Source organism: Hyla sarda, chromosome 4, assembly GCF_029499605.1.
Source record: "Hyla sarda isolate aHylSar1 chromosome 4, aHylSar1.hap1, whole genome shotgun sequence".
In the NCBI taxonomy this organism is placed as follows: domain Eukaryota; kingdom Metazoa; phylum Chordata; class Amphibia; order Anura; family Hylidae; genus Hyla; species Hyla sarda.
The window spans coordinates 78350188-78416169 of record NC_079192.1 but is presented as its reverse complement, the minus strand read 5'-3'; the positions used below and the strand labels follow the sequence as shown (position 1 = coordinate 78416169).

At 44.1% G+C, this 65982-nt stretch overlaps 2 protein-coding genes across 2 annotated transcripts; one reads left to right on the top strand and one right to left on the bottom strand.

Annotated features, from left to right (window-relative positions):
* Positions 1–10084: 10084 nt before the first annotated feature.
* On the bottom strand, positions 10085–14081 carry SNRPG (small nuclear ribonucleoprotein polypeptide G). Its single transcript, XM_056571454.1, has 4 exons — positions 13947–14081; positions 12235–12257; positions 11897–12021; positions 10085–10294 (listed from the first exon to the last, which is right to left on the bottom strand). The coding sequence occupies exons 1-4, from the start codon at positions 13976–13978 to the stop codon at positions 10244–10246; spliced, it is 231 nt and encodes a 76-aa protein (XP_056427429.1). The 5' UTR covers positions 13979–14081; the 3' UTR covers positions 10085–10243.
* A 135-nt stretch (positions 14082–14216) lies between these two features.
* FAM136A (family with sequence similarity 136 member A) lies at positions 14217–37726 on the top strand. Its single transcript, XM_056571453.1, has 3 exons — positions 14217–14449; positions 30183–30323; positions 37166–37726. The coding sequence occupies exons 1-3, from the start codon at positions 14363–14365 to the stop codon at positions 37361–37363; spliced, it is 426 nt and encodes a 141-aa protein (XP_056427428.1). The 5' UTR covers positions 14217–14362; the 3' UTR covers positions 37364–37726.
* Positions 37727–65982: the final 28256 nt, after the last annotated feature.

The following is a 65982-nucleotide window of genomic DNA, read 5'->3' as shown; positions in this document are numbered from 1 at the left end:
GATCAGCCATCATCAGTGGGAAAAACTAGACAGACAGGCTGGGCCATAGTGGCCATTGAATTCAAGAAGGCAGGGAGCCATGCAAAAAAGATTAGACATGTCTTTTCTTTTCTTGGTCAGCCAGTGCTGAAGTCCCCCATTAAAGTCAATGGGAGCTTCAGGGCCAAAGGGCGCCTCACAGTTTGAGAAGCATTGCTCTATAGTTACCTAGTATACATATCCAGGAGTCTGGGGTTACCCCTGAAAGGCAGGTGGTGGGATTCATGCTACCCTAGAGTAGACTACCATGAAGCTACACTGTAGTCATAGATCATAGCTGTGCCCACATGGAGCAGAGCTACAGTCATGGCCGTAAATGTTGGCACCCCTGAAATTTTTCTAGAAAATTACGTATTTCTCACAGAATAGGATTGCAGTAACACATGTTTTGCTATACACATGTTTATTCCCTTTGTGTGCATTGGAACTAAACCAAAAAATGGAGGAAAAAAGCAAATTGGACATAATGTCACACCAAACTCCAAAAATGGGCAGGACAAAATTATTGGCTCACTTAACTTAATATTTGGTTGCACACCCTTTGGGGAAAATAACTGAAATCAGTAGCTTCCTATAACCATCAATAAGCTTCTTACACCTCTCAGCCGGAATGTTGGACCACTCTTCCTTTGCAAACTGCTCCCGGTCTCTCTTATTGGAATGCGCCTTTTCGCGACAGCAATTTTAAAATCTCTCCATAGGTATTCAATGGGATTTAGATCTGGACTCATTGCTGCCACTTCAGAACTCTCCAGCGCTTTGTTGCCATCCATTTCTGGGTGCTTTATGATGTATGTTTGGGGTCATTGTCCTGCTGGAAGACCCAAGATCTCGGATGCAAACCCAGCTTTCTGACACTGGGCTGTACAGTGCGACCCAAAATCAGTTGGTAATCCTCAGATTTCATGATGTCTTGCACACATTCAAGGCACCCAGTGCCAGAGGCAGCAAAACAACCCCAAAACATCATTGAACCTCCACCATATTTCACTGTAGGTACTGTGTTCTTTTCTTTGTTGGCCTCATTCTGTTTTCGGTAAACAGTAGAATGATGTGCTTTACCAAAAAGCTCTATCTTGGTCTCATCTGTCCACAAGACGTTTTCCCAGAAGGATTTTGGCTTACTCAAGTTCATTTTGGCAAAATGTAGTCTTTTTTATGTCTCTGTGTCAGCAATGGGGTCCTCCTGGGTCTCCTGCCATAGCGTTTCATTTAACTGTCGACGGATAGTTCGTGCTGACACTGCTCCCTGAGCCTGCAGGACAGCTTGAATATCTTTGGAACTTGTTTGGGGCTGCTTATCCACCATCCGGACTATCCTGCATTGACACCTTTTATCAATTTTTCTCTTCCCTCCACACCCAGGGAGATCAGCTACAGTGCCATGGGTTGCAAACTTCTTGATAATGTTGTGCACTGTGGACAAAGGCAAATCTAGATCTCTGGAGATGGACTTGTAACCTTGAGATTGTTGATATTTTCCCCCAATTTTGGTTCTCAAGTCCTCAGACAGTTCTCTTCTCCTCTTTCTGTTGTCCATGCTTAGTGTGGCACATACAGACAAACAATGCAAAGACTAAGTGAACTTCTCTCCTTTTTATCTGCTTTCAGGTGTGATTTTTATATTGCCCACACCTGTTACTTGCCCCAGATGAGTTTAAAGGAGGCATCACATGCTTGAAACAATCTTATTTTTTCACAGTTTTGAAAGGGTGCCAATAATTTTGTCCAGCCCATTTTTGGAGTTTTGTGTGACATTATGTCCAATTTGTTTTTTTTCCTCCCTTTTTGGTTTTGTTCCAATACACACACAAAAGGAATAAACGTGTATAGCAAAACATGTGTTACTGCAGTCCCTTTCTGTGAGAAATACTTCATTTTCTATAAAAATTTCAGGGGTGCCAACATTTACGGCCATGACTGTATGTATATATAGAGTAGCTGAGTACTCGGCGTTGCCCGGTTTTTCCTTCCTAATCCTTTTTGTGGAGGAAAATCAACAGAGGAGGAAGCTTTTGACTTCATATCCCGTCCTCATATATTGTCCTCCTATCTCTACCTCCTATCCCGTCCTCCTATCTTGACCTCCTATCCCGACCCGTAATCTGTGTACCAGGTATTGAAATATCTCCAGCCGTTTGGATGTTACCGTATATACTCGAGTATAAGCCGACCCAAATATAAGCAGCGGCCCCTAATTTTACCCCAAAAACCCAGGAAAAGGTAATGACTCGACTACAAGCCTAGGGTGGGAAATACATCATCCCCCCCCCCCCCCCCCGGGCATGCTGGGCGTTGTAGTTTTGAAACCACTGCGGCCTTTGTCATCATCCAGCCCCCCCTTTTGGTTTTGTACTCGCCTCCCCTCGGCAGGAAGTTGGGATGAGCTGGTCCGGGCCGGGTTGCGCATGAACGTCCCTGTGCGTCGTCGTCAAGGCAACGTTACTACTCCGGGGCCGGGACCGAAGCGTGGAGAAGAGGGCCCCCCCCCGGTGAAAATGGACAGCCCGCAACGACTAACCATCCCCACCGGACGGTCCCTGCAGCATAGATGGCCCAGACCAGCTCTTCCCAACTTCCCGCCGAGGGGAGGTGAGTACAAAACAAAAGGAGGGGGGGGGCTGGATGATGACGAAGGCCGCAGTGGTCTTCAACCTGCGGACCTCCAGAGGTTTCAAAACTGCAACTCCCAGCATGCCATACTTGCTGGGAGTTGTAGTTTTGCAACATCTGGAGGTCCGCAGGTTGAAGACCACTGATTAAGGGATTGACAGGCGGAGAGTTCACTTGAGTATAAGCCGAGGGGGCGTTTTCAGCACGAAAAATCGTGCTGAAAAACTCTGCTTATACTCGAGTATATACGGTATGCAGTAACATATATTTCCCATAGATTTGTATGGGACTTTAAACAAAAACCCTGTCCCTGGCAAATGGGGGTCAGTAAGGGTTAAATTATCCTATGTTTGTTGTTGACATATAAGTAACGTGTGCCAAGTTTCATACATACATACACACATTGAATTTTATATATATATATATATATAAATATATATAGATAGATAGATATAGAGTTATATATTATGGCCCACCGCAGGAAAAAACTAATTTAAATACTAAAAGTCACTGTTTTCCAACCAGGGTGCCTCCAGTTGTTGCAAAACTACAACTCCCAGCATGCCCAGACCGGCAAAGGCTGTCCGGGCATGCTGGTAGTTTTAGTTTCACAACAGCTGAAGGCTCCCTGGTAGAAAAACACTGAGCTAAGTAAAATGGCGCAGGGAAAGAAATAAAAAAAACCTTCTGCTCACCTACTCCCGGTCCCTGAAGATGCAGTTTCCCTCCGTGCGGTCCGGTGTTTCCTCTCTTCACCATTCAACTAGTAGGACCTTTCCCTTTTCAGCCAATCACTGGCCGCAGTGGTGTCACGTGTCAAGCCAGTGATTGGCTGATTGGGAAAGGTCTTTTTTGGCAGCAAACACACTAGGTTTCCCGAATCCAGTAGGAGATTTGAAAACCGCCCGGGTTACCCATTGTATTGCTGCAGTACAAAATGTGACGGGGGGGGGGGGGGGGGGGGGCTAGAATGTGACCGGGGGGTGGGAGAATGTGACTGGGGGAATGTGACAAGGGGGGAATGTGACAAGGGGGGGAATGTGACAAGGGGGGAATGTGACAAGGGGGGGAAGAATGTGACGGGGGAATGGGATATGGAGGGGGAATGTGACATAGGGGAGAATGTGATTGGGGGGGGGGGGGGGGGTGACATAGGGGGAGAATGTGGCAGGGGGGGAATGTGATGGGAGAAGATGTGACCATGAGGAGAGAATGGGACAGGGGGAGATGTGAAATGGGCGGTGGGCATAAAATGGGTGGATAGTTGTAAAATGGAGATTAGACATGAAATGGTGGGATTTCACCATTTATTATATCTCATCGCAATATTTAGGCCCATAATCGCAATCGCACATTTTCCCCATATCGTGCAGCCCTAATATATATATCTATAAAATTCCAGAATGAGGGAGATTTGGAGATTTTATCAAAACTGGTTCAAAAGCAAAGTGAAGTAGATGCAGTTTCTCTTTGACATTTGTTTTTTAATTCTCTTGTGCTGCCCCCTCTGTGTGCCGCAGTGCACGTCCATGCATTACATGGAGGCCCATTCATGCGAATCGCTGGCATCTAGGGCTTTAGGAGAAATGTGTGGCTGGATAGAGCTCTGCCCCTCTCAGTAATGAACGCCTGGGGGGAGCAGACACTTCTACAAAGAGACAGTCTTCATGAGACAACTCCCTTCATGATCAGTGTGAACACAGCCCGAGTGTTAAACACACTGTCTGCACATGACCTGAATACAGAGATTTGTAGCAATTCTCATAATGGACTGTACAGAGACCGACAAATGGCTTCTGCTTTGATGTATGGGAGAGGTTATCGTGTATTGGGTTGTTTACAGTGGACAGAATATTGCTGGAGTCCATGAAGCAGGTAGAGTCCATGAGGTAATGCAGCGCAGAGAGGAGGGCTGTCTGCACCGGTTCACCTAAGGACAGCCAAACGAAGATGTCATTCACAGCACTGTACTCTGCTGCCACCCAGTGGTCATTTTATGCACACCTCAGCCGCAGCTGTTTCTGTACTGCAGTGTAGTACTCCCCTGGAAAACATTATTATAATTTTTTTTTATCAACTGGTGCCAGAAAGTTAAACAGATTTGTAAATTACTTCTATTTAAAAATCTTAATCCTTCTAGTACTTATCAGCTTCTATTTTCTCCACAGGAAGTTATTTTCTTTTTGAATTTCCTTTCTGTCTGACCACTGTGCTCTCTGCTGACCTCTCTGTTCATTTTAGGAACTCTCCAGAGTAGGAGCACTAGTACGAGAAGTATTAATAACTTTAAATAGAAGTAATTTACAAACCTGTTTAACTTTCTGACAAAAAAATAAATAAAAAAAAATTAGTTTTCCAGGGGAGTACCCCTTTAAGCTCTCCAGAATGCTAAGGCTAGGTTCACACTGCGGAATCTCCGGGCACAAAATTTGTGCCCGGAGATTCAGACTGCGGCCAGCATCGACTGAATCAGTCGGCGCTAGGACCACGCGGACACTGCACTCTCCAATAGACTGCAATATGTTCCGTGAGTATGAGCAACGCAATTCTTCAGGCAGAAATTTTAAAGCAAATTTTGCGTTCCCAATTTCCGAAGTGTGAATTTGTGAATGGAAACTATACAGTACATTTTAGTAAGCGGAATTTCTACCTGCAATTTCAATGCAGAATTGCAGGCGGAAATTCCGTAGTGTGAACCTAGCCAAAGAGTTGTATTTTTGCTGGTGAATTCTTTTGAAATATTCAATATTGAATTCAAAATACAAAGAACACTACTAAGATTAAAGCAGATTGTTAAAATACTCTGCCTGGTTTTCTTTGCAGAATAGAAGGTATGGAGAACACAGGTAAAGACGGACATGGCAATTGTTTTTATTGGAGAATAGCCATAACTATTTCCTTCATATTTAAATAATAAAATACTGGATAATTAACTGCAAGGTTGAGCATGCTGGGAGGTGTAGTTCTGCAAGAGACAGAAAGCCACAGGTTAGGGAACCCTACTATAGTGTGATAACCTGCAAACCTATATAGTCAAGATGTCCTTGAGACAATGAATTGACCAAAGAACATTAAGATTCAAGTACATGAGACAAGGATGAGAAGCAAACATGGAAGAGATTGCCACACTCACACGAGTGCTTAGACTAGTGTTTCCAAACCAGGGTGCCTCCAGCTGTTGCAAAACTACAACTCCCAGCATGCCCGGACAGCCTTTGGCTGTCCGGGCATGCTGGGAGTTGTAGTTTTGCAACAGCTGGAGGCACCCTGGTTGGGAAACAACTAATCTAGGCCTGTACAAACGGTGCAAGGAGTCAAACCACTGCCAATATCCATGGCCTATTTGAAAAATAGGACAATTTTAAAAACGCCCGATAAGATTTCGGAGAACCTTGGATCCCTGGACGGAAAACTATTGTACCCCCAAATCAGACACTCACTTTTTCCCTACAGAGAAGCAGCATTTCATGCCTTGCAGTGGATGCCGGTGGTTCTCTGAAGCACAAAGCGGCACTTTGACCTTACACCAACCGTACCTACTCCAAAGTACACCTACTGCTACAATTCTTTTTCCATTGGTAACCAAAAGAAAGCAAGAGTTGTTCTACACACATAGGTTATCCAGCATTAGAAAAACAGAGCTAATGTCTTCAAAAATCACACCTATCCTTAAAGGGGTACTCTCCGGTGCTTACACATCTTATCCCCTATCCAAAGGATAGGGGATAAGATGCCTGATCGCGGGAGTCCCGCAGCTGGGGACCCCCGGGATCATGCATGCGGCACCCAGTTTGTAATCAGTGCCCGGAGCGTGTTCGCTCTGGGTCTGATTACGGGCGACTACAGGGCCGGCGGCGTGTGACGTCACACCTCCACCCACGTGTGACATCACGCTCCGCCCCTCAATGCATGTCTATGGGAGGGGGCATGATAGCTGTCACGCCCCCTCCCATAGACTTGCATTGAGGGGCGAAGCGTGAGGTCACACGTGGGTGGAGGTGTGACGTCACACGCCGCCGGCCCTGTAGTCGCCCGTAATCAAACATGCTCCGGGGACTGATTACAAACGGGGTCCCCAGCTGCGGGACTCCCGCGATCAGGCATCTTATTCCCTATCCTTTGATTAGGGGATAAGATGTCTAAGCACCGGAGAGTACCCCTTAAAGTTTTCTGAAGTATTCCAGGGAACAGCTTAAAGGGGTACTCCGCCCCAGACATCTTATCCCCTATCCAAAGGAACCCCCACAATCTCTGGGCTGGCCTCCTTGTTTGTGATTTCACACCATGCCCTGGGAGGGGGCGTGATGACTGTGTACTAGCCGTAGACATGGAGGGGGCGTGGTGTCACAAACACGAAAGCCGGCCCGGTGGTTACAGGGGTCCTTTGGATAGGGAACATGAATTGAGGGGGCATGATAGCTGAGGTCGACAGTCATCCACAGTGGAGTTTTCTCTGTCTCGTGGATGGGGGGAGGGCATGGGTTTCTGTGTGTTACACCCCCTTATGTGATCAGACATCTAATCCTTAGCTTTTAGAGAGGGGATAAGATGTCTAAGGGTGGAGTACCCCTTTAATTCAAGTGAAGTGAATGGGGCAGTGTTGCATTTCTCTGCACAGCATGGATAGTAGCATTACTGTGCAGGGAAAGTCAGTCTATGTGAAGCAGTAATGTGAACCCTTCAGGGAATCCAGCTATATTAAAGGGGTTATCCAGGAATCGAAAATAGAGCGGTCTTTGAAAGAAATTAGGCCCATGTTTTATTCCTGGATAACCCCTTTAATCCTGCTGCGAGTTACGCTACCATTGATTTAAATGGGTCCACAGACAGTCCACAATAGTGTCAGATTTGCGGACTGTCCGCGGACTTATTCAAGTGAATGGTAGCGTAACTCGCAGCGGGTTTCCCACAGCTTGTGAACGCACCCTTAAACAGTTTTTATCACCATGCACACTTATCTACAGAATAGATAAGTGTCTGATGGGCGGGGTGTCGGAGCCCATACTAGAAAGCCACTTGATTCATTGGTTAGGGGAGTGCTGTGGATGCCAGAAGATAGAAGTAAAGCGCTTGGCTATCTTCGTCACTTCCATAATGAATCCAGCAATCGCTGAGTGCTAGAGATGAGCGAAGTTACAGTAAATTTGATTCATCACAAAATTCTCGGCTCAGCAGTTGCTGACTTTTCCTGCATAAATGAGTTCAGCTTTCAGGTGCTCCGGTGGGCTGGAAAAGGTGGATACAGTCCTAGGAGAGAGTCTCCAGCCCACCGGAGCACCTGAAAGCTGAACTCATTTATGCAGGATAAGTCATCAACTGCTGAGCCGAGAAGTTTGTGACTAATCGAATCACTGTAACTTCGCTCATCTCTGAGTGCGCATGCACTGCTGTCCCCTTCAGGTATGAGCTTCAGGAGTCCCATTCTTGAGATGGCTGGACCCCCACCCAATACCTATTATGTGGATCGAAGGATTTGTCTATGGTGGCAAGACCTTTTATAGGACAAACCACAGGCTTTTATGGGATTTTGCTGCACTGTGCACACTAAAAATCTGCCACACAATTCTAATTCCAGACCAAGATGAAAAAAATGAACATACTCATTCTTTCACCTGAACTTGCTCAGACACACATTACCGTCGATGAAGACTGGGCATGTCCAAGCGGTTCTAGCACCGACTAAATCAGTTGGCCTCTGCCGCGCATGGAATACCCAATATTCTGCCATCTGAATGAGCCCTAAGACAACTGAAAGTCATAGAAAACTATTGGCCTCTCAAATGTTAAGCCCAGCCTTAGGGAATGCAGGACATGATGTATGCCGATCCAATGGATACATTTGCATAGAAAGGAAATAGAGCTAATTTCTTAAAAAGAATAAAAAAAAAAAAAAAAGCACAATTGTTCACCAGTTGTGTGGTATTATTGCTTGGCTCCATTCCCTTCAATGGAACCAAACTGCAATACCACACCCAACCTGAGCACATGTGTAGTGCAATTTTTGGAAGAAATTTTATTTTTTTTTGGGACTTCCAGTACTCTGCATAGCATTGTGGTGTGTTTGCGTTACATTTCTTTGCACTACTGTGATTCAGATTTATCATATTGGGCATTTAAACTTGCACTTTTTTTTTTTTTATCTGCCTGGCACATTCCCTTACTTGGTCTGTGAATTATTTAAGTAAACCCCAGTAGTTGCATTGCACATTAATACTTTTTACTATGGTGTCATATTTATCATGTCCCAGGATTGTAGACCTTTCTGTGCTGATTTTCTCTTTTTTAATCATGTGTTTTTACATTTTTTGTCATTTATGCATAATAAAGTTTGGATATACTTTCTCTACCCATTTATGAGTAGCTCCGTTTTTTGCAATTAGCATTGTACACCAAAATGAACACCAAACAAGTATAACCACTGTATATAAAAATTCCATTTTATTGAATTACCATTTAACATCAAAGAGAAAACACAAAAAAAATCATCATGTGCCGACATTCAGATGATAGTCACAAAAAATGCTGTTCAGTGATGTAGTCAGTAGAGATGAGCGAACTTACAGTAAATTTGATTCGCCATGAACTTCTCGGCTCGGCAGTTGATGACTTTTCCTGCATAAATTAGTTCAGCTTTCAGGTGCTCCCGTGGGCTGGAAAAGATGGATACAGTCCTAGGAGACTCTTTCCTAGGACTGTATCCATCTTTTCCAGCCCACCGGAGCACCGGAAAGCTGAACTAATTTATGCAGGAAAAGTCAGCAACCGCCGAGCCGAGAAGTTCGTGATGAATCGAATTTACTGTAAGTTCGCTCATCTCTAATTTTAATATTTGGTGTTTTTTTTATTTCCCCTAGTACCCATATACTTTTGGTTACTTCCCAGTTAGTATATGACACTGTTCACTTTATTAGAGACATCACTGAACAGCATTTTTTGTGACTATCATCTGAATATCGGCACATGATTATTTATTGTGATTTTAATTGGCAAGTCAATAAAATGTAATTTTTATATGCAGTGGTTATACTTGTTTGGTGTATAATATTTAGTAAGCTACACTGCTTAGTATAGTTTGGAGACCAGAGGCCCCATATTTGATAATGGTGTTATATAACAAATTATTGTGTAGGGCTCTATGGGAACTTTTGTTAATTAGTAATAGTCGTAGTAGAGTATGGAAAAGGAATAACAAGGCAGCAGATGTGCACTTGTGTAGGGCTTGTAGTAACAGATGACATTTTGAGAAATTAGTAAGAAACAAATGTCAATTTTGGGATTTACAGAATCATCAAGTTGTGTGTAAAATTTGGAGTAAACCTGGATTTAGCCAAGTTAGCTCTTCCCTCGTTGTGAACGTGAGTTGTGAACAGACACATTTGCTTTTTAAAAGTCAAAACTAGATGGTTCAGAATAAAAACACAGAACTCAAACATCTAATTGAAACATTTTAATACAAAACAAAAACCATAAGTCACACAAAGAGGTAAAGAGTCTTGCGCACACATCATTCATTCAGAACTGGGGTCATTAATTGGTCAATGTTACTCCAGCACGGGGTCTTCCAGGACGTCATCCGTCTCTATTCGTGGTGCTATACTCGCTCCAAAGCTTCCAACATAATGATGCTGTTCCCTCTTATAACCTGAAAAAGTAATTTAATGTATCACAACATGCATTACACTTCAAAGACTGTTTGTTTCTATGGATGTATTTTCCCACCTATATCTTTCTGGTATAATAAAAAAAAAAAAAAAAAATTGCTATTAACCCAATCAGCTCTGAATCTCGATGACTGAAATTGTGTATTACCTGTATACCTGTATTAGAGTATTGTTGCATATTGCTAGCAGATATGTTCTCTAGAGATGAGCGAACTTACAGTAAATTCGATTCGTCACGAACGTCTCGGCAGTTGATGACTTTTCCTGCATAAATTAGTTCAGCTTTCAGGTGCTCCAGTGGGCTGGAAAAGGTGGATACAGTCCTAGGAAAGAGTCTCCTAGGACTGTATCCCCCATTTCCAGCCCACTGGAGCACCTGAAGGCTGAACTTATTTACGCAGGATAAGTTATTAACTGCCGAGCCGAGAAGTTCGTGACGAATCGAATTTACTGTAAGTTCGCTCATCTCTAATGTTCTCATTAGATACTTATCCCCTATCCTGTTCATGGTGGTGAAACCCTTTTAAAGGACAACCCATAGGCTATTAGGGGGATCATCTCTTTCAAATTAGATCGGATTACTACATTGGTCTTTACCCATTCTCTGTTGGACAGATATGTCGACCAAGGAAGGGTGTAGGTCTTACGGCACCCGTGTGTCCTTATTATAGAGGGTAATATGGCTTTTGCACAGACAAAAAAGTGCACCCTATTTTACTGAACTGTTTTAGGCTGGGTTCACACCACGTTTTTGCAATACAGTTCCGTATCAGGTTTTTGATAAAAACGGATTACCCAAAACTGTATCAAAACGTGTGTACAAATTTTAATCCATATACGGTTTGAAAAATGATGTCTGGTTGCATGGTTTTTTTTTCTTAAAAAGGAGTATACATTTTAAAATTTTCACTCCATTATGATTAAAGTATCACTTGTTTGATTGAAATTCCAAGAAAAAAAAAAACTGTGCAAAGTCAAAAACCGTACGCACATTGACTCCCACGATAAAAAATAAATAAATAAAAATTATACGTTTCAATACGGTTTTTCAACTGGACCAAAAACAGTGGTAGGCTACGGTTTTGGGTACGGGGGGAAAAAAAAAAACAAAAAAAAAAAACTGACAACCGTACAGGATGCAAAACGGACACAACTGGATTCATCGTTTGGAATACGGTTATCAATGGAGAGTCAATGCATACGGTTTTCAATACGGTTCCGTACGGTTTTCAAATTGAAAATGTATACGGGAACTGTATTGCAAAAACGTGGTGTGACCCCAGCTAATACCTCTGAAATACAGTGCTGTACGGACCACAATATGGCAGCACCATGAATATGTATGCTGCCACACACTGTGCATGAAACCTTATGGTGAGCAATGAACTAAATTCTACAGCAGCGTTTCCCAACCAGGGTGGCTCCAGCTGTTGCAAAACTACAACTCCCAGCATGCCCGGACAGCCAAAGGCTGTCCGGGCATGCTGGGAGTTGTAGTTTTGCAACAGCTGGAGCCACCCTGGTTGGGAAACGCTGATCTACTGCATTGATCCACCTATATTATCCATAGAGATGACACTTACCACCATGCCAATTGTGTTTTGATTCCCAGTTCCAGACACCTCTGTGCACTCGTCTAATACCAGGTTCATGAATGGGTCAAACCCTCTCAGAATTCCTTGTACGTGTCTGCCGCCATTGAGTTTCACTGTAAGATAAGTCACAGAAAAATACATAAGTAGGCACATTTACAAAAATGGCGCCCCCCCCCCCTAGTGCTATATAATAGAGACGATACAATGTGGAAGTGAAGCTGGAGGAGAATGAAGGACAAGGGAAATTGATGACTGGGATTCTAGTGCTGTTTCCATCTCCTGTTTATCCACGTCCTATATACAATGAATAGACAAGTGATACTTACACGACAGCTTCTTGTCCATGAACCTAAAAGACAAAATTAATTCACATTTAGCATAAAGAACACAATTACCATACAGCTATAATCTACATAGGAGAACATGTCCTTGACAAAACGGGTGGCGGGAGCCGGCATACAAAGCTTTCCTGCCTATGTCCCCAAATTACCACCCACCTCAAATATTCACCCATGTGAGCGGGCATATCCCAGGGCACGGAAGCATGAAAGCTCTGTATGCCCACTCCCGTCTCCATTGCTGGAACTTATAGGATGGAAATAGAATATTCAAGGAGATCTCTCATCTTTAATGGGTATTCCGGTGGAAAACTTTATTTTTATTTTTTAAATCAAATGGTACCAGAGAGTTAAACATATTTGTAAATTACTTCTATTAAAAAATCTTTACCCTTCCAGTACTTTTTAGCAGCTGTATGCTACAGAGGAAATTCTATTTCTTTTTTGTCTTGTCCACAGTGCTCTCTGCTGACACCTGATGCCCGTAACAGGAACTGTCCAGAGCAGGAGAAAAATCCCCATTGCAAACCTATGCTGCTCTGGACAGTTCCTGACATGGACAGAGGTGTCAGCAGAGAGCACTGTGGATAAGACAAAAAAAAAAAAGAAACGAAAAAAAGGAAATGAATTTCCTCTGTAGCATACAGCTGCTAATAAGTACTGAAAGGATTAAGATTTTTAAATAGAAGTAATTTACAAATCTGTTTAACTTTCTGGCACCGGTACGTTTTCCACCAGAGTTTAAAGGCGTACGCTGGGATAGAAAAAAGTATCCCCTATCCTAAGGATTGGGATAAGTGTCAGATCACAGGAGGTCCGACTGCTGAGACCCCCTGGCTCTACTTATGAATGGGGCGTGTCGACTACCACACAAAGCTGTGGCTGACCTGCCCCCTCCATGCATCTGCCCTCGAGTATCTTCACCTCTCCCATAGAGGTGCATGGAGGGGGCAGGTCAGCCACAGCTTTGTGTGGTAGTACAGAGATCATGAAACAAGCACCTAAATAAACCTGTGGGAAAAGACCCTTAGGGCCCATACACATGATGGAGATATTCTGGGCAGAGATTCCATCTATAGCGGACACGACTGAATCAGTTGGCACTAGGAGCGCTCAGAAATGCGCTGTCTCCATACACTGCAATGCATTTCCGAGTGGATTGAACAGCGCAGTCCAGAATTCTGTAATGTGAACAGTGCAGCAGAATCCTGTTGAGCACAATGTGAAGCTGCTGCACTGGAATTCCCAAGCTGAATTCTGCTTGGAAAATACATAGTGTGAAGGGGCCATTAGAATATGTGCACACAGCTGTCAGTGCAGTGGTCTTCAAACTGTGAACCTCCAGCAAGTAACAAAACTACAACTCCCAGCATGCCCGGACATCTATTGGCTGGAAGTTGAAGTTTTGCAACAGCTGGAGGTTCAGTTTGGATAGCACTGAATGGGGCTGCTGCTGCACCACGTGACCCCACCCTAAGGCTACTGCAAAACGGGCATCCAATCAGAATCCGCCTGCCATCTCCAATACACCCGCTGGGGAATTAAAGCTTCCACCTGATTGGTCGCTGCCCCTCCACTACTCCTCTATAGGGCACGTGCGGGGGTAATGCCGCCATGCTCCGTCCCAGAAGGGCTCAAGATAACCGGGGAGACAGCACAAACCATGGCTCCCGGCTCTGCACAATCCCTCCCCGACTCACTTCTTCAGCTCGGGCGGGTGCGCCTTACTCATCTTCTCTCCCCGTCTGCTCACACTACAGCTCCAGGAAACCCGCGAGGACGTACAATAGACGCACACTGCTGACGTCACAGGAAGCGGAAAAGGCGGAGACGACAAGGTGGGGTGTCAGCCATATTTGTTTTGGGCGAGCAAACCTAAGCTACAATAATACGGCAGCGTATTATACATCACCGCATACATTGCGGCATTCGTTTATACCATTGTATATGTAGCAGTGACTTCACACTCGATGTTTCCTGTAAATAGCATGAGGGCGCTCTGCCTCCAACAAATATGGCGGCCGGTGACGCTGAGGCGTCCTAGGATGCAGGAAGCGACGTAGTGAGGGCGGAAGCTCTGTTTTCATGCCCTTGGATCCCATGCTGTAAGGCAGAGATGGCTGAGGAATTTCAGACCCGGCTTCAGAATGCGGTGGACTCTATGGTGAAGGGCCTGGAGAGGGAGAATATCAGGAAAATGCAGGTGGGAAGACGCATCTGCAGGAGTAATGTGAATGAGGCCGTATCCCAGGCAGACCTCAGGCTGTAGGGAAACTACAACTCCCAGCATGCCCAGATAGCCGTTTGCTGCCCGAGCATGCTGGGAATTGTAGTCCACAGGACTAGAGTGCTGCTTTTACCCATGTATACCATCTGTATGCTGATGTAGTATTCATTGGAGGCTGGAGCATTAAAGATTACCTGTCGTTATCAAAAATATACACACATATATTTTATTGTAATATCCATTGGTTAAAAATAAAGTGTTTTTCTGGGTGAACAAATTCTGTTCCTACAGCTATTGCCTGTGGGTCTCTATGAGGAGACCAAATGCAGGAAGTGAGGGCGGGACAAGCAGGGATCTGTACTTGTCAATCATCCTGATGTGTGAGCCGGGAGCAGGTCACAGAGCCTCAGTGTACAGAGCCCCGCTTGTCCTCTGCGCACAAACAGTAAATAAACAGTTAAGATAGTAAGAATGTCTATTTTATCACTGCAGCATGTATTTGCACATTGTCACCACTAGAGGTCCTGCGCTTTCTGTCAAAAGTGGTTGTTCACTTGGGAAAAATGAGAGTGTAACTCATCCATAAGGATGCTGGCGTATACCTGCACGATTTCCAGTGTTAAAAAATTGCTCAAAAAGCCCTTGGGCATCATGAAAAGTGGACCATAATTATACTTGGCTTTCTCACTTTCTTTTCTAGTTAGGGCTAGGACAGGCATAGGCAACCTTCGGCACTGCACATGTTTTGGACTACATCTCCCATGATGCACTTACAGCCAAAATGCTGACAAAGCATCTTAGGAGATATAGTCCAAAACCTCTGTAGTGCCGAAGGTTACCTATGCCTGGACTACGACATCATCCTCGTGAACTCTGCTCTGTTTGCCAAAAAGTAAAGACCAGCCTGTCCTTTGACTGTCTGGTTAATGTTTGCTGTGATGTGATTTTGTAGGCATCTGCTGGAATCAGGTCATTTTACTGTAATATTGGATATTTAAAGTGAAATGCTACCTTTTTAAGAAGAACATAATTAAAGGGGTATTCTGGCATTAAGAAAAATGATATATTTCTAGAGCTGGTTAAAAATAGAAAAAAAACCTATACTTGCCTAGTCCTGTGTTTCCCGCAGGTTCTTTTGGGCCCCTTTAAGTCCCCTGACCTCCTGGCTTCTTCCAGCTTTCCAGATGAGCACTTGGTGCAGGACCTGCCCACTCAGCCAATCACTGACTGCTGTGATGTCCTGTCTTGAACAGGTCGTATACCAAGAGCTCGGAAACAGACACTAGGAAACGGAAAGAGAACAGAAAATGCTATAGGTGCCCTAATCAGACCTTAATAGTTTGATACAGTCTCCCTAATATATAAGGGTTTATATGACAATTCATGGAATGGAAATTGTTTAAAGGGAGACTGACAGTTCACCGGCACAAAACTCAAAATAATTTTGGGTTATAGTGCGGGTAAACTGCTTTAAAATGACCAGTCACTCTGTTGTGCCCAGGCTGAAAAAAAAATAATTTGAAAAAAACTTTCACTCCCCTTCCCCCGTAGCGCCACTACAGCTATTCCATCCTCCAGTCCGGTCTTCATCCTTCCTGTGTACTGATCGTCACACTGCGCTCAGCCTATCATCGGCCAAGGCAGGACATCGCTGAAGCCGGTGATAGGCAGAGTGCCGTGTATCTATCTGTGCACAGGAAGAAGGATAAAGACCGGACTGGAGGACAGAACAGCTGTAGCGGCGCAATGGGGGAACAGAGGAAGGTGATAGAAAGTTTATTTTCTTTTTCAGTCTGGGCACAACTGAGATGGAATAGTCTGCAGTAGACTACACCTTTAAATCTGTCTGGTAGGTGCAGAGGTATCTTTGTAAATACCTTTATTCCTAAGCACACATTGGAGGTGGCTTCCCCCACCGGCTTTCACTTCCTAGTGAGAGTGAACAATTTGAACAATGAAGCCGGAGGGGAGCCGGGAAGTGAATATAGATGAGGCAGGGGAGCCCAGCCAGCTGACTCCCCACCTCCAATGTTCTCTGGGGCACATTAGGAATAAAGGTATTTACCAACATAACTTTGCTCCTCCCAAACGGATTTAAGTGAGTGACCCATCATTTTAAAACGGTTCACCCGCAGTATACTGGATTTAGTGCCGGTAAACTATCTGATAGTTTCTTTTTAACCATTTTAAGGGGAACTCTGGTGGAAAAAAATGTTTTCAAATCAACTGGTGCCAGAAAGTTAAACAGATTTGTAAATCACTTTTATTTAAAAATCTTTACCCTTCCAGTACTTATCAGCTGCTGTATGCTACAGATATACTACAGAGAAATTTGTGATGTTCTTTCCAGCCTGAAAACAGTGCTCTCTGCTGACACCTCTGTCTGTGTCAGGAACTGTCCAGAGCAGGAAAGGATTTTTATGGGGATTTGCTTCTAATCTGGACAGTTCCTGACACGGGCAGAGGTGTCAGCAGAGAGCACTGTTGTCAGACAAAAGAAATTCACAAATTTCTCTGTAGTCTACAGCAGCTGTTAAGTACTGGAAGGATTAAGATTTTTTAGTAGAAGTAATTTACAAATCTGTTTAACTTTCCGGCACCAGTTGATTTGAAAACATTTGTTTCCCGGTAGCCATGACAGCACCACCTTAGAGAGGGACTCCAGCCCTAGGGACTGGAAACCTTAGGATAAAAATAACCACCCTCCTCCTCGGCCTCAGTGTGTCTCCTGTCCCTAAGGGTCCCTGTCCCAGGTTTGGTTAAAAATGCTGAGGGTGCACTGGAGCTGATTTAATCCCTGTATAGTCTTGGGGTTCAGGTGGTCCTAACTAGCCTCTCTAGTCTGGGAGTATTGAGCCTGGCTCCACTCTGCCCACTCGTACCTGATGTTGCTGCTGGTGCCGGGGTCTCGCACGGATCCGGGTGGGCAGCGGAGTAACTGAGGAGGTCTTTCCTGTTCCTCCGCACGTGTCTTCTCGTCGCATTGAATGACGCGGAGGAACGCCGGCGCAGGGGGCGTGACCCGGAAGTGACATCAGACGCCGGTGTTTTTTCAGTGCAGAAGTGCGGTCTGATAGTATTTAGACCGCAGCCGGACAGGATTGTATCCTCTGTAGTGGATGCCAGCCAGCAACTGCCAGCATGAGCTCCAAGGAGAACCCCTGAAATGTTCCTGCGGAATCCCCAGCAAAGACTGCGTCCTTGGTAGCCAGCGTACTTGACTGAGTGTATCAATTTAATTTCGGGGATCTTTTTTGTAATATCTGGTTTGGCTTATTTAATTTTTTAGGGGGATGTACCTAGAAAATCATTTAAGAAAATCATCTAAGAAAATCAAACACCTTGAAAATTGTAACATATGTAGATCAAAATTACCGCAGGGTTATGAAAAGATGACTTGCCCATCATGTGTAGCAAAAGTTTTTTCAGCCGAAGTACCTTCTTTATTATCTTCCATGCAAGATTTAATTAGGTTGGAGATACAGAATTCTATGAAAAATGCTTCCAATTCTGCTCCTGCTCCTATGTCACCCCTATAACCACAGTTGTGCAGCTGACGGGTCAGAGGAGGAAGGAATTGCTGTAGAAACAGCTAAATCTGATGAGGATTCATCTTCGGTTGAAGATACCACTTCAGGGAGACCTTTTTTCCAATCTGAAGATACTGATAATCTGATTAAAAATGTTCGGTTAGCCATGAATATTGAGGACCCTAGGGAAGAAAAAATCAATCCAAGACATCATGTTTGAAGGATTAGAACCAAAGAAACATAGAGCCTTTCCCATCCATAGATCTTTATCTGGCTTAATTAAAAAGGAATGTGAAAATCCTGATTAAAAGGTTTTTCTTCCCAGGGCCTTAAAAAGGAAATATCCATTTGACAACACTGAATTGACCGAATGGGAGAAAGTACCAATAATAGATGTAGCCATTTCTAAGGTCTCCAGGAAAGGTGTCTTGCCTTTGGAAGACTTGGGAGTTCTACGCGACCCTATGGATAACAAATCAGAGACTTTTTTTTTCCTGGGAGGCCGCCACAGCCTCTTTTAAACCTAATGTGGCATCTTCTTGGGTTGCCAGGCCTTTGAATCTTTGGCTTGATCAGTTATCTTCAGATATTGATGAATTGTTAAATTCTATTCCCCTAATTAAAAAATCGGCGGCATTTCTGGTAGATGCATCTTTGGATGCTCTTAGGTTATCTGCCAGAACTGCCGCACTGTCTAACTCGGCCCGCAGGGCCTTATGGCTAAAAACCTGGCCTGGTGATATTACTTCAAAAAACAAACCTTCAGGCCTGTGTTAGATGACATCTTAGAAAAGGCAAGGGATAGGAAGAAAATCTTTCCCTTTTTCCCCTTACAGATCTAGATGTTACTCCCCCAATAGGAGATCTAGGGGGCAAGAGCATAGGTCAGAGGATTCTCAAAGGTGGTGTTTCCCCCTCTTCTTCAATAATGTTAAGCTTATTAACTAAGAAGGCTCTTCTGGTCTCTAAAACTACTCCTAACACCCCTTAACACTCCTAACACCCCTTAAAAAAAAAAAAATTCAGAGCTTTAACCCCTTAAGGACCAGGCGTTTTTCGATTTTTGCTCTTTCGTTTTTTCCTCCTTACCTTTAAAAAATCATAACTCTTTAAATTTTGCACCTGAAAATCTGTATTATGGCTTATTATTTGTGCCACCAATTCTACTTTGTGATGATATCGGTCATTTTACCCAAAAAATCTACGGCGAAACGGGAAAAAAATCATTGTGCGACAAAATTGAAAAAATACAGCCATTTTGTAACTTTTGGGGGCTTCCGTTTCTACGTAGTATATTTTTCGGTAAAAATGACACCTAGGGGGACATGTATCATTATTTGTGTATGGTAGAAGCAGTTTACCCCTTTTCCTGAATTCTAAATTATGCGCAGAAGCGCTAAATTTATCAATCAAGTGCATTGAGCTTCATAAATTGCGGGTAAATGTAGTAATCTCCTCAATCCACTCTTTGGAAAATAGAATAGATCATTAAGAGCATCTTGCTACGTTAAGTCCAAGATGGCTTATATTTGCGCAAAAAAACAGCTCTTGCGGCAAAATTTTAGGTGTAAAGGAAAAGTACGCAGTTAATAAATCCATGCGTACTATAGATGTCACTCCAAGGTACCCCGATTCGGCCACATCTGGAGGACATGCTCTACCAAAACGTGCTCAAAAAAAAGGGCTTGCGCAAAATTTTGCGCAAAAAAATACACACAAAACAGGGGTAAAATCTTTGATACATGTCCCCCCTTATCTTTATTCTGTAGGTCCATACGGTTAAAATGATACCCTACTTGTATAGGTTTGATTTTGTCGTACTTCTGGAAAAAATCATAACTACATGCAGGAAAATTTATACGTTTAAAATTGTCATCTTCTGACCCACTATAACTTTTTTATTTTTCCTTGTTCAGGGCGCTATGAGGGTTAATCTTTTGCGCCGTGATCTGAAGTTTTTGTCGGTACCATTTTTGCATTGATCTGACTTTTTGATCGCTTTTTATTAATCTTTTCATGATATAAAAAGTGACCAAAAATACGCTATTTTGTACTTTGGAATTTTTTGGCGCGTACGCCATTGACCGTGCATTTTAATTAGCAGTATATTTTTTTTAATTCGAACATTTCCGCACGCGGCAATACCATATATGTTTATATTTGTTTTTATTTACACAGTTTTTTTTTTTATTATTGGAAATGCCGGGTGATTCAAACTTTTATTAGGGGAAGGGATAATTCAAAGGGTTAAGGATTTTTTTTACACTTTTCTTTTGCAATATTTATAGCCCCCATAGGGGGCTATAACATTGCATTTACTGATCTTTAACACTGTTCAATGCATCTCCATAGGGATGCATTGATCAGTGTTTTCGGCGATTGATTGCTCAAGCCTGGATCTCAGGCTTGAAGCATTCAATCGGCGATCGGACTGCAGGAAGGAAGGTAAGAGACCTTCCTCCTGTAATACAGCTGTTTGGGATGCCACGATTTCACCGCGGCAATCCCGAACCGCTCCCTGAGCTAACCAGCACTTTTTACTTTAACTTTTAGCCGCGTGGCTCAGCTTTGAGCTAAATGATCAATGCCGCGTGCTATTAGCGGCGGGTCCCGGCTTCACTATGACGCCGGGCCCGCCGTGATATGATGCAGGGTCACCGTGGGACCCCGCGTTATATCACGGGAGCGGGACCAAGGACGTACTCATACGTCCTTGGTCCTTAAGGGGTTAAAAAGCTGTGTATCTTACCTTTTTATTTTTGCTCACATGCAATCTCCCAGCAGGAAAAATTGGGTGTTTCCAAACAGGCATGACATCACTGAAGCCTGCTGGGGGACCACTTCTGCCCTCACATGGTTGCAGTGCTGTGATGAATAGAAGACCTCAGGCTCTGTGCATGTTTCAGTCTGTGTTGCTATCAGTCATGCTCTCCTGCAGCTTTCTGTGACAATCTGGGGAGCTTTCACTTTTTGTGCCCCTGACAATCAAGCTCAGTGCAGAGAAACACTACCTGAGTTTGGCCGGGAGGAGACCAAACTCACTATTAATTGGGGCAGGGAATAGAACAGAGCCACCTAGTGGCCATTTTTTATATTACATTTTAAACATAGAAAGTAGTTGTGCTGGGTGTGCTCGATCTGCACGGCGTCTGAGAACTCTAGTCTCATGTAGTCTCCAATAAACTACACCAAGTTTTGCAGAGCAAATGTGGGTACAATATATAGAAGTGGAGACCGTTTTTCAAGGACAACGAATTAATGAATGAGTGAAAATATGTGTGTATCGATGAGATCACTGAAGGAGGATAAAGACAGAAAAGAGAAATAAAAGAACAAAGATACCTGATAGTGATGGATAACAAAGAGGCATGTGCAATAGTAATTACATTTATTTACAAACATTATACAATGTAGAGAGAACAACCAGGCCCTGATACACATATGAATTAAAATAAATAATAATAATGGACACCTGACTAGTGGTATTTTACTGTCAAGTTAAAATAATGTCCCATAGATAATGTCCCATCAATAGTAACACTGCTAGTTTGGCCTATTCAATACTTTCTTTGTAAATGTCACAGTGGGCATTATTCAATGGTACCAACTGTGCATAAAATGCATAAGTCTTATAGTCATTTGCAGAGTTCCTTCTGCTGTGAACCTGTAAACCTTCAGCCCCACATGGCTATACCGCTAAGATGTGAACACTAAGATAACACATCCTAGATCTGAATGAATGAACTAATCGTATGAAATACTTTCGTCTTTACATAGTTGAATGTGCTGACAACAAAATCACACAAAAATGATCAATGGAAATCAAATTTATCAACCCATGGAGGTCTGGATATGGAGTCACACTCAAAATCAAAGTGGAAAACCCCACTACAGGCTGATCCAACGTTATGTAATGTCCTAAAAACAAGTCACAATGAGGGGCAGTAGTGTGTGTGGCCTACACGTGCCTGTATGACCTCCCTACAATGCCTGGGCATGCTCCTGATGAGGTGGCGGATGGTCTCCTGAGGGATATCCTCCCAGACCTGGACTAAAGCATCCGCCAACTCCTGGACTGTCTGTGTTGCAACGTGGCGTTGGTGGATGGAGCGAGACATGAGGCCCCAGATGTGCTCAATCGGATTCAGGTCTGGGGAACGGGCAGGCCAGTCCATAGTATCAATGCCTTCCTCTTGCAGGAACTGCTGACACACTCCAGCCACATGAGGTCTAGCATAGTCTTACATTAGGAGGAACCCAGAGCCATCCTCACCAGCATATGGTCTCACAAGGGGTCTGAGGATTTCATCTCGGTACCTAATGGCTACCTCTGGCAAGCACATGGAGGACTGTGTGGCCCCCAAGAAATATCACCCCACTCCATTACTGACCCACCACCAAACCTGTTATGCTGGAAGATGTTGCAGGCAGCAGAACGTTCTCTACAGCGTCTCCAGGCTCTGTCACGTCTGTCACGTGCTTTCATCTGTGAAGAGCACAGTGTGAATATGCCAATCTTGGTGTTCTCTGGCAAATGCCAAACATCCTGCATGGTCTAGGGCTGCAAGCACAACCCCCCCCCCCACCTGTGGACGTCGGGCCCTCACACCACCCTCATGGAGTCTGTTTCTGGATGTTTGGACACATGCACGTTTGTGGCCTGCTGGAGGTCATTTTGCAGGGCTCTGGCAGTGCTCCTCCTGCTCCTCCTTGCACAAAGGCAGAGGTAGTGGTCCTGCTGCTTGGTTGTTGCCCTCCTACGGCCACCTCCACTTCTCCTGATGTCCCCCTTGTAGACAGCAGGTCCCCCCCCCCATAAACAGCAGGCCCAAATCCCCCCCCCCCCCGTAGACATCAGGCCCCCCATTGTAGACAGCATGCCCCTCTGTAGACATTAGTAGCTCTGGCAGTGCTCCTCCTGCTCCTCCTTGAACAAAGGCGGAGGTAGCGGCCCTGCTGCTGGGTTGTTTCCCTCCTACAGCCTCCTCCTGATGTACTGGCCTGTCTCCTGGTAGTGCCTCCATGCTCTGGACACTAAGTTGACAGACACAGCAAACCTTCTTGCCGCAGCTTGCATTGATGTGCCATCCTGGATGAGCTGCACTACCTGAGCCACTTGGGTGAGTTGTAGACTCCGTCTCATGCTACCGCTAGGGTGAAAGCTCCACCAGCAAAAAGTGACCAAAACATCAGCCAGGAAGCATAAGAACTGAGATGTGGTCTGTGGTCACCTGCAGAACAACTCCTTTATTAGGGGGTGTCTTGCTAATTGCCTATAATTTCTACCTGTTGTCTGTTCCATTTGCACAACAGCATGTGAAATTGATTGTAAATCAGTGTTGGTTCCTGAGTTGACAGTGGGATTTCCTCACAGATTTTACACAACCCATCAGAACCAGTTCTTGGCGGAACCAACCCACAACCAAGCATTAACTCTACAAACTCAAATGGAACAAAAAAAGAAAGTACACAGTCACGGCCCAAGTACACCAACAAGGATTACTTGAAGGATACCCCTGACATCATTAGAACAGTTGAAGGCCTAAAATGGCATAAAGTTTGGTAACTATGTACTCTGGATGTGAGTGCATTGTATACTTGCATTGATCACGATCAAGGGCTTCAAGCCGACTTCTATTTTTTAAACAGAATTGGGAGACCTGGCACCTTTTACAGACCGGCTTTTTAATAGAAAATATGAATTTCATTTTATCACTCAGTTATTGTTTAACAAACATTTTATATCGCCAGAGAATAGGCACCGCCATGGGGACCAGATTTTGCGCCCAGTTACGCAAATTTATTTATGGGCTTTTGGGAGAAGAACCACGTTACCCTTCCACATTGGCGCAAATCTGGTCCTATGGCGCAGATAAATTGATGATATTTTTATGATTTGGAGAGGCACTGAAGACCAACTGAAAACCTTTTTATCTGCTCTTAACCACAATAATTTTAACTCTGTTTTTACCCCACAAACCAGATGCACACACGTGGAATTTTTAGACCTTACAATCAAGGTTATGGATGATAAATTAGAGTGTGAAACATATATGAAACCCACCGCCAAGAACTCTTTTATTTTATATAACAGCTGCCACTTACCACAATGGCTTCTTAATGTTCTACAGGGTCCGTATAGGAGACTTAAACAAAATTGTACAAACGAGACGGACTTTGAAGTAGAAGCTCAGAAGATGACAGAGGACTTTAGAGAAAAACAGTATCCTCAGAAACTCCTAACTCAATCTTTAGAATCAAGAAACAAAACAGAGAGGATTACTACATGCAAGAAACCACAAAAGAAGAATGAGGAACAAACCATCAAACTGATCCTACCGTACAACAACCAACATAAAAAGGTAGAACAGATCAAGAAATACTGGCCTTTACTAAAACAGGACAAAACACTAGCACCAATACTGACAAACCAAAGCAAAAATCATTTACACCCACAACCAAGTAACCTACCTTGGAAGCAGCAGAAACACAGTTGGGAACTTGGTTGACCATGAAAAGCTTTTATAAATGTGGCAAGTGCAATAACTGCAAGTCTACAAACTCCTTAAGAAAAATAGACAGTCATTTCCAACCAATCACTGAAAAAAATGAACTATCTCATCCAATTTAGTTAGTTTTCAAACCAAAAACAGACAAAAATAGCTAAAAATTTAACAACCTTTATTAGAAAATCTTAAAACCTATAACATTAATAACTATAAGATCAGTAATCATACAGAGTCAGGAGTCTCAAATAGAAAGACTCTTCTGTGGGTCAATCCCCAAATTACACCCGACATGTTTCTCCGTATAACTATTACAGCTACGGTTCATCAGGGGTTCCTTACTGTGTACCAGACATAGAGTGGAGATCCAGATATTACAAATGATTCCATTCCATATAGCGGACATACACATAAGCAGGTAACAAACAGATACAATAATATAGCAAGTATAGAGGAATCATTTCCAAAAGCAACTCGTATACGTCCACTATCACTGCATTTCTTACATGTAATAGCACATCCGTTATTTTCATGATTACCTGTCCATGCAAGCTTCAATATATTGGGGGAACAAAAAGGGGCCTAAAGAAAAGGATCAGTGAACACATTTACAATACCAGAATAGGTTTTGACTAACACTCTCTATCAAGTCACTTTAAGGAAATCCATAACAACGACCCATCAGGAATGTCGTTTACAGCCTTAAAGTTGATTAAGAAAGATTGAGAGTAAAATGATTTATGATAAAAACAAGAAGATGTCAAGCGCAGGTAGATGCAGAATGTTGCTTTATTCGGTATAAAACTTCACGACATGGAAGGGTGACGCGACATGGAAGGGTGACGCGACATGGAAGGGTGACGCGACATGGAAGGGTGACGCGTTTCGTTTTCGCCTTAGGCCCGACGCCAGGGCCGAAACGCGTCACCCTTCCATGTCTTGCATGTCGTGAAGTTTTATACCGAATAAAGCAACGTTCTGCATCTACCTGTGCTGGACATCTTCTTGTTTGTATCTACGTATCCAGGCGCTGCCCACGCCAGTCCGGGCGCATTCGGGCCGGGGAAAGTAGCTGGACACCACCTAACTCACGTAAAATGATTTATGACTTTAAAACGTTAGCGCCTTTTTGGAATGAATGCAGATCTAGAACTATTCGGCTTTTTAACCTAGATTTGCATAATATTCCAGGCACTTTTTTATATATATTTTTTTATACATATATAATCCTTATGCTTATTGGAATAGTTACATTCTAAACATTATACTTATTTATTTGTTCACTGTCAAATATTCCTTCCACCATTTCACAATGTTATCCAATTCCCCTTTCCATCATTATCATCTGTGGCCATCACCTGCATTAATAGCCACCCAGCTATATCTATTACACTATATTTACTCTCTATATTGGCTCTCTATTATACGATACATATAACCATTGGATCCACCAAACTATGGTCTCAGACACCAACTTTAAGATTTTCTCTCATTACCTTTTTTATTTTATTTTATTTTTTTGTATATATTTTAAAAATTTCAAATTCTTGGATTTTTTTTATATACCGGTATTTATATATATTTTTTGATTGATTTTTTTTTCTTCTACCGGTTGGTTACATATACACTTATCCCCCACATGCGCTATTATATCTACCGTATATACTCGAGTATAAGCCGACCCGAGTATAAGCCGAGACCCCTAATTTCAACCCAAAATCCCAGGAAAAGTTATTGACTCGAGTATAAGCCTAGGGTGGGAAATACCTCATCCCCTTGTCATCATCCAGACCCGTCATTAACATCCTCATCATCATCCCCTTGTCATCATCCCACACATCCCCCCTTCATCATCCCACACATCCCCCCCCCTTCATCATCCCCTTATCATCCCACACATCCCCCCTTCATCATCCCCTTGTCATCATCCCACACATCCCCCATTGTCATCATCCCACACATCCCCCCCTTCATCATCCCCTTATCATCCAGCACATCCCCCCTTCATCATCCCCTTGTCATCATCCCACACATCCCCCCTTGTCATCATCCCACACATCCCCCCCTTCATCATCCCCTTATCATCCAGCACATCCCCCCTTCATCATCCCCTTAACATCCCACACATCCCCCCTTCATCATCCCCTTGTAATCATCCCACACCCCCCCCTTCATCATCCCCACACCCCCCCTTCATCATCCTCTTCTCATCATTCGCCCTCAGTGGTCTTCAACCTGCGGACCTCCAGAGGTTTCAAAACTACAACTCCCAGCAAGCCCGGGCAGCCATCGGCTGTCCGGGCTTGCTGGGAGTTGTAGTTTTGAAACCTCCGGAGGTCCGCAGGTTGAAGACCACTGCGGCCTTCAACATCATCCAGCCCCCTCTCACCCCCCTTTAGTTCTGAGTACTCACCTCCGCTCGGCGCTGGTCCGGTCCTGCAGGACTGTCCAGAGAGGAGGTGGTCCGGTGAGGAGGTGGTCCGGGCTGCTATCTTCACCGGGGGCGCCTCTTCTCCGCGCTTCCGGCCCGGAATAGAGGCGTTGCCTTGACAATGACGCAGAAGTACGTTGGCAATGAACGCACCTCTGCGTCGTTGTCACGGCAACGTGACTATTCTGAGGCCGGGCCCGAAGCGCTTAGAAGAGGCCTCCCCGGTGAAGATAGCAGCCCGGAACCAGTATTCCACCGGACCACCTCCTCACCGGACAGTCCTGCAGCACCGGACCAGCGCCGAGCAGAGGTGAGTACTCAGAACTAAAGAGGGGGCTGGATGATGTTGAAGGCCGCAGTGGTCTTCAACCTGCGGACCTCCGGAGGTTTCAAAACTACAACTCCCAGCAAGCCCGGACAGCCGATGGCTGCCCGGGCTTGCTGGGAGATGTAGTTTTGAAACCTCTGGAGGTCCGCAGGTTGAAGACCACTGCGGGTGGGGGAGTTCACTCGAGTATAAGCCGAGGGGGGTGTTTTCAGCACGAAAAATCGTGCTGAAAAACTCGGCTTATACTCGAGTATATACGGTACATCTAATACTGAACTCACTTATCTAAATTCTCTGACTCCCTTTTCTCTCTCCAGCTATTCTCTTTTGTTTATTTTGTTTGGATCCTGTCAATCCGGATCCAGGTCTTATCCATGAACCACCTAGAATACCCAGGTGCAGGAATCTAGATCAGATTTTCCCTGGAGATCTAATTAACTCACAGCCTATATATACCATCATACTCACATACGGACAGAGTGATCACTGAGGAAGAGCTATGAAGGCTTGAAACGCGTCTGACCTAATCTTTGGACACTTTCCCACCAACACTGCTATATCCTGTTGAACAACAGACCTGCCGACCTACGATTTGAATCTCTCACAGCAGTTTGGAATTGGCACGCGCCCCCACGAGGAATCCAGACCTAACCATAGACTCCTGCATCTGCTCATACATGCTGTGCCCAGGACATTGGCCCGAGAGCGCACAAGTATCGCGGAGATTGCAGACATACCAAGAGCGAAGAAAAACGCTACCACGCCACCAGCGCTACTCCAGTGAGAGGTACATAGTACCATTACATTTTAAAGTGTTCCCTTTATAAAAAAAAAAATAAAGGGAACACTTAAACAACACAATGTAACTCCAATCTTTTTATTTGCTTTGGTAGTGGCTTTTTCTGCTCCATGTCTGAGCTGGAATAAATTTAGTAGGTTTTTTTCATGTGATGCGACTTTTTTGCGACTTTCGCACTTGATAAATCTCTGACCACTGCAAGTCAAAAATCACTTTTTGCTTTGGTAGGCAAGTCTCTTTTTTTATGTTTAGGGCACTGCACAATCAAAAAGTCGCAGAAAAAAGAGAGTAGTCACAACCTACTAAATGCTTTGATAAATGTCCCCCATAGAGTTTCTAGCAGCTACGTCTTCAAATATATACACTGCTCAAAAAAAATAAAGTGAACGCTTAAAAAGCACAATGTAACACTTCTGTGAAATCACACTGTCCACTCAGGAAGAAACACTGATTGACAATCAATTTCACATGCTGTTGTGCAAATGGAACAGACAACAGGTGGAAATTATAGGCAATTAGCAAGACACCCCTAATAAAGGAGTGGTTCTGCAGGTGTGGCCACGGACCACTTCTCAGTTCCTATGCTTCCTGGCTGGTTTTGGTCACTTGAATGCTGGCGGTGCTTTCACTCTAGTGGTAGCATGAGTCTACAACCCATACAAGTGGCTCAGGTTGTGCAGCTCATCCAGGATGGCACATCAATGCAAGCTGTGGCAAGAAGGTTTGCTGTGTCTGTCAGCGTAGTGTCCAGAGCATGGAGGCGCTACCAGGAGACAGGCCAGTACATCAGGAGACGTGGAGGAGGCCGTAGGAGGGCAACAACCCAGTAGCAGGACCGCTACCTCTGCCTTTGTTCAAGGAGGAGCAGGAGGAGCACTGCCAGAGCTACTAATGTCTACAGGGGAGCCTGCTGTCTACAAGGGGGAGGGGGGGAGCCTGCTGTCTACAAGGGGGACCTGCTGTCTACAAGGGCGGGTGGGGGGCTGTGTTCTACAGGGGGGCTGCTGCTAATGTCTGCAAGGGGATACTACCTAATATTAAAGACAATCTTACAGCAGAGTCACCTGCACTAACTTGAATTTATATGTAGATAGTGCAGGTGACCTGGTTTCTACCGCTGCTCACCATGTGGTCATCGGTCTCCCGCCAATGCAAACTCTTTCTTCTGCCCAATGGAGAAGAGAGAAATCTTGGCTCATACTACAGCAGCCGCCTCCATTGTACACAACAAGGAACCCACATATCATACGGTAAACAGCGCCAGAAACCGGGTCACCCTGGTGTCAGATTCCCTTTAAAATAAAAGTACTCGTACTTGGTATCGGCGAGTACTAGAATTAAAGTATCGGTACACGTACTCTGTCTTTAAGAAAAAATGGTATCGGGACATCCCTATTTACTTTAATTCATATGTGTATTTGAGAGCCACCAGAAAAAAAATAAAATACCCTAGACACCTCCAAAATCTTATAGAAAGTCTTCCCTGAAAAGTGGAAGCTGTTATAAGGGGACCAGCTCCATGTTTATGCAATATAAAAAGGAGGTCCCAGCACTCACCGATGCAAGCAAATTGATGATTTATTGTATATCCAAGTCACAGGACGCGTTTCGGAACTTAGCCTTCCACAGCAGAGGAAGGCTAAGTGCCGAAATGCATCCTGTGACTTGGATATACAATAAATCATCAATTTTCTTGCATCGGTGAGTGCTGGGACCTCCTTTTTATATTGCATTACAATTTTTTCCTCGTGCACCACCACCACCACTCAGATAGTGCCGACCATTTCTTTACCAGCTCCACGTTTATGTCTGGACTTAAAATTGGATGTCCTGTTGCTGTGCTGTTGTCCAGATGGTATATGACTGGTGGAGATCGGACTAGTTAACCTAAGAACAAACGTGCTGGCCGACACCTTCAAGACCAGTGCACCAGCATAGAGAATGGGGCTATGAAAGGGGAACTGTGTCCTTATTCAGGGCATTTTTAGGGGTCCCAGCAGAAGTTTTTTCTGTTGGTGAATTGTCCTAAAAGGCTTTATTTATAGGTTTAATATTCTACTCAAGCATGTATTTGATAGGTTGAAGAAGTTGACTCCATTCTTCTTTGTCTTGTAGATGAAGATGTTCCAGTGTAGTGCCCAGTGCTGTGACAATGACAAGGCCTCTATGCAGCAGGTGCACAACTGCATAGAGCGCTGCCATGCCCCCCTCGCACAAGCACAGAGTCTGGTCACCAATGAGCTGGAGAGATTTCAGGTAAGTTATGTACATAGATAAGTGTTTCCCAACCAGAGTGCCTTCAGCTGTTGCAAAATTACAACTCCCAGCATGGCCGAACAGCCAAAGGCATGCTGGGAGCTGTAGTTTTGCAACAGCTAGAAGCACTCTGGTTGGGAAACACAGACATAGATGGATACTATGAAATGTCATGTCAAAGCTGTTTTTGTAGAATCCAGTAGAGGGCAGCAAATCTCCACCGTAACATACATGTTCCTGGTCACCAAAACGATACTATATACCAGTGGTCTTCAACCTGCGGACCTCCAGATGTTGCAAAACTACAACTCCCAGCATGCCCGGACAGCCGTTGGCTGTCCGGGCATGCTGGGAATTGTAGTTTTGCAACATCTGGAGGTCCGCAGTTTGAAGACCACTGCTATATACAATAAGTGAATTCAAGGATTGTATATACCAGAGTAAGAACACATAATAAGATATAGCATAGTAATTAACTCTTTCCTGGCCCTTTGGTGTTTTTTCTCCCCTCATCGTCCTCTGGTGTATCAGCTGGTCCTCTGGGTGGTTGCGTGTGCACACATGTGTAGTGCCTCTCTTGCTGGAGGACCAGCTGATACCGCATCAGTCCTGGTAACGTGTTACTACGTCAACACCAACTTTATTTATATACTTTTATTAGAAGGCTGTGTTCACATGGTGTAAAATTCAGAAGAACACCAAAAGGGGTTATCCTGGTTTCGGCCGGTGAGAGCGTCCTATGCAGTTCTGCGTTTGCTCCTCCACTCAGCTGTCCGAGGATACATTGAGAGGAAGGGAAGGCAGAGCAGGGCAGAAGGCGGCCAGGACGCAACTCTGCACCTCCCTCGTCTCCTCGCACCTCCCCCAGCTCCGCTCCTGTCAGCGGTCATTGTGTATATCATGACTTAGGGACTTGAATATGCACAGTAGTGTTCATATATACATCCTCCTGGCATGAATACTACTGTGCATATCTACGTCATCAGTTGTCGGTAGAATAAATCTTATTAAGATGGTATATATGCCCCGACTTCTCTATCTGCTCCATAATTCCCCGGTCTGACCATCTTCTAGGGGGAGATTTATCAAAACCTGTCCAGAGGAAAAGTTGCTGAGTTGCCCATAACAACCAATCAGATCACTTCTTTCATGTTTCAGAGGCCATTTCAAAAATGAAAGTAGTAATCTGATTGGTTGCTATGGGCAACTAAGGAACTTTTCCTCTGGGCAGGTTTTGATAAATCTCCCCTCTAATCTTTTTTCAAAAATTAAGTCATTTTAGAGATTTGATATGGAACTGATGGAAACCCAAACTTAAATTTAGAAAATCTTCAAAGACTTAAAGATGAGGGCAGTTTGGCTCTTCCTAACCCCTGGCTTTATTTCTGTCAACTGGTGCCAGAAAGTTAAACAGATTTGTAAATGACTTCTATTAAAAAAAATCTTAATCCTTCCAGTACTTTTTAGCAGCTGTATGCAACAGAGGGAATTCTTTGCTTTTTGAATTTCTTTTGTCTTGTCCACAGTGCTCTCTGCGGACACCTGATGCCGGTATCGGGAACTGATGTCAGGATGCCCGTAACAGGAAAATCCCCATGGCAAACCTCTCTTTCTCTGGACAGTTCCCGACACAGACAGGTGTCGAGCAGAGAGCACTGTGTGGACAAGACCAAAAAGAAATTCAAAAAGAAAAGAATTTCCTCTGTAGCATACAGCCGCTAAAAAGTACTGGAAGGGTAAAGATTTTTTTAATAGAAGTCATTTACAAATCTATTGCAAAAAAATAGCTTATACCTCTAGGGCCTCACCAAATGGTGCATAATGATGAGGGTGGAAATAAATTGAAATGTAACAGCGTTGATCCTAAAATAATTTGTTAATTGATTAAAATATTAAAATGAATAACAAATTAACACATTAGACCAGTCTAATGTGTTAATTTGTTATTCATTTTAATATTTTAATCAATTAAAAATTATTTTAGGATCAACGCTGTTACATTTCAATTTATTTCCACCCTCATCATTATGCACCATTTGGTGAGGCCCTAGAGGTATAAGCAATTTTTTGCAATTTATTGTTATTTTGGTTGCCGGTGGGGTCCGGCTATAGCTTACAATTACCTCGATCCTTCTGTTGTGAGCTGCACCTAATTTTAAGTTTTTCATTTACAAATCTGTTTAACTTTCTGGCACCGGTTAATTAAAAAAATTACCCCTTTTTAAGGACATTTATGGACCCTTTTTTAAGAGGAATACCTCCTTCCACAAAGTTTTTTTTTTCTTTCAGTACTTGCAGCTAAAGCATGCTGTTAGTGAAAGGCCCCATTTACCTTTATTAATGACTTGGCATTGGACCTGATGTGGATATCCGTTCCTCTGGTTTTATTTCCAAACTGTATAATCTTTTGCATGTGAAATATCTAGAACGTTATAAAGTCCCAGCCTTCTCGAAATCTGATGCAATTATTACAACCGGTGAGCAGTGGGAATCAGTTTTAAAGGCTGCCAAAACTAATCATTGGAAGAGAGCGGCCGGTTATCTCAGATCTATACTTTATACAGGACACATCAAACCCCTCTTTTTCTTTATAAAATTGGTTTCAAACGAGACTGGAATTGCCCAAGCTGTTCCCTACCAGAGGTAGATCTTCTGCATATGTTGTGGAGTTGTACTCACCTAGGAAGATATTGCTCCTCCATTCTCTGTATTATTGGGGATATATTTTGGGTAACAAATACTAGTGAACCTAAAGTTTGTATTTAGTATATTTGGATGATCTTCCTCTTGAACCAAATTTTAAGGTTGTGGTAGGCCGTTTATTATAAATCGCCAAAAACCTGCTTGCCCAATTCTGGAAAGACAGCAATCCCCCCCCCCCAACAATTATGCAATTTCTTCCTAAGATGGACGTTGTCCTAAGTTGGGAAAAGACTTTGGGGGACATTTATCAAAGCATTTAGTTTATTTATTTATTTTTTGCTTAAAATTGTTGCAAAAAACTTGCATGCGCGACTACTCTATTTTTTGTGCGACTTTGCTTGTGCAGTGCCTTAAGCAAAAAGAAAAGAAACTTTCTTACCAAAGCAAAAAGTGATTTTTGACTTGCAGTGGTCAGAGATTTAGCAAATGCAAAAGTCGCATCACATGAAAAAACCTACTAAATTTACTCCAGCTCAGACATGGGGCAGAAAAAGCCTCTACCAAAGCAAAAAAAGAAAAAAAAAAATGCTTGCGTGAAAGAAATTTATCAACAGGCTGAAACCAGTTGATAAATAAGTTGAACATAAGCAAAAAAAAAAAAATAAGCTAAAAAGAACTAAAAAAAAGGAATATATATGCAAACATTGATAAATGTCCCCCTATATGCTTAAAAAGAAACATGGGTTCAAACTACAATATCTAAAAGATATTGGTAGCTAGATATATGGCTTGACAGACATAAATCATAGCATTGCTATATAAAATTCACTACCTCCATTTTTTTTCTCTCTAACCAACTGCAGCGTTAGAATTTGTGCTGATCCCTGTTGTGCTCTCCTGTGAGTTCTTTTAACAGCTTGTCTCAATAGAAATGTCTAATTATACATATTAACTTTTTTTTTTTGGTCACCATATGTTTTCCATGCTCTAACAGATTACAGAGACTACAAAAGATAGGATAGAATAGGATTTGATATCATGCGTGGAGAAACAAAGACTGTCGCACTCACCGGTCCAGTATAAAACTTCTTTATTGAAGACTAGTCAGCGGGTGTACGGATCAGCATAGCGGGAGCGTCTCCACGGGCCGGATGGTATCAGTTTCGTGTGCTGAGCACACTTCGTCTGCCGGATCAGCATAGCGGGAGCGTCTCCACTGGACGGATGGTATCCGTTTGGTGTGCTGAGCACACTTCGTCTGCCGGATCAGCATAGCGGGAGCGTCTCCACGGGCCGGATGGTATCAGTTTCGTGTGCTGAGCACACTTCGTCTGCCGGATCAGCATAGCGGGAGCGTCTCTACGGGACGGATGGTATCAGTTTTGTGTGCTGAGCACACTTCCTCTGCCGGATCAGCATAGCGGGAGCGTCTCTACGGGACAGATGGTATCAGTTTCGCGTGCTGAGCACACTTCGTCTGCCGGATCAGCATAGCGGGAGCGTCTCCACGGGACAGATGGTATCAGTTTTGTGTGCTGAGCACACTTCGTCTGCCGGATCAGCATAGCGGGAGCGTCTCCACGGGACGGATGGTATCCGTTTGGTGTGCTGAGCACACTTCGTCTGCCGGATCAGCATAGCGGGAGCGTCTCCACGGGCCGGATGGTATCAGTTTCGTGTGCTGAGCACACTTCGTCTGCCGGATCAGCATAGCGGGAGCGTCTCTACGGGACGGATGGTATCAGTTTTGTGTGCTGAGCACACTTCCTCTGCCGGATCAGCATAGCGGGAGCGTCTCTACGGGACAGATGGTATCAGTTTCGCGTGCTGAGCACACTTCGTCTGCCGGATCAGCATAGCGGGAGCGTCTCCACGGGACGGAATGTATCTGTTTCGTGTGCCGAGCACACTTCGTCTGCCGGATCAGCATAGCGGGAGCGTCTCCACGGGACGGAATGTATCTGTTTCGTGTGCCGAGCACACTTCGTCTACCGGATCAGCATAGCGGGAGCGTCTCCACGGGACGGATGGTATCTGTTTTGTGTGCTGAGCACACTTCGTCTGCCGGATCAGCATAGCGGGAGCGTCTCCACGGGACGGATGGTATCTGTTTCGTGTGCCGAGCACACTTCGTCTGCCGGATCAGCATAGCGGGAGCGTCTCCACGGGACGGATGGTATCCGTTTGGTGTGCTGAGCACACTTCGTCTGCCGGATCAGCATAGCGGGAGCGTCTCCACGGGACGGATGGTATCAGTTTTGTGTGCTGAGCACACTTCGTCTGCCGGATCAGCATAGCGGGAGCGTCTCCACGGGACGGATGGTATCCGTTTGGTGTGCTGAGCACACTTCGTCTGCCGGATCAGCATAGCGGGAGCGTCTCCACGGGCCGGATGGTATCAGTTTCGTGTGCTGAGCACACTTCGTCTGCCGGATCAGCATAGCGGGAGCGTCTCTACGGGACGGATGGTATCTGTTTTGTGTGCTGAGCACACTTCGTCTGCCGGATCAGCATAGCGGGAGCGTCTCCACGGGACGGATGGTATCTTTCGTGTGCTGAGCACACTTCGTCTGCCGGATCAGCATGGCAGGAGCGTCTCTACGGGACCGAAGGTATCAGTTTCGTGTGCCGAGCACACTTCGTCTGCCGGATCAGCATAGCGGGAGCGTCTCCACGGGACGGATGGTATCAGTTTCGTGTGCTGAGCACACTTCGTCTGCCGACGCTCCATTGGAGCGTTGGCAGACTAAGTGTGCTCAGCACACGAAACGGATACCATCCGTCCCGTGGAGACGCTCCCGCTATTCTGATCCGTACATCCGCTGACTAGTCTTCAATAAAGAAGTTTTATCCTGGACCGGTGAGTGCAACATTCTTTGTTCCTCCACGCTTGATATCTGCCTTACTCTATTTGTGTCCGCACCGCTGCAGGTCCCGTATTTGGTTCCCACCCAGTCAGCTTGGTCCGCATGTATCTAGCTACACCTGTGCTCCTTTTGAAGTGCCGGCTACTGCACTCCTGTTTGCTGCTAGAATAGGATTAGATAGGAATAGGTTGATTCGTTGAACAACTATTTAGTTTCATCCATATTGATTTGTACAGTTTTTCATACTGGCCATACCTGATCAATGACAGCAGGAATGGTGGAAACCCCACTGTGCGATTGGGACAGCAGACTCCCCATTGAATATAATGGGCTTTTAAGGGGTTCTCCCTTGTTTATACAGTTTTTTGTTATTACGTTTGTGTGTTATGTGTGTATAAGTGTTTTTTTATGTGTGTTGTGATTATGTATATATGTATTTTCTTACCTTTTGTGAAGATCCGGAAGCTGGCCCCTTTTTCTTCCAGTGGGTTGCTGTGTAACCTCGGCCTCCGCCATGTTGTGTTTGGTAAGTGGGATGTCGGGGGGTGTGTTCTTGCTTCTGTCCTTCCTATCTTCTGACATCCGAGGCGAATCTTTTCTTCCTGTTTCTTCCGTGGCTCAGCGACGAATCTGCGGCCTCTTCCGGCGCATGCGCAGATAGTTTTTTTTTTTTTTTTTTTTACCAATAAAGTTTTTTTTTGTCTAATTGACAAACTGTCTGTGCATGCGCGAGTACGCAAGTGCTACGCTAACAGCGTAACGTATGTTAGGTCTACGCTAATAGCGTAGCTTCGCCTAAGCGCAGACACTTTGTCAATTTGACAAAAAATACTTTATTGGTAAAAAAACAAACAAACTACCTGCGCATGCGCCGGAAGAGGCCGCAGATTCGCCGCTGAGCCACGGAAGAAACAGGAAGAAAAGATTTGCCTCGGACGTCAGAAGATAGGAAGGACAGAAGCAAGAACACACCCCCCCGACATCCCACTTACCGAACACAACATGGCGGAGGCCGAGGTTACACAGCAAGCCACTGGAAGAAAAAGGGGCCAGCTTCCGGATCTTCACAAAAGGTAAGAAGATACATATATACATAATCACAACACACATAAAAAAAAACACATACTTATACACACATAACACACAAACATAATAACAAAAAACAGTATAAACAAGGGAGAACCCCTTTAAATTTTGCAGAGTTTCCGAGATGAATATTTTCACGAAATTCCGCTCGGAAATTCTGCTGTGTGGACATAGCTTAAGATTGTTATTTCATTCACATAAACTACATTGAAAAATTACCCTAAGTTCATGTTCTCCTCCCCCTAGGATCGCCTGGGCCGCTGTACAATGCACTGCAATGACAAAGCTAAGGATGCCTTTGATTCTGGAAGTAAGGAGTCACAAGCTAGAGCTCAGCTGGAGAACTGTGTGATGAAGTGCGCCGAAGATCACATGAACCTCATCCCCAGCATGACTAAGAAGTTAAAGGATGCTTTAGCTGAAGCGGACAGAAAGACCTCCTAAAGATGTGTTCATGAGATTGTAATAGAAGTAAACCTGTCTGCTGCAGGCTCGGAGCACATCCCTGGCCCCGCTGATGATTTCGGATAAAATGACTAGGACCACCCTGTCCATGGTTTAGTCAGATGTGCACAGTTCAGAGCCCACCAGTCCTATCTAATGGTCCTGCCTTCATTTGGAAAATTTCAAAATCATTTTTTTTTCTCCTCCTCCCGTGGTGGAATCTCTAAAACTGAGGAAGTAATATATGGACTTTTCAGTTGTGATGACTGTGATAGCAATGTACAATGTGGTCAATTCATATTTTCAATGTCACAATTGGAGATCAGAAGAACGATGATCCAGCACTTGAAATACCAAAAAGCTTTATTGAAGATCACTGGACACAGGTAAAACTGACCATACCAGCAGACGCGTTTCGAGCGCTTGCGCTCGAAACGCGTCCGATGGTATGGTCGGTTTTACCTGTGTCCAGTGATCTTCAATAAAGCTTTTTCATATTTCAAGTGCTGGATCTTCGTTCTTCTGTTCTACTTTGGAGTGTCCTGCCGGGCACACATCCGTGTTCTATTAGGAGGTGGTGAGCTGGAGTTCTTCATTCGTTTGTTTGCACAATTGGAGATCCATCAAATGAAGTGATCCATAAAAAATTGTAATCTGGTTTTATTTTTGTTTAAAGGAGTTTTCTGGTCTTTTAAAAATGTTGTGCAAATGGTTTCCATGCAGTAATATTAATGTGCTATTTGTAGCTGAGATGCCACTGTAAGACATCCGCTCAAGAAGTCACATGACCTTGCTTGTGTCTCATCCCATACTCTTCACTACTCCCTGTTTAAAGGGGTATTCCAGGAAAAAACTTTTTTATATATATATATATATATATATATATATATCAACTGGATCCAGAAAGTTAAACAGATTTGTAAATTACTTCTATTAAAAAATCTTAATCCTTTCAGTACTTAAGAGCTTCTGAAGTTAAGGCTGTTCTTTTCTGTCTTAAGTGCTCTCTGATGACACCTGTCTCGGGAACCGCCCAGTTTAGAAGCAAATCCCCATAGCAAACCTCTTCTAAACTGGGCGGTTCCTGAGACACGTGTCATCAGAGAACACTTAGACAGAAAAGAACAACCTTAACTTCAGAAGCTCATAAGTACTGAAAGGATTAAGATTTTTTAATAGAAGTAATTTACAAATCTGTTTAACTTTCTGGAGCCAGTTGATATATATATAAAAAAAGTTTTTTCCTGGATAACCCCTTTAAGGTAGAATAGTGTTTAACATGCTGGGCATCAAATAGTATGGGGTCACTGAGCAAACAGCAGAGCAGTGTGTAACTTACAGATATGTTTGTGTGTGAAGACAATAAATACTGCTATTATTCCGAGTACCTTACACCTTGTAATAGCACAACGTGCAGGCAGCTGTAAGTAAAGGCAATGGGGAAAGAAACCATAGGAACTGTATCATCATATTGGTGATCTCTCCTACGGCATCCCTGGTAGCATTAAAACAAAAGTTCTATACAGACCTAGGCAAGATACTGAGCCTTCAGGCACACGTCTATTTTTATAAGCTTGGAAACCCTTTTAATAAAATAAAATTCATTCCAGTCCTCTGATTATTTATTTTTTCTATGTAGTTATTAGTGTTACTTGTCATCGGAGAAATGTAACACCTTTTGGACAGTATTTTGGAATCCTGTTTTAGGAACAGTTTCTTCTTACATTGTTTCCCAGCAAGACTGCAAACAGAAATACTTACAATACTGTATTGGCAATAAAGAACCTGTTTAAGAAAAAACAAACAAAAAAAAAACGGAATTTAAAGGGGTTAAAGGGGTACTCCGCTGCTCAGCGTTTGGAACAAACTGTTCCAAACGCTTGAGTCGGCACCAGGAGCTTGTGATGTCATAGCTCCGCCCCCTCAATGCAAGTCTATGGGAGGGGGTGTGACAACAATCACGCCCCCTCCCATAGACTTGCATTGAGGGGGCAGGGTGTGACGCCATGAGGGGGCGGAGCTATGACGTCACGAGCTCCCGGCTCCAGCGTTCGCAACAGTTTGTTCCAAATGCTGAGCACCAGAGTACTCCTTTTTAACCAGTAATAAAAAAAAAAAAAACCAGAGCTAATTTCTTCCAAAAAAACAGCACTACTGTCCTCAGGTTGTGTGTTGTATTACAAATTGGCTCCATTTATTTCAGTGGAACTGAGCTGTAATACCACACACGACCGGATGATAGGTGTGGTGCTGTTTTTTGAAGAAATTGGCTCTGTTTTTCTAATCCTGGATAACTCCTTTTTAATGTTTAAAAAAAAAAAAATAAATAAATAAAAAAAGGAACAATAATAAACATAATCCACACAGTCCCAATAGGATGTTATTTTCTTAACTCCTGACCAGAAGAGGGCACTGTTGGAGCCTCGCCTTTTCTTCAAACAGTTACTATGGAATGATAGAGGTTTTTCCATTATTGGGTCCCTGTCTTTTCAATATGTTTATTTAAATGGGCATTGTCAGAATTAAAAACTTTTTATATGTTGTATGGCTTGCCAAAGGCTGGCTGACTTACTCAGAAGATATGCTTCCAAGACGGGTGCAAGAGGGATGTGAAGTGCTGGGGAGCAGAGGTAGTACCTTGTCTGCTCCCGAGCCAAAGCACTTGAAAGGGGTCATCCAGGATTAGAAAAAACAGAAGTGATTTCTTAAAAAAATAAATAAAAAATAAATAAAAAACAGCACCACACCTGTCCTCAGGTTGTGTGCGGTATTGCAGCTCAGTTCCGTAGAAGTGAATGAAGCCAAGATTTAAAACCACACCCAACCAGAGCACCTGAGTGTGGTACGGGTTTTCTATTCCTAGATAACCCCTTTAACAATTATTCTGCTGCTTATAAAACAGATCACATATAGCAGTGGTCTTCAACCTGTGGACCTCCAGATGTTGGCAAACTACAACTTCCAGCATGCCCGGACAGCCGTTGGCTGTCCGGGCATGCTGGAAGTTGTAGTTTTGCAACATCTGGAGGTCCGCAGGTTGGAGACCACTGACACATAGTATTTCCACAACATAATACCATCTTGAGAATTCATTTACCTCTCCCATGGTCTGTGTTTTAGGAGGAATTTATTAAGCGATATCTAACAGTTTCATGGCCGAAATATGGTGCATGTCATATAACTATAATTTTCTACTTTTCTCACCTATGGACACTAGAGATGAACGAATTTACAGTAAATTCGATTCATCACGAACTTCTCGGCTCGGCAGTTGATGACTTTTCCTGCATAAATCAGTTCAGCTTTCAGGTGTTCCGGGGGCTGGAAAAGGTGGATACAGTCCTAGGAAAGAGTCTCCTAGGACTGTATCCACCTTTTCCAGCCCACGGGAGCACCTGAAAGCTGAACTAATTTATGCAGGATAAGTCATCAACTGCCGAGCCGAGAAGTTCGTGACGAATCGAATTTACTGTAAGTTCGCTCATCTCTAATGGACACCTTTAAAAAGTGGCAAAACGACTGGGCAGCCAACATGCCAGTATTAATAAGTCTCCTTATCTGTCAAAATAAAATTTGATCCTCTTAGTATAGTAAGGAATGTTTTTTAAGTATTTATGGAGCCCTGAACTGGCCAAAACATTAGAGCTCACTAGTATGCGGCTTAGAGAGAATGCCACAATGTATTTCCCACCGGCCTGTGACCTGAAAGAAAGGGGAAAAAATAAATAAATCAATTTCTCCCTTTGCTAGGTTTCCATAAATCAAAGTCAACCCAGCATGGACAGACACGGATCTGATGCGTTTTGGTCGCCATTGACCTTAATCCTATGATTGAGGTCAACAGCGAAACACCGAAACGCATTCTTGATTTTAGCCCTGGAACCCATTTTCTACTATGTATGCATCTTTTGAAGACGCGACTTCCGTCCAGGTCATCCATGCAGGATAAAGTTTGCTTAGGCTGGGTTCACACCACGTCTTGTTAAATACGGTTCCCGTATACGGCTGGGAGAAGGGGGCGGGGCTTAATCGCGGCGCCCGCACTCAGCCGTATTCGGGAACCGTATTTAATGTATGTCTATGAGCCAACCGGAGTGAACCGCAGCCTCCGACCGGCTTCGTTTTCGGCCGTATAGGTTTCCCGACTGTAGGCAAAAACACGGTCGACCACGTTTTTGCCTGCGGTAGGGAAGCCGCATACGGCCGAAAACGAAGCCGACCGGAGGCTGCGGTTCACTCCAGTCGGCTCATAGACATGCATTAAATACAGTTCCTGAATACGGCTGAGTGCGGGCGCCGCAATTAAGCCCCGCCCCCCCTCCTCCCAGCTGTATACGGGAACCGTATTTAACAAAACGTGGTGTGAACCCAGCCTTATGAGGTGAGAACTGGTTTTCATTTTCTCCCTTTGGGTAAATCCACATGGGATGGATTTCACCACGCCCTCCCTATAATGGTGAGATCTACGTTAACGGACATCTGTAGTGCAATATAAGTTATAGATCGCGGGGGGTCCGAGCGCTGGGGCCCCCCGGGATCTCCTGGATGGGGCCGCAGCAGTATGCTGGAAAGGGGGCGTTCCGTCCTCGCATGACGCAGCGGCTGACACGCCCCCTCCATGTACCCACTAGAGATACATGGAGGGGGCGTGTCCCTGCTGCTCATCCCTCACTCACCATTCACACAGGGCTTTCCGGGGGCAGCCCTATGCGTACAGTGAGATTTTGAGGCGGCGCCATGTGTCACAGTCACACCGGCAAACGGCCCCGCCTCTAAGGCTAGGTTCACACTACGAAATCTCCGGACACAAAATCTCCACCTGGAGATTCCCGAGTGCGGCCAGCGCCGACTGAATTCTTCGGCGCTAGGACCGCGTCGACACTGCAGTCTCTAATAGACTGCAATGTGTTCCGCGAGTATTTCCGTCTGAAGAATGAGCAACGCCATTCTTCAGGCGGAAATTTTCCAGTGGATTTTCCATTCACAAATTCCGGAAGTGTTTAAATGGAAACCATTCACTATACTACACATTTTAGTAAGTGGAATTTCTGCCTGTAATTTCAAAGCGGAATTGCAGGCAGAAATTCCATAGTGTGAACCAAGCCTAAAACTCACTGCACACACAGGGCTGCCGCCGGAAAGCCTTGTGTGCCTTTCTGCTGGGGACGAAGCTTCGCTTCCTGCAGACTGCCGCGGCCCCGTCCAGGAGATCCTGGGGGGCCCCAGCACGATCTATTGCGCTGGAATACTCCTTTAAGGGCACGTTCCCACTTGGCATATACGCAGCATATATCACGCTGCTCAAAATCTGCAGCAGGAAATCCACTGCGTATCCTTCGCTCACCATACACACAAGCCTTTCCGGCGGCAGCCCTGTGTGTGCAGTGAGTTTTAGGCTAGGTTCACACTATGAAATTTCCGCCTGCAATTCCGCTTTGAAATTACAGGCAGAAATTCCACTTACTAAAATGTGTAGTATAGTGAATCTCCGGATACCCAGAATCTCAGGGCGGATATTTTGTGTCCGGAGATTTCGTAGTGTGAACCTAGCCTTAGAGGCGGGGGCCATTTACTGGTGTGACTGTGACAAGTGGCGCCGCCTCCAAAACTCACTGTACGCATAGGGCTGCCCCCGGAAAGCCTTGTGTGCATGGTGACTGAGGGATAAGCAGTGTATTTGCTGCTGCTGCAGGTTTTGCGCAGCGTGAAATACGTTGTGTATACGCCAAGTGAGAACGTCCCCTAAGTGTGCAACAAAATCTGTGACAAATCTGTATGTAAACAATTCAGTCTGAAGATTTAGGGCAGTCCGAGCTGCATATACGGTAAAGAGAACACAGTTCTTGTATTTTCAGACTGTGGGTGTTTTATTGTTTTCTCCCCTTAACTTACAGCAGCAGACGGCCCGTACAAGCACACTGGGTCACTTTCAACCGTCCCGCAGTGATGAATGTGTCATGTGTCACTGTTGAGCCCAGTATCATAGCCCACTCCTAGCATTGCATTATTCTTCCATATCTCTAACATTACGTGGTTTTTGTTTTCCAAATGCCGCCCTTGAGTGGGTTTTCCTTGGATCCTGTCAGGACGCTCCCTTTGCCCACGTGGATTCTGGTTCCTTACATGCCTAGATATGAAAGCGGCATTCCTCAGCGCCATGTCACACACCAGCGTGACTCACCCACAACAGGATCATGGCATCCCTCACTGCACACAACATTAACCTCCTGCTGTCCTCCTGGGGAGCGGAACACTCTTCTATGTCTGAAAAATATAGTTCTAGTTTTGCAACAGCTGGAGGCACCCTGTTTGGCCAACACTGTTCTAAAGCTTGCAAATTTTGTTGCTTTCAATGGACTTCTGCTCCACAGTGCACACGGTAGAATTTCTGTGTCAGAAACCTTTGGCGCGGAAATTCAGCATTGCAATACTTTTGGTGGAATCCGCTTGGAAATGCATTGCCACCTTTGAAGATGGTGCATTTCCAAGTACAGTGACCCACGATGGCCCCGACATACGATAATTTCAACATGCGATGGCCTCTCAGAGTCCATCGCATGTTGAAGGCAGCATCAACATACGATGCTTTTTTGTATGTCGGGGCCATCGCATAAACGGCTATCCGGCAGCGCTGAATGCTTCAGCTGCCACCGGATAGCCGTTTACGGTGCCCCGTGAGCTCCGGAGTTGTCTCTTACCTGTCCAAGGGGCTCCGGCGCGTCCTCTTCGGGATCCTCCATCGGCGCTCTCCATCGACGTCATCACATCTCTGCGCACGCCATCCCGTCATCCAATAGGAGTGGCGTGCGTAGCGACGTGATGGAGAGCGCGGATGCCGGGAAAGCAGAGGCCTTGCCAGAGCGTCGGGGAGACCTCGGGGACGCGACGACAGCGATGGACTGTCCGGAGCGGCGGGGACAGGTGGGTACAACTTCCTCTAACAGTGGTCTACAAACTGCGGACCTCCAGATGTTGCAAAACTACAACACCCAGCATGCCCGGACAGCCAACGGCTGTCCGGGCATGCTGGGTGTTGTAGTTTTGCAACATCTGGAAGTCTGCAGGTTGCAGACCACTGTCCTATACTTTACATTGCACGGATCCCTCAACATACGATGGTTTCAACAAACGATGGTCCGTTTGGAACGGATTACCATCGTATGTTGAGGGACCACTGTAGTCTTAGTGAATTTGGATAGAATGCCATTGGACATTAGAGAAAATTGGGCCTTGTGAGCACAGAAAAATTGGTGCTACCACGTAGAAATCATAGATGCAAACTGTATGGATAATGTAGTAGACACAGAGCACTCACCCAGTATGCTGTACAAACTTCTTTATTCGTGAAGACGCGGGGGTATAGAATGGCGACGGGCCGTTTTTGCGCCGGAGCACTTCGTCACCTGGCCAAGCCAGTCAAACAACTGCACCCCTCCCCCCCCGTCTGCTTGGACACATACTAGTCCTGCTGTGTCGATGCATCATCACCTATGTCATGGACACACTTGCTTGATTGACAGCTGTGAGCGCAGGGCTCAGAGCTGGAGGAAAAATCCTCCCACTGTCAGCTTGTGTCCCGCTACTGTCAGTGAGGACAAGTTGGGAGTTGTAGTTTTGCTAATGCTAGGGGAGATGTGAGAAGAAACCATACTGAGGGAGGGGGCGGAGACCTGCACAGTGAGGCCACCAAAAATGGTAAGCTAAGAACCTCTAATTTTCTCTATCGCAGGATTGCAAGAGAAAAGTGTTATATTACACACATATCTTAGCGCTAGCAGTGTGCTGCTGTAATTCTTTTGTTTGTACTTGTAGTTCAGCCGCAGCAGCTTGCAGCTGTGTACTTGATAAATATAATAGTTGTGTAGGATGTGCTGACCAATTTTTGCTTTTTATGTTACATATGTGGAGGGAGTGGCTGACTCCATATTGGTTTGAGAACTCTACCCATTCCACTAGGTGTTTTTATGTAGGGAATAGCTGGATCTTACATGCCCAGAAATTGTAGGCTTAGTGCCAGCCCAAGAGAGGCATATCTATAGTGTAGGGTCCGTCCCAACTGAGGTCACCTTATTGTGGTAAGATGGTACATACTATTTGGCTAAGAACCTCAAATTTTCTCTAGCAGTATTGCAATGAAAAAGTGTTATAATACACATATATCTTAGCGCTAGCAGTGTGCTGATGTAATATATATATATATATATATATATATATATATATATATATAAATAAATATATACTGCTCAAAAAAGGAAACACTAAGATAACACATCCTAGATCTGAATAAATGAACTAATCGTATGAAATATTTCAACTTTACATATTTGAATGTGCTGACAACAAAATTACACAAACAGAGGCAGCATAACGTTCTCCACGGCGTCTCCAGGCTCTGTCACGTCTGTTACATGTGCTCAGTGGGAACCTGCTTTAATTTGTGAAGAGCACAGGGCGCCAGTGGTGAATTTGCCAATCTTGGTGTTCTCTGGCAAATGCCAAACATCCTGCACGGTGTTGGGCTGTAAGCAGAACCCCCACCTGTGGATGTCGGGCCCTCATACCACCCTCATGGAGTCTGTTTCTGACTGTTTGAGTGGACACATGCACATTTGTGGCCTACTGGAAGTCATTTTGCAGGGCTCTGGCAGTGCTCCTCCTGCTCCTCCTTGCACAAAGGCAGAGGTAGCGGTCCTGCTGCTGGGTTTTTGCCCTCCTACGGCCTCCTTCACGTCTCCTGATGTACTGGCCTGTCTCCTGGTAGCGCCTCCATGCTCTGGACACTACGCTGACAGACGCAACAAACCTTCTTGCCACAGCTCGCATTGATGTGCCATCCTGGATGAGCTGCACTACCTGAGACACTTGTGTGGGTTGTAGACTCCGTCTCATGCTACCACTAGAGTGAAAGCACCGTCCGCATTAAAAGTGACCAAAACATCAGCCAAGAAGCATAGGAACTGAGAAGTGGTCCGTGGTAACCACCTGTAGAACCACTCCTTTATTCGGGGTGCCTTGCTTATTGCCTATAATTTCCACCTGTTGTCTGTTCCATTTGCACAACAGCATGTGAAATTGATTGTCAATCAGTGTTGCTTCCTGAGTGGACAGTGTGATTTCACAGAAGTGTCATTGACTTGGAGTTACATTCTGTTTGTGTTCCATTTTTTTTTTGAGCAGTGTAATATATATATATATATATATATATATATATATATATATATATATATATGTATTATATATATATTTTTTTCATGAAAAAATTGAAAATGTGGGTGATTTTAAATCATATTAAAGGAAAACTCCAGGATACAAAGATTGTCCCCCATACTGTCGACAGTAAAAAAATAAACAGGTACATACCTTCCTTCACTCCCCCGGGGCCTCCTGTAACCGGCTCCGGCCTCCTCTGCGATCCTCTTCCTGGTTACCAGTGGTCGGTGAGTCATACTGCTCTCAGCCAATCACCGGCCGCAGCGTAGTCCCGACTCGACCGGCGATAGGCTGAGCGGCAGTGTGAAAACCCTTTAAGACACAAAATTCTTCACTACACCTGCACCTGCTGCCGGGACTGAAAACCTCACACTGCCGTTCAGCTTATCACCGACCGAGTCGGGACTTCGCTGAAGCCGGTGATTGGCTGAGTGCAGTATGACTCACCGACCACCGGCAACCAGGAAGAGGATCGTGGCGGAGGCCGGAGCCGGTTACCGGAGGCACCGGGGGAGCGAAGGAAGGTATGAACCTGTTTATTTTTTTTACTGCCGGCAGTTTTCTGGAGTTCTCCTTTAAAGGAGGATTTATTTTTTCTGCAACACTTTCTTCTTGTTCAAGCAATGATTTTATTGTTTATACAAATTAGACTATTTTGTTGCATTGAAGTGGCACTCTCCTAGTATAGTCTGTCTATGGCAGACTGTACCTGCAGATTTGGCACTGGAGCCCTGGAGGCCAAGAGAAGGCTTCCCCCTGCCATAACAACTAATCCTCACCCCACTCTGGGGTGCCAAACAGACCCCCTGAAACGCTACTAACGCTAAATATTTTGTTGATGCTGATAGATGTAGATGCTGCAATCGCTATAGAGCATGGCATCTATATAGTTACATAATTGGCATCCGACTGATCCGCCTGACCTATGATGAAACTGAACGTCATGGGTCGTGAAGGGGTTAAATAGTCTTAAAGCATACCTGTTAGATCCCAGAAAAAAAAGAAAAAAATGTATGTCACTCAGGAGCTTACACTAATCAAGTAATTTTTATGCCTCTGTCACCAATATTTACTATAAAAATCCCTCTTTTCATTAGTGTTAGAAATCTTCTCAGGGGAAAGGGGGCGTGTCCTTCCCTTGTGGTGGTGGGAGGTGATTGGTCCATCTGCTCATGCAGCCGTGTCCATGAGTTATCTCTTGTCTATGACTCATGGACAAGTCTGATGCTGGTGCAGGACTGGTTAGTGTCCCAGTAGGTATGGGGACCCCCTAGTGGTGGGATTTTCAGGGGCCGTTTTCTTTATTAAATATTCCAAAAACTTTAAGCAACTTAATTTCAATAGGTCTTTAACCCCTTAACGACATAGGACGTAAATGTACTTCCTTGTGCCCTGGTACTTAACACACCTGGAAGTGCATTTACGTCCTATACATGACCGCGAACACCGGAGTGGTGTCATGCGCGATCAGCAGCCATGGACCAGTCTGTAATGGCGCACATCAGCGATCGCGCTAATGTATGCCATTAACCCCTCAGATGCTGTGATCAATACAGATCACAGCATCTGTGGCAGTGCAGTCACTAAAATGGATGATCGGATCCCCACGTCCATAATGGCGGCCGGAGGTCCCCTCACCTGCCTCTGTCCGTCTCCAGGGGTCTTCTGCTCTGGTCTGTGATCGAGCAGACCATAGGAGAAGATGACCGATAACACTAATCAGATAACACCCATAGACTTTATGGGATTCCGCACTCCCATTCACACTTCTAAATTTCCGCTTGCAGAAAGTCTATGGGCTTTAATTTGAGGCGGAATTCCGCAAGTGGAAATTCTGCTGTGTGAATAGACCCTTATACTCCTGTTTTTGGTTTAAAATCCTGACCAAAATGCTATGTGTGAACATAGACTTAGACTGGGTTCATGCAGTAATTAAACACAGTAGTTATTCCACTGTTTGCAGTTTCAAAGAGCAAATTATTACATTAAAATAGCTTTTTATACCTACTTTACTGTAGTTTTTTCCCCCATTTTCCATCGTGTGAACTGATCCGGAGTCGATAGCTTTGTGTGGGCTTTGTTGGAATGCAGGAGCCAGTTCTATCTTTCCTGTGTGTGATCTGTGATTAATCTGTGGCTACTGGTTTAACCTGTAAGGGACCAATGTCTGCAGAATTTCCTTACAGTAATGTAATTACACACTATAGAAAAGTGTCTAGGCTGCCGGGACTCAGAGGTGCGGTCCCATCCTACACTGTCTAGGTCACCCAGGACATACAAATCACAGTACTGTGCTATGGGTTATGTCTCTTATACTTTTATGGTAAATCTTATATTCCAATGCTTGTTCTTTTATCCGGTTATAACGTAATGATGGTGCTGACCCGGCTGCGGAGCCCGGATACTGAATCAAGGGTATTTCCAGATTGGAGAGAATCTCATTGTCCCATGATAACAGATGTTTTACATTAATACATTCTTCTTAAATCAGATAGAAATGTATTTAGTGTTTATCTCATTGTCTATTGTATATTTGCCTTCTTGTCTATGCTTATGTGAAGGAAACCTTCAGGGCTACCTGTTGTCAGTAGAAGTGTAACTCCACTTCAGAGATAGTTGAAGGCTATGTTCACATAGTGTATTTTTGTGGTGCCCTAGCGTGGACATGGTGGTAGGGCAGGGTTCACTGGTCCCTGTAGTCCCACTCATTTAGGGATGCCGAAGGTATCGCATATGGCTGGAGTTTACGGTTGGATGCCAGTGTTTACCACAGTTACCACAATGGATTGTAAAGTAGAGTAGCTTCACAGTATGGGGTTAATCTACCGTATATCCTCTGGGGCCCCAACTAACAATGTTTTGGTAGGTGGGATGTGGAAGGCTCTTGGTCAGTGCCGGCCCACATTGTGCTGCCCCTGGGTCCAAGAGTGAAATGCAGCTTGGGGTTTGAAATGGCACAGGGATTGAAGTGGTACAGGTGGGGATCAAAGGGGGGGGGGGGGGGGATTGGGAATTAAGGCGGCCTGGCCTGTGTCATCCAGCAGGCTCAGGTATAGTAAACTGGTGCTACCGGTCCGTGTGTGCGGCAGGCAGGGGTGCGTCTGGAGGACTCTCGGGCACGGCTGCCAATACTGACGAAGTGATGTCACTGACGTCCTCCCGCGTGGCTCCTCGCCGCTATGTCAGTGCGTCCCTCATCAGTCCTGGCAGCCCCCACTGCAGACGCAGCTGAGCTCACTGAACTAAAGCGGCCGCTGCGATGGTGGCTGGCTATTCAGCCGCCCGGCCTACGACAGCCTGCAGCAACTCTAGAACAGTGGCCATGGGCAGGCGGCAATGCAGCGACCGCGGCACACATATTTTTTTAAAGGGAGCCAGAAAAAAATCTCGGGCTGCAAACTGTCGCCCCTGAAAAGTGCTTCCCTGGACCATGGCTCCATCGGGACCCATGGTAGAGCCGGCCCTGCTCTTGGTGTTATGTGTGCTGTAGAAAAAAAGATAACAGGTAGAGGGGGGCTACCTAAGTTCGTAGATGGTACATGGGAAAAAATATGTTGATGGTACAGAAGAAATTGGCCCATGTTGAGTATAGTGTTCAATTGAGCAGTTCCTGAGATGACAGATCCCCTGAAGAGACCTGGAAAACACTGAAGGGTAGCTCCCAGCAGAGAAATGACCGGTTGGCCTGACCAGAGATCCGCAAAGGCAAAGACAGCTAAGGGGCCGTGGAAAATCATTATCCCCTCAGTCTTTTCTTTTGCAATAGAGGGTCTGCATAGACTTATAATGGAGACTGCCTAGTACAAGTGGACTGAGATCACAGAGAGCCGGGGAATGAAGCGGGAATGAAGCTCCCTGCTCATTCTAAGGATCGTGGGAGTCTGAACACATTTCTATGATATGTCAAAAGTTTTGTTAAATGACGATGACACTAAACTCATAGGAAAAACACTGTCTGTTTCCAGCCAAAGAATGCCTGACGGAAGATTATTTAGTACAACACCTTCCTTGCAAGGCCTGTAGGAGATGCTGGGGTAGCAAGAAGGTAATGGGCCTATTCTGATCAGCCTTTTAATACCTGTCTTACCGCAAAATATTTGGTTATGTTAGGGAGACACAATTGGGAAACGCCAGATAATCTCATAAATTAATAAACATACTGCTGATACTGATTCACCTTGGGCACACAATTTATGGCACCCTTATATGAGGTTCCAACAGTCAATCCTTAATTCATTGTTTACCAACCAGCATGCCTCCAGCTGTTGCTAAACTACAACTCCCAGCAAGCTGGGAGTTGTAGTTTCGCATCAGCTGGATGCACCCTGGTTGGAAAACACTTCCTTAATTGCAGGCGGCACCTGGAGTTGATGCTTTAAGTAGGTGCAGCCCCCAATTATTGGTAAATCACAAGCGCTATTGCTCATTGCTAGCCACAAAGGCCATGTTCACACGATGGAAATTACGGGAGAAATCCGGTAGAAAAATTCCACTCGGAAATTCTGTTGCAGTAGATTCACATTGTTTTCCTTCTTTTTGAATTTCCTTTCTGTCTGACCACAGTGCTCTCTGCTGACACCTCTGTCCGCGTCAGGAACTGTCCAGGAGAGGTTTGTTATGGGGATTTGTTCCTGCTCTGGACAGTTCCTGACATGGATAGAGGTGTCAGCAGAGAACACTGTGGTCAGACTGAAAAGAAATTTTAAAAGAAATCTTCCGCTTTAGTATACAGCAGCTGATAAGTACTGGAAGGATTAAGATTTTTAAATAGAAGTAATTTACAAATCCGTTTAACTTTCTGGCACCAAAAAAAAACTTTTCTCAGTACCCCTTTAACACATGCATATCCTATATTCCACTAAGGGTATGTACAAACGGCGGAATGTCCGTGCAGAATCACACAGGAATATTCTGCACGAACATTCCACTGCAGCAGAGTCCCATTGAATTCCATGGCATTCTGCTGCATTGTTCACATGGTGGAATCGACTACTGCGGAAATTCAAATTCCGGCATCTGCAAAAAAAAAGAATAGACTTGTCTAATCTTTTTGTGAATTTCACACAGAATTGCATTGCAGTCTATGAGACGGCGCATTTCCGAGCGGTCTTAGTGCCTGCCGGATCTTGGCCAAAGTGTGGAATCTCTGCATGTGTTTTCTGTTTTCCGCACATTTTACGCCATGTGGATTCTTTCCAGCACATAAAACAGCTTTGTAAGTGTTTTTTTTTTACAATTTTCTCTGATTATCAGACTGAGATCTCAAGGGATATAAGGTGCGTTGTTCCTTTGACCTGAGTTCAGCAGACAGGTGCGGTTCTCAAGGTAAATTATGCATCTACTAGTATCCAAGACTTATATTCTCTGTATATGTACTTTTCTCTTAGTCAACATGAATAATAAGAATCAGTGTCGATTCCCACACAGGAAATGGATCAATCATTGACGTCACTGACTGCAGTGTCTGAACAGTAACAACAATAAGGGGGGTTCCAATCATTTGGTTGTCTGATAGGAGACCTGACGTGACACTATGTACAGTATTACTCTTTTTCTGTGTGCATATTGTCTACTGAAGACTAGGAATGGGATCATCTACGCAAGAAGGGCACTGGACTCTTTAGATAAGATTTTGTCATTTTGATAATAGTCTTGGCTTTTAAAGGGGTACTCCGGCGCTAAGACATCTTATCCCCTATCCAAAGGATAGGGGATAAGATGCCTGATCACGGGGTTCCCGCCACTGGGGACCCCCGTGATCTTGCACGCAGCGCCCCGTTATAATCAGTCCCCGGAGCGTGTTCGCTCCCGGTCTGATTACTGGCGATCACGGGGACTGGAGTATTGTGATGTCACGGCCCCGCCCTGTGTGACATCACGCTCCGCCCCCTCAATGCAAGCCTATGGGAGGGGGCGTGACGCTGTCAGTGATCGCCAGTACAGTGGTCCCTCAAGTTACAATATTAATTGGTTCCAGGACGACCATTGTATGTTGAAACCATTGTATGTTGAGACCAGCACTCTATGGAAACCTGGTAATTGGTTCTGAAGCCCCAAAATGTCATCCGAAAATAGGACAAAGTGAGAATTAAAGAAAAATAAGTAGATAACTAATATAGATAAAACAAATCCTTACATATAAAAGTAATAAAGATCTGCTGGGAGCTGTAAATCACTGTCTATGTCAGTGTTTCCCAAGCAGGGAGCCCCCAGCTGTTGCAAAACTATAACTCCCAGCATGCCCGGACAGCCAAAGGCTGTCCGGGCATGCTGGGAGTTGTAGTTTTACAACAGCTGGGGGCACCCTGCTTGGGAAACACTGGTATATGTAGAGGACAGGAGCGTCTTCAGGGTCCTGTACAGTACATGCAATGTCCTAAAAAAGTAAAATGGAGTCACCCTTACCTGGTGTCCAAAGGAGCAGGTAACCCTGGTACAGGTAAAGTGTACAGAACATGTAATACCTTCCTGTACTGTAGGGGGCGCTACCAGACATCAGTCAGTGCATATGCTTCAGTAATACAGGGGTTTTACCAGTAAATTGCCCATTCTGATTGGTCGGTTCTTCCAGCCATTGACACGTTGCACAGATCTGGATTGTTAGTAGCATTGTATGTTGAGTCTGGTTTCAACTTACAATGGTCCAGAAAAGACCATTGTATGTTGAAACTATTGTATGTTGAGGCCATTGTAGGTTGAGGGATCACTGTAATCAGATCCGGAGCAAACACGCTCCGGGGACTGATTATAACGGGGTGCTGCGTGCAAGATCACGGGGGTCCCCAGCGGCGGGACCCCCGCGATCAGGCATCTTATCCCCTATCCTTTGGATAGGGGATAAGATGTCTTAGCGCCGGAGTACCCCTTTAATTGGACAGCCATTATGATCATGTTATATTATTAGAATCAAGTGTAATTATCTTAAATTACCAAATTCACCCTACAGATTCACAAAAGTATAATAAAAATGCATTTTTGCATCTGTATTATGGCCAAAATCCCAGCCCAAACGTGATGAGCTTACCTGACAGCTGGATTTATGGCCATAAGATGCATTCATATTATGCTAGTATAAATCATAATTGTATGTTAAATAGAACATAGTCAGTGAGGTTTTATCTGTATATACTTCTTAAAGGGGTCATCCACCATAAGGTGACATTAGTACTTACCTGCCAGACAGTAACGGACATGCTTAGAAAGGATTCGTGCACAATAATGCTGCTGCTTTCTTTTGTGAAATGGCTATTGACTGTCGGAGTTCTCTCCCTCGCACTACAAGTCCCAGGATCCCTTGTTTGTAAGCATGAGGTCACTTTTCTCCCTCCCACATATCAGCCACCCCACTTATTGAAGCATTACCTGCGTTCTCCTCCATGCTGTGCTTGAAACTACACCTACAGCCCTGTGGAGAATGATATCTCCCGGTATGCGCTACAAATGAATATCGGGGCAAAGTTTACATAAGAATTGTGAGACCAGCCATCAAATACAGGTACAGACACTATAATATGAACTACACAAACTTTACAGCTCCTGTAGCATAGTTAAATAAAAAATCTTGAATACCCCTTTAATGTCTTTCAAAGTAATAGTGGCTCGACATACTCATAAGATCCCTATTACCCAAGCTGAGTCGAGCGTGCATGGAGAGGAGAGAAGGCCAGTGCCATACTCCACTGACTAAGGTTTATTTCCACAAAAGCAAGAACATCAAGCAGATGAAATCCAGCTAGAGATGAGCGAACTTACAGTAAATTCGATTGGTCACGAACTTCTCGGCTCAGCAGTTGATGACTTTTCCTGCATAAATTAGTTCAGCTTTCAGGTGCTCCCGTGGGCTGGAAAAGGTGGATACAGTCCTAGGAGACTCTTTCTTAGGACTGTATCCACCTTTTCCAGCCCACCGGAGCACCGGAAAGCTGAACTAATTTATGCAGGAAAAGTCAGCAACCGCCGAGCTGAGAAGTTCGTGACCAATCGAATTTACTGTAAGTTCGCTCATCTCTAAATCCAGCCTTCCAAATTCTTCTGTGCCTCATTATTTGCCATTAGCGGAAAGTCGGGAGGTTACATACACATTAGATGGTTGGCCGGTACATATCGGTTTAGCCAACACATATCTAATGTATCAGCTATATACAACATTTTTCTATGGCCTTCCATGTGCCCTTCAGTGGATCCAGGCTCCAAAACAATAATGGGCCCATAAATTTACTGTGACTGAAAGGTTTAGCAGAAGGCAGCCATATGTATAGCTGAGTAGGGTATATTTCCTTTTGGTTATTTCACAGATGACCTTAGTGACGGTATGTTTTGTGCATGTTAAAACAAGTTTTAAAGGGCAGCTCCCACCAACCCTCTTCTTTTTTCTGTCCCTGCCTATTGCCCTTCTATCCCTAACCCCCTCCCTGCCTTTATTTTTTTATTTATTGACTAATAATTGCCATTTTGTCTGCCTGGTAGTGTGCTCACTACCAGGCAGACTTCCCCAGCAGGTACCACGTCACTGATGCCTGCTGGGGGTGACTTCCGCCCTTAGTTCTAACAGGGTGCCTCCAGCTGTTTCACAACTACAACTCCCAGCATGCCCTGACATCTATTGCCTTACAGGGCATGCTGGCAGTTGTAGTGGTGAAACAACTGGAGGCACCCATTCAAACCAACCCCCCCCCCCCCTCTCTGCCCATCACCTCCGGTCGCTGCCGCCGGCAGCAAATGGGGAGAAGAAGCCGGGACCGCGAACTCTGCGCTGTGCGACGAGCTGCTGCTGGACTTTACTGCACTGGCTTCCTGCCTGTTTGATTGACAGACAGGAAGCCAGCGCACAGTGAACACATTTCGACTCATTTGCCCGGCTGAAATGAGTCGAAATTCTGTAGTGACGTCACTGCCGAATGCATTCGGCCACTAGGAGGGCGACCCCTAGTGGCCGAATTTAAAAGTGATTTTAAACTGTTTTAAAATCACTTTTTTTTAAATTAAACTACATTAGAGATATGTTGTAGTACTTAAGTACTAACTACAACATATCAATTTTTTGTTTTCGTGACAGTGCCCATTTAAAGATGAATTTAAACATGAAAGTACCCATATTCTTTATAGTTGGAGTGTGGACCCTTGGGATCATATCCTCTATTGGGCCCAAGGAATCCCAGTCCAGTGTCAGCTGCGCCACCCAACTGGTTTGGCATTGGGCCACTATCTCGTCTAAGTAACCCCTACGTTTTTACCCTTTAACACCCATACATGGATCTGAACTTCGCTGCTAGGGGCTACTTACTACCACTGAGAGTGGTGTCAGTGTTGGTGGCTTAGCAGACCAGAAGACACCATTCCGAGATAATGAGGGGTCAGGCAAATCCTGCTTCAGGTCGAAGACGTGGACAAGCAGGCAGAATGGTCATGGTAAGCAGCTCAGGTTTGTGGTCAGGAAAGTCTGAAAGAAAGCTAAGGTCAAACACTGTAGCAAAACCACATGCAAACAACACCTACACAGGAACACTAATGAACCTTTGCTCAGGCAGGTGTGGCTGCTTTAAATAGGGAATGAACTGTGGTTATTGGCTGGGGAAGAGATCTGGATATACTGTAGCACATAATGTAGAATTGTCTTTAGCATTTGCGTAGCATTTCCTCCTCTAACCTGCATATTTGATATTCCTAGGAGGACTCCAAAACAAACCTGGCCTGTGTAGTAAGTAGAGAATGTCTATTATATTGCAAAATTCCCTGGGCCACTTGTATCTACATGGGCTTAAAATGGTGGCCACCTCGATAAGAAGTCATGTGGTTGGTGGGCAACCTGCAGTATTACAGTTTACATAACACAGGCTCTGGACGAGTAATTAAATTGATTCTGGACAGATATCTAATCCTAATTAAACTCTGTCTACACAATTGTCACATTGTAAGGAAGAAAAGTCCAACCAGCTCACCCCGCCTGGACCACCAGAGCACGGATCCAGGTGCTGGACGGCACCAAAGCAAATAGGGAAAAAAGAAGAGTAGAATCCAGCTCTAGGTGCAATAAAACCGTCTTTATTCAAAGGACATAGCCAGGGAACAGCAGAAGTTACGCCTTTCAAGCGCCAAGCGCTCTTAGACCGCTTGGCACTTGAAACGGGTAACTTCTGCTGTTCCTGACTATGTCCTTTGAATAAAGACGGTAGAATCCAGCTCTAGGTGCAATAAAACCGTCTTTATTCAAAGGACATAGTCAGGAACAGCAGAAGTTACGCGTTTCAAGCGCCAAGCGCTCTTAGAGCGCTTGGCGCTTGAAACGCGTAACTTCTGCTCTTCCTGACTATGTCCTTTGAATAAAGACGGTAGCATCCAGCTCTAGGTGCAATAAAACCGTCTTTATTCAAAGGACATAGCCTGGAACAGCAGAAGTTACGCGTTTCAAGCGCCAAGCGCTCTTAGAGCGCTTGGCGCTTGAAACGCATAACTTCTGCTGTTCCTGACTATGTGCTTTGAATAAAGACGGTTTTATTGCACCTAGAGCTGTATTCTACTCTACGTTTTTTCACAATTGTCACATTGGAATTACACTTTACATTCCAGGCCCATGTAATTGAGGAGTTAGATCCATCCCAACCAGTTTTATTCCCATGCATCCAGTCCGTTTTAGTTGTCCTTTGGGTGTGTATGCGAATGCAGTCATCTTCATCATACAAGGCGACAGACTCAAGCTTGTCATGGCCCAAAATAGCACTTTCCCAGAACACTTCTGATTCATTAGCATCATGACAGTCATTACTCTCTGTTTATGTTGCACACAATTGGGTAATCCAGCAGCTCTGCTGTTCCCATGTTACAGTTCAGTACTGTTCTTTGATACTATTCTGGTAAATCAGATACATGTAGCAGAAATAACTTATATAACAAGGATAAGGAATTCACTTGTAATATTGCCAAAATAACATTGACCTACCAGTCACCTCATATAACTGAGATGGTAAAATGTTAAAGTGAAGGTACACCTTGGAGCCACTCTAAACCTGTTATTAGAGAACTACATTATCAGCAATTCCCTAATATATCTGTTACCCAAATAACTCCCTTTATAGTAGGAGTGATTCGGGTGGGGCTGGGACAAGGGGAAGGCAAAGTAGGCAAGTGCCTAGGGCGTCATTAAGGACTTAATTGATTTTTTATTTAAAAAGAAGTGTTCTGCCTTTAATTGTTTACCGATGTTCAGATGTATAAACAGGAAATGGAAAAATTAAATAAATGATCGTCCAGCAGCTTTAATGCTGAGTTTTAGGTACCAAGGATGGTGGGAGCCTTCTGGTTAGAAGAGCGCAAAAAGTTGTATGTTTGTTGCAGCTGAATGGCCTTCTTGGTGTCATGGGCAGAACACAGATGCCAAGTGTAATTGCAGGGGATGGGCATTGCAACCATTTCTGCTTTCCCTAATAAAAGTAAAAACTTTCTGCATTTCACACGATTAAAGGGGTACTCCGGTGGAATTTTTTTTTTTTAAATCAACTGGTGCCAAAAAGTTTAACAGATTTGTAAATCACTTCTATTTAACAATCTTAATCCTTCCAGTACTTATCAGCTGCTGTATGCTGCGCAGGAAGTTAAATACTTATTTTCTGTCTGACCACAGTGCTCTACGCTGACACCTCTGTCCATTTCAGAAACTGTCCAGAGTAGGAGCAAATCCCCACAAGCAAACCTCTCCTGCTCTGGACAGTTCTTAACACAGACAGAGGTGTCAGCAGAGAGCACTGTGGGCAGACAGAAAAGATCTTCACACGTCTTGCGTAGCATACAGCAGCTGATAAGTACTGAAAGAATTAAGATTTTTTAATAGAAATAATTTACAAATCTGTTTCACTTTTTAGAACCAATTGATTTAAAAAAAAATGTTTCCCACTGGAGTACCCCTTTAAGCTAGCCATACACATCAGATATGTGCCAGCCAAAAGATTTCGGCCAGACTGGCAAACTACCGTATCTCATGAGTATGATGGCCTCCTGCCTTGCTCCTAGTGGCAGATGTCAAGAGAGAAGGATTAGATATATTGTATTTCAGCTGACTGGCCCTTTTGTTCTCAGGGAAATAAGTCAATGTCAGAGGGGTGTAACAATGGCTTTCTCCTTTCTCTTGCATGCTTGACCATGGGCCCTATACACGGTTAAGTAATAAAAGAATCCATACTCCCCTGTCTGTTTTATCTACCCTGAACAAGCTTCAGGTGGTGTTCCAGTGTTCTTGGAGAAGTCGACGACACATGAACATTGCAGCCAATCAGTGGCCTCAACATGCATGTGCCATACTCCTGGCATAATGGCGCCCATCACTTAGCTGGATCAAACAGATGAGTATGGATCGTGTTATTGTTTTATCATGTTTGGAGCCATTAAAAAATAATGATAAATTATAATCAGGGCCAGATTAAGGCTGCCTGAAAGACGGAGCACTTCATTATAATGGCCCCCCCCGACAGTTCCCCCACATTAGGTGCAGTATAGTTCCCCCACATTAGGTGCAGTATAGTTCCCCCACATTAGGTGCAGTATAGTTCCCCCACAGACATACAGTCTTCAGCCATATACAGTATATGGCTGGGGGCTGTATGCCTGTTTACTGCCCCACTTCAGTGTTCCGACCACCGCTCCACCGGTCCAGGGACCCCGGGGATCGGGGTCATGATCTACTGCTATGGCCTATGGGCCATAGCAGTAGGTCCCAGGACCGTAGGAGTGGAGGTCGGAACACTGAAGATGACATGCCACTGGTAACTTACCATGCGTGTGCGTCCTCCTAGATTTTCTGCTCCGCTCCACTCTGCTTTTCTCCTATGGGCGCACGCACGGGATGTCCGTGACGTCCCTGCGTGCGCTACTTCCCAGCGGCCCCTGCGTTTTTAAAGTTAACGCGGGGCCGCCGCATAGAGGTAACCGCTGGGACATCCTTGTGTCCTGAAAAGATTTTTGGGGACACAGGGATGTCCCGAATGTGACGGGGGCCCCCTGCGGGCACTGGGCCCGGAGCAGGTGCTCCATGAGCGCCAATGATGATCCGGCCCTGATTATAACCTAGATAACAGCAGGCTGCAGAGAAGTAACTTTGGGCCATATTGCAAAATCTACAACAAGTACTAGGTCCCTTTTATGGGGCAAAGGGACCTTATAATCTCATCAAGTGTCACAGCCTGCACTCTGGACTGCATAGCAGAGTTAAAAGATGTTCAACAAGCTCTGCTATGCAATCTAGACATAAAGAGCTTATATACTAATATTCCAACTCAGGAGGGGATGCTTGCTGTAAAAGAACAACTGATCACAGATAATACTTTGAGTAATATCAAAATAGCTTTGTTGATGAATTTATTGGAATTGATTTTGTGTAAGGATTATTTCAGGTTTGGGGAGGAGTTTTTCCTCCAAAAAACGTCCCTTGTGGCCCCAAGCCTTGCAAATATTTTCATGTCAAAGTTTAAAACAGATTTTATCAAAGGACATCATTTAAGTGAAAAGGAGAGGCTTTGGGTCCGTTATGTGGATGACTTTTTCGTCCTCTGGATGGGCACACAGTCCCCGCTATTGGAGTATGATGAATATCTGAATAATTGTCATTCTCTCATAGAATTTTCTTGTGAATATAATGATACACTACCTGGATGGGAAAGTTATGAAAAATGAAAATGGTACATTAGATACTACATTATTTGTAAAGGAAACAGATCGTAATAATTAGAGATGAGCGAACTTACGGTAAATTCGATTCGTCACAAACTTCTCGGCCCGGCAGTTGATGACTTTTCCTGCATAAATTAGTTCAGCTTTCAGGTGCTCCCGTGGGCTGGAAAAGGTGGATACAGTCCTAGGATACTCTTTCCTAGGACTGTATCCACCTTTTCCAGCCCACTGGAGCACCGGAAAGCTGAACTAATTTACACAGGAAAAGTCATCAACTGCCGAGCCGAGAAGTTCGTGACGAATCGAATTTACTGTAAGTTTGCTCATCTCTAGTAATAATCTATAGGAGTAGTGGACATGCCCCTCAGGTTTTCCAAGGTATCCCAAAAGGACAATTCATCAGAACTAAAAGGATATGTAATAGTGAGACAGAATTTCAGAAAAATAAGGATGTGTTAATTAAAAAAAATGTTCAGAGGGGATATGATAAACAAGAAATGGTAAAAATTGGGAGAGAGATGGGAAGGATGCCTAGAGAAGAATTGAGAAAAAATTAAAAGACAAAAAAAGCATCAGGAAACTAATTTTTTCTCTACATTCTCACACTCTAAAATGATTAAAAAAAAAAACTATATGCAAGTATTGAGGTTTGCTGGAAACATATCACAAAGATCTATAGCAAATCATATAATAAGGGCTGATTTGAAGAAAAATAAAATGAAAAAACAAACCTTTCTAAGAGTAAAACAATCAGGTACGTTTGCATGCCTGTCCTGTCAGAATTGTAATGCTATAATGCATCCTATGAAGGGGAATAAAATCCCAATCAGAGGATGGCATTCATGTAATAGTGCACAAATTAAAAAGACATTATGACAGAAAGAAGTACGGTACTATGGATCCAAAAACTTAAAGGGGTTATCCAGGAAAAAACTTTTTTTTTTTTTATATATCAGCTGGCTCCAGAAAGTTAAACAGATTTGTAAATGACTTCTATTAAAAAATCTTAATGCTTTCGGTACTTATGAGCTTCTGAAGTTAAGGTTGTTCTTTTCTGTCTAAGTGCTCTCTGATGACACGTGTCTCGGGAACCGCCCAGTTTAGAAGCAAATTCCCATAGCAAACCTCTTCTAAACAGGGCGGTTCCCGAGACACGTGTCATCAGAGAGCACTTAGACAGAAAAGAACAACCTTAACTTCAGAAGCTCATAAGTACTGAAAGGATTAAGATTTTTTAATAGAAGAAATTTACAAATCTGTTTAACTTTCTGGAGCCAGTTGATATAATTAAAAAAGTTTTTTCCTGGATAACCGCTTTAACATGCTCCAACCTCATGGTATTGATAAAATTTGTAATTTCAATGTATTTCTCTAAAAACACGCATTTATATACTCTTACTATCTGTTTCAATTTGATCTTAGACAGTTTTATATATTCTTTTGTAAATTTTGTATCACTTTTTGTACGGTTTTAAATATCATAGTTGAGATCTCGCAAGATTTGTACGTCTATGTAAATGTGGTGATGGGATACGTTCACTATGCTTGAGAAAGAGGGCGACGACCCTTGGAATGTTGCATACGTGCTCATATGATTTCATCCAGCCCGTGGTGGATTAATGAAGATGGCCGGGATAGCAAAGACTACTGCCAGAATAAAAAGATTCCCATAACGCCTTAAACTATCTTCATATGATGTTTTGCGGACTGATTCACTTGGGTGATTATAATTATTTGGATCGATTCTTGTTTATATGAATGAATCCTAGATAAAAGTGAAGATTGTTTGCATATTAATACGTGATTATTTTCTGATGACTAGAGCCTGCTCTTGACACAACCACTGCAACCACTATACAGTGAGGAAAAAAAGTATTTAGTCAGCCACCAATTGTGCACGTTCTCCAACTTAAAAAGAATAGAGTCCTGTAATTTTCATCATAGGTATACCTCAACTATGAGAGACAGAATGGGGGGAAAGAATACAGGAAATCACATTGTAGGATTTCTAATTAATTAATTGGTAAATTCCTCGGTAAAATAAGTATTTGGTCACCTACAAACAAGCAAGATTTCTGGCTCTCACACTCCTATAACTTCTTCTTTAAGAGTTTCCTCTCTCCTCTACTCATTACCTGTATTAATTGCACCTGTTTGAATTTGTTATCAGTATAAAAGACACCTGTCCACAACCTCAAACAGTTACACTCCAAACTCCACTATGGCCAAGACCAAAGAGCTGTCGAAGGACACCAGAAACAAAATGGTAGACCTGCACCAGGCTGGGAAGACTGAATCTGCAATAGGCAAGCAGCTTGGTGTGAAGAAATCAACTGTGGGAGCAATTATTAGAGAATGGAAGACATACAAGACCACTGATAATCTCACTTGATCTGGGGCTCCACGCAAGATCTCACCCTGTGGTGTCAAAATGATCCTAAGAATGGTGAGCAAAAATCCCAGAACCACACAGGGGTACCTAGTGAATGACTTGCTGAGAGCTGGGACCAAAGTAACAAAGGCGCCCATCAGTAACACACTTAGCCGCCAGGGACCCAAATCATGCAGTGCCAGATGTGTCACCTTGCTTAAGCCAGTACATGTCCGGGCCCATCTGAAGTTTGCTAGAGAGCATTTGGATGATCAAGAAGAGTATTGGGAAAATGTCATATGGTCAGATGAAACAATAGTAGAACTTTATGGTAAAATCTCAACTCGTTGTGTTTGGAGGAGAAGGAATGCTGACTTGCATCCATTGAACGCTATACCTACTGTATGTAGCTTTATTGGAAACATCCAGGTACAGAGATTCATGTGCAGGGGGATGACAAAAGGAGGAGGTATAGCCCAAGAATACCTCCTCCTTTTGTCGTCCTCATGCACATGAATCTCTGTACCTGGATGTTTCCAATAAAGCTACACAGATGAAGCAACCTACGTGGTGAGTGCGCTTGTCTTTATCTACATTGTCTCCATGCCCATTTTGCCTTTTCGCCTTACAAGCTAGCACCACCACCACCTGTATAGGACAGAGTTACTGCATGAACATGTCATTTGAAGGGGTTATTATTTAACTGATTACTGTACAGCAGTGCCAGGTAGCTTTCTTCTCACCGAATGTGCATCATGCTTTGGGGCTGCTTTTCTGCTAAGGCACCAGGCATCCGTGTAAAGGAATGAATGAATAGGGCCATGTATCATGAGCTTTTGAGTGAAAACCTCTTTCCATGAGCAAGGGCATTGAAGATGAAACGTGGCTGGGTCTTTCAGCATGACAATGATCCCAAACACACCGCCCGGGCAACCAAAGGAGAGGCTTCGTAAGAAGCATTTCAAGGTCCTGGAGAGGCCTAGCAACTCTCCAGATCTCAACCCCATAGAAAACCTTTGGAGGGAGTTGAAAGTCCATGTTGCCCAGCGACAGCCCCAACACATCACTGCTCTAGAGGAGATCTTCATGGAGGAATGGGCCAAAATACCAGCAACAGTGTGTGAAAACCTTGTGAAGACTTACAGAAAACGTTTGACCTCTCTCATTGCCAACAAAGGGTATATAACAAAGTATTGAGATTAACTTTTGTTATTGACCAAATGCTTATTTTCCACCATAATTTGCAAATAAATTCTTTAAAAATCAGACAATGTGATTTTATGGATTTTTTTTCTCATTATATAGTTGAGGTATACCTATGATGAAAATTACAGGACTCTCATCTTTTTAAGTGGGAGAACTTGCACAATTGGTGGCTGACTAAATACTTTTTTCCTCACTGTATTTCCTGTCAGTGTCGATTTATTAGCTGATTTTTCTAACAATAAATTTTAAGGGAGTATCAATGAATGGCATTGCACCTGTATTTTGGAGTTAAAAAGTCAAATATTGTGGTGCATATTTGTACTAAAATTTGCATCTTTTTCTCTTCTTGCCACTTATGAAAAGTGTCTATAAAAGAGGGTGGGGTTAATGGGCCAGAAATTCTCTGCCTCATTTGTAATTATTAAAAATAGAAAGCTTCACAAACAAATTTCAGGGTGGGCCAATTTTTATTTGATCAGTGGGTAATGACATCCGATTCCCCACCAACCACACAGTACAAAATGGAGAGTGCCAGATGCACATGGCTCCATTCATTGTGTAGCACCCATGCCGAGCTAAGCTGCCATAACCTAGCATGGCCATTACACAATGAACAGAGCTATGTGTTTCCAGCTCCGTTTACTGTGTATATCAGGAGTGCAGCGGCTCTGCTTAACAGCTGATTAGCGGGGGTACCAGATGTTGGCACCTCACAGATATTGATGGATTATTCTGAGGATAGTCCTGGAAAACCAGGTTAACATGGATTTTACTCCAAGGAACTTCAGCTAACTTAAAGGGGTATTCCAGGCCAAAACTTTTTTTTATATATCAACTGGCTCCGGAAAGTTAAACAGATTTGTAAATTACTTCTATTAAAGAAATCTTAATCCTTCCAATAGTTATTAGCTTCTGAAGTTGAGTTGCTGTTTTCTGTCTAACTGCTTTCTGATGACTCACGTCCCGGGAGCTGTGCAGTTCCTATTGAGATATTCTCCCATCATGCACAGCTCCCGGGACGTGACATCATTATTGAGCAGTTAGACAGAAAACTTCAGAAGCTAGTAACTATTGGAAGGATTAAGATTTTTTAATAGAAGTAATTTACAAATCTGTTTAACTTTCCGGAGCCAGTTGAAGCTTGGGACTGGCATATAAAATAGTATTTTTAGGTTATTAGGGCTACAGAGAATAGGGTGTCCCAGCAGTGGAACCCACCGCCATCATACATCCATCACCTACCCTATGGATAGGGGATAAATGTTTTCAGTAAGACAATTCCTTTGTATTGTTTTTTTTTTTTTTTTTGGCCATATTAATATTTATTCATTTGTATCTATAGTCTAAGTATTTACTCAAGTCAAAGTATTTCAGTCTAAGAAGAAATGTTTTCTTGTAAGTAAAAACTATTACATTGGTTTCTTCCATCCCCCCTAAATTCCTGGAAAGCTATGGCACTGTAGAATAGAACTGTAACCTTTCCAAATCACCTCCAACCTAATAAATACATGGTCAAATTTATGTTCAGCTCCTCATAACTTTCCTATAAAATAAAATATAGGCATAATATATTTCTACAATTTGTAAAAACTTGTGTCAGGAATTTCTCCCTGTTTTTAAAGAAAGTAGAGCCAGCAGATGGCTGTGTGCCCAGTAGAGGGCCATATGTGCCTAGGTACGTATTCCTGCTAGGAGTACTGATTCCATCAGGATATAACAGCTTAGGACACAATTCCAGGGAACTATACACTTCCGAACACAGAGTTGTCTTTGGAAAGAGGAAGCTTTATGGTTCACACCACCCTCTGGAAAGTGTAAGTCGCCTTTCTCTTTAGGTGGCCAAACAACTAGATCGAGGTCGGCTTTTTTGCCTATTTCCCTCAACCCCCAACTATACATGTGTTTTCAATAAGGAGATGGGGAAAAACTTCTTCCAGAAAACATAGAAATCCAACATGCCGAATTTTTCTTTTTCCCAACATCTGCCTTTGGGGCAAAAAAATCAGAAGACTCTAATACATGTAAGATGGTCCATAAGACCTGCCCAGATTGTTGGGTTTCCACAAAGTTAGTCAATTATGTATGGGCACTGCCAAATTTATTAAATGGTCGCAGGGCATGTGATTAATTTTGTGAAGGATACACATTTTCAGAAATTTCACTCTTCTCACTCTTC

What these genes read in the sequence shown, in the direction of transcription:
- FAM136A (XM_056571453.1), top strand. Translation starts at nt 14,363, where the DNA reads ATGGCTGAGGAATTTCAGACCCGGCTTCAGAATGCGGTGGACTCTATG. An exon ending in AGAATATCAGGAAAATGCAG is followed by an intron (nt 14,450 to 30,182) that starts GTGGGAAGACGC and finishes TTTGTCTTGTAG; the next exon opens with ATGAAGATGTTCCAGTGTAG. An exon ending in ATGAGCTGGAGAGATTTCAG is followed by an intron (nt 30,324 to 37,165) that starts GTAAGTTATGTA and finishes TCCTCCCCCTAG; the next exon opens with GATCGCCTGGGCCGCTGTAC.
- SNRPG (XM_056571454.1), bottom strand. Translation starts at nt 13,978, where the DNA reads ATGAGTAAGGCGCACCCGCCCGAGCTGAAGAA. An exon ending in CACCCGCCCGAGCTGAAGAA is followed by an intron (nt 12,258 to 13,946) that starts GTGAGTCGGGGA and finishes TTTGTCTTTTAG; the next exon opens with GTTCATGGACAAGAAGCTGT. An exon ending in CATGGACAAGAAGCTGTCGT is followed by an intron (nt 12,022 to 12,234) that starts GTAAGTATCACT and finishes CTTATCTTACAG; the next exon opens with TGAAACTCAATGGCGGCAGA.